We start from the raw sequence: 71613 nt of genomic DNA on the forward strand, positions 1-71613 counted from the left end.
GACTTTCCTGCGCATGATTATAATACTTATTTCCTGCACATGATTATAATACTTATTTCCTGCACATGATTATAATACTTATTTCCTGCACATGATTATAATACTTATTTCCTGCACATGATTATTATACTTAACGGGCAGCAGCTGCCGGAATCGCAAGACTCCTGGACATGGGAGGAGATTTTGGACGGCAAGGGACCCTGGGCACAGGCTGGGGAGAGGCTGAGCTGGAGGCAGCGAAAGCCGAGAGGCGGTGGTAAGAGGCAGCACAGCGGCAGTTGGAAGCCCGAGAGGCAGCCCCAAAAATGTATTCGGGGGGGGAACACGGGGAGTGTGGCTAAGTCAGGTAGGAGACCTGCGCCAACTCCCCGTGCTTATCGTGGAGAGAGCGGGACCGGGCAGTCAGCCAGCAGCTGCCAGAGCCGTCAGTCAGCCAGGAGCTGCCAGAATCGCCCTTCACTCCGGAGCTGCCGGAGTCTCCCGTCCGTCCGGTGCTGCTGGAATCTCCCGTCTGTCCGGTGCTGCCGGAATCTCCCGTCCATTCGGGACCCGTGGCTTGGGTCCCCAGTCCGAGGTTGGCGGCGAGGGTTGCCGCTCTTAAGAGGCCACGGAGGCGGGTAGAGAGGTGGAGAAGGACTATGGTGGAGTGGGGTCCACGTCCCGCGCCAGAGCCGCCACCGCGGACAGACACTCACGCAGACCCTCCCCTATAGGTTTAGGTTTTGCGGCCAGAGTTCGCACCTTAGTTCCCTTGTTTTGTCATTTGTTTTAGTATTCTCAGGGCGTGAGGTGGGTGGGTTGTCTACAGTGCCTTGCGAAAGTATTCGGCCCCCTTGAACTTTGCGACCTTTTGCCACATTTCAGGCTTCAAACATAAAGATATAAAACTGTATTTTTTTGTGAAGAATCAACAACAAGTGGGACACAATCATGAAGTGGAACGACATTTATTGGATATTTCAAACTTTTTTAACAAATCAAAAACTGAAAAATTGGGCGTGCAAAATTATTCAGCCCCTTTACTTTCAGTGCAGCAAACTCTCTCCAGAAGTTCAGTGAGGATCTCTGAATGATCCAATGTTGACCTAAATGACTAATGATGATAAATACAATCCACCTGTGTGTAATCAAGTCTCCGTATAAATGCACCTGCACTGTGATAGTCTCAGAGGTCCATTAAAAACGCAGAGAGCATCATGAAGAACAAGGAACACACCAGGCAGGTCCGAGATACTGTTGTGAAGAAGTTTAAAGCCGGATTTGGATACAAAAAGATTTCCCAAGCTTTAAACATCCCAAGGAGCACTGTGCAAGCGATAATATTGAAATGGAAGGAGTATCAGACCACTGCAAATCTACCAAGACCTGGCCGTCCCTCTAAACTTTCAGCTCATACAAGGAGAAGACTGATCAGAGATGCAGCCAAGAGGCCCATGATCACTCTGGATGAACTGCAGTGATCTACAGCTGAGGTGGGAGACTCTGTCCATAGGACAACAATCAGTCGTATATTGCACAAATCTGGCCTTTATGGAAGAGTGGCAAGAAGAAAGCCATTTCTTAAAGATATCCATAAAAAGTGTTGTTTAAAGTTTGCCACAAGCCACCTGGGAGACACACCAAACATGTGGAAGAAGGTGCTCTGGTCAGATGAAACCAAAATTGAACTTTTTTGGCAACAATGCAAAACGTTATGTTTGGCGTAAAAGCAACACAGCTGAACACACCATCCCCACTGTCAAACATGGTGGTGGCAGCATCATGGTTTGGGCCTGCTTTTCTTCAGCAGGGACAGGGAAGATGGTTCAAATTGATGGGAAGATGGATGGAGCCAAATACAGGACCATTCTGGAAGAAAACCTGATGGAGTCTGCAAAAGACCTGAGACTGGGACAAAGATTTGTCTTCCAACAAGACAATGATCCAAAACATAAAGCAAAATCTACAATGGAATGGTTCAAAAATAAACATATCCAGGTGTTAGAATGGCCAAGTCAAAGTCCAGACCTGAATCCAATCGAGAATCTGTGGAAAGAACTGAAAACTGCTGTTCACAAATGCTCTCCATCCAACCTCACTGAGCTCGAGCTGTTTTGCAAGGAGGAATGGGAAAAAATGTCAGTCTCTCGATGTGCAAAACTGATAGAGACATACCCCAAGCGACTTACAGCTGTAATCGCAGCAAAAGGTGGCGCTACAACGTATTAACTAAAGGGGGCTGAATAATTTTGCACGCCCAATTTTTCAGTTTTTGATTTGTTAAAAAAGTTTGAAATATCCAATAAATGTCGTTCCACTTCATGATTGTGTCCCACTTGTTGTTGATTCTTCACGAAAAAATACAGTTTTATATCTTTATGTTTGAAGCCTGAAATGTGGCAAAAGGTCGCAAAGTTCAAGGGGGCCGAATACTTTCGCAAGGCACTGTATGTTAGTTTTTCTATGATTTTCTATTTCTGTGTTTGGCCTGGTATGGTTCTCAATCAGAGGCAGCTGTCAATCGTTGTCCCTGATTTACAACCATATTTAGGTAGCCTGTTTTCAATTGTGTTTTGTGGGTGGTTATTTTCAGTCTTTGTGTGTCTGCACCAGACAGAACTGTTTCGGTTGTTTCTTTGTTGTTGGTTATTCAGTGTTCAGTTTTTTCCATTAAATAAGATGAACACTTACCACGCTGCGCTTTGGTTCTCTCCTTCTTCCACCGACGACAACCGTTACACAAATCCTGTTTTTTAGTGATTGACACATACTGGAACCGGAAGGTTCGCTCAACCTTATTCATGGTTTACTCGCATGTAAAGGTAGTGGAATTAAGTCAAGGCCAGAATACTACAAGCATACCTGTAAACATATCTTCGCCACACCTTCATTTCATTGATCTCCACCCCAAACGAATAGCAGGTGAATATCATGCTGTTGTCATGAATACACTTAGAGAAAAGTGCATAGAAAAGGGAATTGCGATCTAGTTACACCTGCTTAACTCAGGTCGGAATTCCGCCCATACTGACAAAACCATAAACGCAAAGCAAACATACAAGCTCTTCACATGAGGGATGGTAGCAAGTGTACTGTAAGTTTAGCCCCTACACATGTATACACACTCACACACACTAGTAGGCTGTGTGTGTGAGATTATCTACTGCATGGTGTGTAACTGCCTTTGTGTGTTGTCGAGTGGTGCCACGTTTACTGCCTGCCTGGGAGAAATACTTTTATGAGACATGAGGTCTGCACCGCAGCCAGAGCCAAAGTTTAACTAGACCTCCTGGAAACTCTCTCGCTCTCTCTCCCTCTCTCGGTCTCTCTCTCCCTCCTTCTTTCTCCTTATTCCCTCCTCTCTCCACCTGTCTTTTCTCACCCCCTCTTTCTCTTTTCACACACAAATGCGTACATTCTCAGAACTCCAACACCCATGTCCAAGTTCAACGAGGTGTGGCTTTCGCTCTCCCTCCCACTCTCTCACACACATACACACAGCTTCTGTTAACCTGAGAGGGCGAGGTCAATCCCTTTGATTCGCTGCCCACATGCCTTCCATATGGACACGCTGTGGCCACGGCACCCCCCCCCCCCCCCCCCCAAGATTAGGACTAATCAAGTGTGCCTCGACTTTGGCCAACTCCAATGCCCCCTCACTCACCCATCCCCCCTCTCTACCCCAACCTTTTTGGTCACCAGACGCCTCTCTCTGCCCCCCCCCTTGTCTCTCTCTGCCCCCCCTCCCCCTTGCCTATCCTTAGCCCCGTCCAACCCACCCCTACCTATTCTTAGCCTTGTCCAACCCACCCTTACCTATCCTTAGCCCTGTCAAACCCACCCCTACCTATCCTTAGCCCTGTCCAACCCACCCCTACTTATCCTTAGCCATGTCCAACCCACCCATACCTATCCTTCACCCTGTCAAACCCACCCTTACCTATCCTTAGCCCTGTCCAACCCACTCTTACCTATCCTTAGCCCTGTCCAACCCACCCTTACCTATCCTTAGCCCTGTCCAACCCACCCTTACCTATCCTTAGCCCTGTCCAACCCACCCTTACCTATCCTTAGCCCTGTCCAACCCACCCTTACCTATCCTTAGCCCTGTCCAACCCACCCTTACCTATCCTTAGCCCTGTCCAACCCATCCTTACCTATCCTTAGCCCTGTCCAACCCACCCCTACCTATCCTTAGCCCTGTCCAACCCACCCTTACCTATCCTTAGCCCTGTCCAACCCACCCTTACCTATCCTTAGCCCTGTCCAACCCACCCTTACCTATCCTTAGCCCTGTCCAACCCACCCATACCTATCCTTAGCCATGTCCAACCCACCCTTACCTATCCTTAGCCCTGTCCAACCCACCCTTACCTATCCTTAGCTCTGTCCAACCCACCCTTACCTATCCTTAGCCCTGTCCAACCCACCCTTACCTATCCTTAGCCCTGTCCAACCCACCCTTACCTATCCTTAGCCCTGTCCAACCCACCCTTACCTATCCTTAGCCCTGTCCAACCCACCCTTACCTATCCTTAGCCCTGTCCAACCCACCCTTACCTATCCTTAGCCCTGTCCAACCCACCCTTACCTATCCTTAGCTCTGTCCAACCCACCCTTACCTATCCTTAGCCCTGTCCAACCCACCCTTACCTATCCTTAGCCCTGTCCAACCCACCCTTACCTATCCTTAGCCCTGTCCAACCCACCCTTACCTATCCTTAGCCCTGTCCAACCCACCCTTACCTATCCTTAGCCCTGTCCAACCCACCCTTACCTATCCTTAGCTCTGTCCAACCCACCCTTACCTATCCTTAGCCCTGTCCAACCCACCCTTACCTATCCTTAGCCCTGTCCAACCCACCCTTACCTATCCTTAGCCCTGTCCAACCCACCCTTACCTATCCTTAGCCCTGTCCAACCCACCCTTACCTATCCTTAGCCCTGTCCAACCCACCCTTACCTATCCTTAGCCCTGGTCATGGTACATTTCACCTCCCCTCCACCCTAGAGATGCTATAGTCCTGTTTATCCTCTGAAACCTTTGGTCATGGATGTCTGTTTCCCCTCTATTATTCAGACACACAGCTCCACTCTGATGTATTTGTAGTCTGCAATGGGAACCTTATTTTGGCAGTCACAGGGTTAGTGGGGACAGGTGATTTACGACACCGGGGGCCTTAGGGGAGGGCAAGGGTTCCGTTTCTTTGTTTCTAAGCGCGGTCTGGATGTTGTTATGGCAGGCACACACACACGCCATGTAGTGGGCTTCCCGGAACGTTCTGAGACTGTCGGGAATGCGTGGTGGGAGTGGGAGAGAGTGAGAAGGGATCGGTAGGCCGGGGTAGGTGGGATTAGGGATCAAAAGGCAGCGGGAGGGGGGAGAGGTAACATTAGCCTACCCTGCCCAGGTGGTGCGGCACTGGGGTCTGAAAGGAGACCCCCAGCTGGGGTGGTTGCGGTTGTGGTGGTGATGTGTGTGTGTGTGTGTGTGTGTGTGTGTGTGTGTGTGTGTGTGTGTGTGTGTGTGTGTGTGTGTGTGTGTGTGTGTGTGTGTGTGTGTGTGTGTGTGTGTGTGTGTGTGTGTGTGTGTGTGTGTGTGTGTGTGAACTCCGTCTAGTTGGGTTTGAACCGTAACTGATGGGATTTCAAGCCAGGGAGGTGACCCCCAACCTTTTTACAACATCTGCACTGTGTGACACACACACACACACCAATCCCCCCCCTGCCCCAAATCTACTGTCTCCTTACACCCTCCCATGTGCACCCGCTGTTCGTTTCTCTACCTCCTAGGACTTAGTACCTCATCGAAAGTAAAGGACAAGTTGATCAGCCAAAAGCTTTACAAATAAATACATTTATTTATCTTTACAATGTCTATAGATTACATGTCCCCTCTCTCTCTTTTTCCTGAGTTTCTGTTGGCCAACAGTGATGTTTCCAGGAGTTTAAGGTTCATATGTTGGTGGTCTCATCTTCCTCAGGGGTCTCTGTGTCATGTGATATGCATGTCTGGGCTTCAGGCAGGTTGTCACACTGCAGATAGAAATACACAACCTGGACCTACACACACACACACACACACACACACACACACACACACACACACACACACACACACACACACACACACACACACACGCACACGCACGCACACACAAAGAGAGAGAGAGAGAAAGACTGACACACACATTACACACACTACTACGCAAAGAGAAACATGTTTAAAACAACTACTCATGGTCCGTGAAATACTTGGAAAAAGCCTCCTTCCTTACTACCTTGAAGGAGTCACTGATTTGACATCAGTGACTTTTTCAAGTACAAATGATGTACATTTTTGTAGCGGTTGATACATTTTTCATAAGAGGAAATCAAGTCTGAAATTTCAAACTTCAGAACCCTTTTCAATCCTTAAATACACGATACGATTTAAATGTCCTGCACCAACATGTGAAGGCCTGTATATTTCCTGTATGCTACTGTAAAAGCAATCGACTATAATAATAGCATAAGACTGATGAAGTAGCCATGACCAACCTGCACTTCCACCTCCTGAGAGATGTCCACTGTCGGGCTGCACTGTCCCAGAACAGCCACAGGGGGGCGCAGTAGACTGGGACCAAACACAGTGGCCAGGTTCATCAGAGGCATCTTGTTCACATGCTGTCTGTCTGACACTCTGGAGAACAAAGGAGAGTATGATGCCATTAGCAAAAATACGCATGAGAGAATGACGTCATTGGAAAAAATACAAATGAAAAATATAATGGGAAGCAATGGGAAATTAGTCTTATATATATATATATATATGCATAGTTAAATTAAGGTTAAATAAAAATACAAAATGTATATGGGTGAGAAGTACTTTGTTATAAAAGTGTCTGCTAAATGACTCAATGTAAATAGTAATAGAAATATGTTAATATAGTAGCATGTTATTAGTAACATATAAGTAGTGTATTAGAGGTGTTGAGAGACCTTTTGAGGTGGTGGAGGAGGAACAGGAAGGTGTTTTGGTTGACGGGGGGACAGGACTGGAGCAGAGACAACATGGTCACACTCCTGGAGCTCAGGTCTGGAATGTCTGTTAGAGAGACACAACACAGACATGGACGGAGAAGAGGGAGTGTGTGTGTCTGCATGTGTGTGTGTATGTGTGCGTGCGTACATGCGTTTGTGTATGTATGTGACCTACCCAACGCCTTGGTGAAGCTCTGGAACAGTTCTGTTGGTATGAGAGGTTCAGGGAGTTCTCTGAAGTAGAGCTTCAGTATACCTGAGACAGCATTCACATCTACACACCTCAACCTGGACACTGCCTCACGCAGACCTGAGAGAGAGAGAGAGAGAGAGAGAGAGAGAGAGAGAGAGAGAGAGAGAGAGAGAGAGAGGGAGAGAGAGAGAAAGAGAAATAGAGAGAGGTGGATATATATAGATATATATATAGACAGAGAAAGAAAGAGAGAGAGAGAGAGAGAGAGAAATAGAGAGATGTGGAGATATATATATAAATAGACAGAAAAAGAAAGAGAGAGAGAGAGGGGGAGGGAGAAATGATATAGACAGAGGAAGAAAGGGAGGGAAAGTAAGCGAGAGAGCAAGATCAGCATGCATTTCATAATGATTCAACTCTGATAACTGCACTTCATACAACCGCAAACTCTGTTTAGCGCGCCCGGTCCCTATGGAAATGACTGCATTCCCTGGTTTAGTACACGCTGTCTTGAAGGTCTCAAGCCGTGGCATCATTTTAACACTCACTGGTGTTGAAAGCAGTCTTGAGGTTGGTGATGTCACTGGTTGCTGCTGATAGCCTATAGATGCCCACCTCCTCCAGTCCTCTCCGCTCCACCTCCTCCACACAGCAACGCACCACATGTGGCACCAGGACACCCTCTTGTCTGGGAGAGGACACACACAAGACACACACTCTGGTTTGTGTATGTACATACAGTAGTATATACACACATTATATGTCGTTGGCATCCTAGAAAAAAGTGTATTGGATGTTCACATGGTGTTTTCAAATGACTTTCATTTATCCCCGAGACATGAAACACTCCCAGCACACAGAGGGCAATGACTACTTAACATTTTTGTAAATAGATCAAAACTGCATTTTTTCCCCCCCAGGATCAGACTGTATATGGTATGTGGTTCCCTTTCACTAGTCTTTCTAGTCTTGCCACAGATCTGCGGATCCTATATTGCCTAATCCTGGGTATTTCTCAATATGCATACTACCGTGCTACACACTCTCATGCTCTGAGCGCATTCTCCTAGGACATTCTCTTGAGTACGTTCTTGTGAGGACGAGAGTGTGGAGAACGCATAAAACATTACATTTGACAAGCACTGGCACTACCCCTACTGTATGACCTCACCATTCACTGAACTTTATTCCAGCCAGGACGATGTCAATAGAGACGAAACAAGATATACACAAAGCAAATGTTTTACTTCATAATTATCAGCTAGCTATATGCAAATCGTAAAAATCTAGCTAGCCAGGTAGTTAAACAGGCAAAAAATAACCTATAATTAATGTTATGCAAGATAGATTAGCATTTGTTCGCGGGGAGTAAGCATAACAATTGCCAACTAGTTAGCCCTATCAATTTACCCATTCACTGAACCTTATTTCAGCCAGGACAATGGCAATAGAGGAAACAAGATATACACAAAAAAAAACGTTTTACTTTACATAACTAATGTTTGCAGCTAGCTATTTGTGAATCGTAAACATTTACATAGCTAATAAGATAGTTTAAAAGGCAAAAATGACTAAAACTAATGTTATGCAAGGTAGATGTCAATTATTTGTGGGTAGCTAGCTAGCTAACAATTACTTGTGGCTATCTAGCTAGCTAATAGTAGTAGCTAGCCAGTTAGCTCTATTGATTTAATATGGGCTTGTGATCTATTCACCCTACAGTGGGTGTTGTAGAAAGGTAAACATGACAAAATTAACACAGCATGTATTTACGTGTCAATATTAAATATTGTAGTCAGGCAACATATGAGATGTGAATAGGCAACATTACATCCCGAAGTTGGAGTGTGTTTTTTCTCGCTTCAGCTCAAATAATAGCCGCCATTGATTTCAATAAATGTTACTTCATTTTTCCCATAGTTGCGTCATATTTCTGGTCATCGATGCATGCTTCAAAATATGTACAAACGTAGTACGCATTTGAGAAGTGCCCTCCCTGCTCTGTTTTGCATACTTTTATCTGGACTCATACTCCGACCCTCCCGTGGTCCAATTTGTGTGCTCGGAGCACGATAGGATGCATTTTGAGGAACACCTCGTGTTCTGGTCTGTCAGAGTGGTTTCTTTTCATTTCCTAAAACTATTAACCAAACAAGAGAGGGAAACAAAAGTAGATCCCACTGTGTCATTTACGATTATGCTACAAATAACTTAGTTAAGAGATGAGAAAAGGAGAGGAAGTCACTTTAGAGTACTGAAATGCACCCATTGCACAAAAACCACAGGTCCTTAATCCTCATTGGACTAGTGATGATCGACAGGACTCACTGTGCCACAGCTCCAATGGGCATGCAGAAGATGGACTGTTGCTGGGCAGGGGTCAGACAGGGCGGGTCTAGAGGATGAGGGCAGTACTTTAGAGACATTGTCACCTCCACCTGGCCTAGAGAGAGGGTCTGTCTCCTCCATCGCTTCTGTAGGAGGCCTGGGTCCAGCTAGAACACATTCAGATGAACAGGTGACCACACAGGTGTACGCACACGCACGCACGCACACACAGGATACACTTTTAAACAGATACAGGCACACACACCTTCTGAACATTGAAGAACACACACATCTAGACACAGATGCACAGATGCAGACACACACCTGTATAGAGGTCTTGCAAAGGACTCGGTCCTCACAGCTCTCTCCTTCCTCTGGCTGCAACACACACAGCACCCTGAGGTTCTGAGCCCCATCCACCTGGAAGGAGAACTCCTGAGGACCAACACAAGACACCGTTGAAGAGTAGTATTGATGACGTACGGGTAGCATGGCTATGTTCAAAAGTTATTTTAAAAGACCAAATCGAGTATAAAGCATCCTCACTGAAATACCACTGAAAAGCATCATCATAGTGATGTACATCGTCATGCAATGCAGGACAATTACATGTAGTTTATTTAAGGTTTAAAAAGGGTACTGAAGTTTGTCATTTCCATTTTTAAATGTCAGACTTCATTTACCCTTACAAAAAAATGTATCAACCCCTACAAAAATGTCCATTAATTATAATCCACATAATAATTCACATATCCTGATACTGCTGTGGCAAACTGGCTCAAATGAAGATCCTACATCTGTAACAACAATGATGTATGATGATTCCCCCAATCAAAATGGCTGCCAATAGAGCTAGCCTGGATACGGCATCTTACCTGGTCCCAGTGAGGGCTGAGGCTGCTGACAGAGGAGTGGGTCTGGGCCTGGCTCTCATAGAACTCAAAGCCATCCACCTCCACACACACATACACACCTAGGTGGGAGAGCAGTGAAAATGAAAACAGTGTGCATCTGTTTAAAGAGCTCAATGGTTTGTGTTACAGTGGAGTCTGAGGGTAGAGTATTCTGTGTGTATATAGATACTGAAGATACAGATGCAGACACTCACTGGCTGGCTGTTGTAGTCCACTGGCAGAGTGAACGGCTACACTAAGAGTCCCACATAGAGACTGTTCCTCACCTGAAAGAGAGGGAGAGGTGTGGGGGGAGTGAGCATTAGAAAAAGCGTAAGAAAGTCAAATAAAGTATGATAAAGAGAGATAAAATAAACAGAAGTGAGTGAGAGGAAACTGTGTGTGAAAGGAAGTCTCACCAGGCAGTATGCTGTGAAAGGGAGGCTGTTGGGTCATTCTCAGTTTGACACAGGAGCTGGTTAGGGTGAGCAGGTCTGGAGGAACCATTTCTCTGTCTGAGAAACAACACACCCACATCATACACCACTTGATGGACATACTGTTCAGCACAACAACATCTCATAGTTTCCCTTCGAAAGTTGACGTATTGTGGATGAGTTCCACATGGTTACAAGGTTAAAACAGAAGGGACTCAAAGGTTAACAGTTTAGGCATTCATTCTGAGTGGTTAAGGTTAGGGTTATGGTTTTCAGAAGGCTTAAAACAAAATAATTAAAAACGACACTGATCACCATCAAGTATCTTCAAGTATTCTCGCAACTTGCTAGAGCATTGTGAAGTGCGGTGGTGCAGTGGTCTAAGCAGTGATTTAAATTTTTGGGGCGAGAGCCGAGGAAGGCATATAGTGCCTTCAGAAATGATTCCAAATGTTTTTGTGTTACAGCCTGAATTTAAAATGGATTACATTTACACACAATACCCCATCATGTCAAAGTGAAATGTTGTTTTTAGAACATTTTTGAAGTTAATAAAAAATGTAAAGCTGAAATGTATTGAGTCAATAAGCATTCAACCCATTTGTTATGGAAAGCCTAAATAAGTTCAGGAGTCAAAATGTGCTTAATAAATCATGTAATGAGTTGCAAGGACTCATTCTGTGTTCAATAATAGTGTAAAAAAAAATCTAAAGCAGACGCTGAATATCCCTTTGAGCATGGTGAAGTTATTAATTAGGCTTTGGATGGTGTATCTACACCCAGTCCCCACAAAGATACAGGCATCCTTCCTAACTCAGTTGCCGGTGAGGAAGGAAACTGCTCAGGGAGGCCAGTTACATAGTTTAATGGTTGCGATATGAGAAAATGGAGGATGGATCAACAACGCTGTAGTTACTCCAGAATACTAACCTAAATGACAGAGTGAAAATAATACAAATACAGAATACAAATATGCCAAAACATGCATCCCAAAGGCACTTAAGTAATACTACAAAAAATGTGGCAAAGAAATGAACTTTTTGTCCTGAATACAAAGCATTATCTTTGGGGGGAAAAACGGAATACAGCTTAGTATTGGTTAAATTCCTAGAGGAAAACTTGGTCCAGTCTTCTTTCCAATAGACACTGGGAGATGACTTCATCTTTCAGGCTGATAACCTAAAATACAAGGTCAAATATACACTGGAGTTGCTTACCAAGATGACATGGAATGTTCTTGAGTGGCCTTGTTACAGTTTTGACTTAAATCGGCTTGAAAATCTATGGCAAGACTTGAAAATGGCTTGAAGACTCACAGTCGTAATCGCTGCCAAAAGTGTTGCTGACGTGTATTCTCTCAGGGGGGTGAATCCTTATCTAATTAATATACACTGAGTACACAAAACATTAATGACACCTTCCTAATATTGAGTTGCACATAGGGCTGTTATGGTGATTATATTACTATGAACTATGTGTTGTTGTTTGTGTCGCACTGCTTTGCTTTATCTCGGCCAGGTCGCAGTTGTAAACGAGAACTTATTCTCAACTAGCCTACCTGTTTAAATAAAGGTGAAAAAATAAATAAAATAACTGCCACACCAGCGTTCACGAGTCATAACCGCAGTCAAATTCCACGTGACAGTTTAGTCATGGTAACTAGGCTTCTCCAAGCTCTGATGCTGCTGATTAGTAGTCTACCACACGTGCTAACTGCCTGGTACTCAGCACTCTATTGTCCCTCTAATCACTCTGACATCAATGCAAATGTTTTTGAAAATCAAATCATACACTTCATGAAAGCCCATAAGCTCATGTTGCGCAACATTTCTATAGGATATGCAACTGCGTGAGAAAACAGAGTGATGGCCTCTACTAAAAAGAGCAGGATGCCAGCAGCTTTCTATAGGTTAGGCCTACTATATTTATTTATTTATCAACTTTCCTAATATTAAGCACATTGCTCAGCTTTACAACGGGAGTATAGCCCACCTGGCTGGCATGAAAATGAACTTTGGGGAAAAGCGTCCTCCATTCGCTATTTAAGTTTATAGATGACATGTATTTTTTTTCCATGCCCATATTCCAAGACAGTTGCATGATAATGGTCCATGCTATATAAAAACTAATTTTACACATATATTATTTAGTATATGTAAAGACAACATTAAATTAAGAATAGTCTGATGGATGGCAATATTATCTATCACTTGTGAATGATGTATTATCACTTGTGAATGATGCCCAGCATGTGAAGTAAGGCAAGAAACAGAGCATGCCTTTTTTTCAAATCATAGTCAAACACTTCATGTAGCCTAGCCCATAGGCCTATATGTTTTGATAAGGTTTATATCACAACTAAAGTGGCCAAATAACTTCTTAAAATGAAGGACATTAATCCGCAACATAGCTTCAGTGTGGAAATCAGCTGGAAAGATGTGTCGGCATCGAGTAATTGTCTCTGGCCCCCTCCCAGTTAGGGGGAGTGATGAGCTCTACAGCAGAGTCTCACAACTCAATTGCTGGTTGAAAACTGTTTTCTGCCCCTCCCAAAAGATAGAATTTGTAGATAATTGGCCCTCTTTCTGGGACTCACCCACAAACAGGACCAAGCCTGGGCTGTTGAGGAGTGACGGACTCCATCCCAGCTGGGGGGGTTCTCTCATCTTATCTACGAACATAGACAGGGCTCTAACTCCCCTAGCTCCACAATGAAATGGGGTGCAGGCCAGGCTTAGTGGAGTCTGCCACTAGCACAGTCAGTGTAGTCAGCTCAGCTATCCCCATTGAGACCGTGTCTGTGCCTCGACCTAGGTTGGGCAAAAGTAAACATGGCGGTGTTCGCCTTAGCAATCTCACTAGAACAAAGATCTCCTCCATTCCTGCCATTATTGAAAGAGATCGTGACACCTTACATCTCAAAATAGGGCAAATTAATGTTAGGTTCACTTCCAAGGCAGTTATAGTCAATGAACTAATCACTGATCATCATCTTGATGTGATTGGCCTGACTGAAACATGGCTTAAGCCTGATGAATTTACTGTGTTAAAAGAGGCCTCACCTCTTGGTTACACTAGTGACCATATCCCCCGCGCATCCCGCAAAGGCGGAGGTGTTGCTAACATTTGCGATAGCAAATTTCAATTTACAAAAAAAAAAAAAAATGTTTTCGTCTTTTGAGCATCTAGTCATGAATTCTATACAACCTACTCAATCACTATTTATAGCTACTGTTTACAGGCCTCCTGGGCCATATACAGCGTTCCTCACGGACTTCCCTGAATTCCTATCGGACCTTGTAGTCATAGCAGATAATATTCAAATTTTTGGTGACTTTAATATTCACATGGAAAAGTCCACAGACCCACTCCAAAAGACTTTCGGGGCCATCATCGACTCAATGGGTTTTGTCCAACATGTCTCCAGACCTACTCACTGCCACAGTCATACTCTGGACCTAGTTTTGTCCCATGGAATAAATGTTGTGGAACATAATGTTTTTCCTCATAATCCTGGACTATCGGACCACCATGTTATTGCGTTTGCAATCGCAACAAATAATCTGCTCAGACCCCAACCAAGGAGTATCGAAAGTCTTGCTATAAATTCTCAGACAACCCAAAGATTCCTTGATGCCCTTCCAGACTCCCTCTGCCTACCCAAGGACGTCAGAGGTCAAAAATCAGTTAACCACCTAACTGAGGAACTCAATTTACCCCTAGATGCAGTTGCACCCCTAAAAACTAAAAACATTTGTCATAAGAAACTAGCTCCCTGGTATACAGAAAATACCCGAGCTCTGAAGCAAGCTTCCAAAAATTGGATCGGAAATGGCACCAGTCTTCAGACTAGCTTGGAAAGACAGTACCGTGCAATATCGAAGAGCCCTCACTGCTGCTCGATCATCCTATTTTTCCAACTTAATTGAGGAAAATAAGAACAATCCAAAATGTATTTTTGAATGCTAACTAAAAAGCAGCATTCCCCAAGTGAGGATGGCTTTCACTTCGAGCAGTAATAAATTCAGAAACGTCTTTGAGGAAAAGATCATGATCATTAGAAAGCAAATTACGGACTCCTCTTATTCCTCCAAAGCTCAGTTGTCCTGAGTCTGCACAACTCGGTCAGGACCTAGACTCAAGGGAGACACTCAAGTGTTTTAGTATTATATCTCTTGACACAATTCTGAAAATAATCATGGCCTCTAAACCTTCAAGCTGCATACTGGACCCTATTCCAACTAAACTACTGAAAGAGCTGCTTCCTGTGCTTGGCCCTCCTATGTTGAACATAATAAACGGCTCTCTATCCACCGGATGTGTACCAAACTCACTAACAGTTACAGTAATAAATACTCTCTTGAAAAAGCCAAACCTTGACCCAGAAAATATAAAAAACTATCGGCCTATATCGAATCTCCCATTCCTCTCCAAAAAAAAAATGAAAAAGCTGTTGCGCAGCAACTCACTGGCTTCCTGAAGATAAACAATGTATACGACATGTTTCAGTCTGGTTTTAGACCCCATCATAGCACTGAGACTGCACTTGTGAAGATGGTAAATAACCTTTTAATGGCGTCAGACCGAGGCTCTGCATCTGTCCTCTTGCTCCTAGACCTTAGTGCTGCTTTTGATACCATCGATTACCACATTCTTTTGGAGAGATTGGAAAACCAAATTGGTCTACACAGACAAGTTCTGGCCTGGTTTAGATCTTATCTGTCGGAAAGATATCAGTTTGTCTCTGTGAATGGCCTCTGACAAATCAACTGTAAATGTCGGTGTTCCTCAAGGTTCCGTTTTAGGACCACTATTGTTTTCACTATATATTTTACCTCTTGGGGATGTCATTCGAAAACATAATGTTAACTTTCACTGCTATTGGGATGACACACAGCTGTAGATTTCAATTAAACATGGTGAAGCCCCAAAATTGCACTCACTGGAAGCCTGTGTTTCAGACATAAGGAAGTGGATGGCTGCAAACTTTTTACTTTTAAACTCGGACAAAACAGACGATTCTGTTGAATCTGACAATTAATCTTGATGGTTGTACAGTCGTCTGAAATAAAACTGTGAAGGACCTCGATGTTACTCTGGACCCTGATTTCTCTTTTGACGAACATATCAAGACTGTTTCAAGGACAGCTTTTTTCCATCTACGTAACATTGAAAAAATCTGACATTTTCTGTCCAGAAATGATGCAGAAAAATTAATCCATGCTTTTGTTACTTCTAGGTTAGACTACTGCAATGCTCTACTTTTCGGCTACTCGGATAAAGCACTAAATAAACTGACTAGAACCAACAAATTTGATCACATTACTCCAGTGCTTGCCTCCCTACACTGGCTTCCTATTAAAGCAAGGGCTGATTTCAAGGTTTTACTGCTAACCTACAAAGCTTTGGTCCTGCCGTACATACCTACACGTACAAGACGCAGGCCTCCTAATTGTCCCTAGAATTTCTAAGCAAACAGCTGGAGGCAGGGCTTTCTCCTATAGAGCTCAATTTTTATGGAATGGTCTGCCTACCCACGTGAGAGACGCAGACTCGATGTCAACCTTTACGTCTTTATTGAAGACTCATCTCTTCAGTAGGTCCTATGATTGAGTGTAGTCTGTCCCAGGCGTGTGAAGATGAACGGAAAGGCACTGGAGCAACGAACCGCCCTTGCTGTCTCTGCCTGGCCGGTTCCCCTCTCTCCACTGGGATTCTCTGCCTCTAACCCTATTACAGGGGCTGAGTCACTGGCTTCCTGGTGCTCTTCCATGCCGTCCCTAGGAGGGGTGCGTCACTTGAGTGGGTTGAGTCACTGATGTGGTCTTCCTGTCTGGGTTGGCGCCCCCCCATGGGTTTTGCCGTGGCGGAGATCTTTGTGGGCTATACTCGGCCTTGTCTCAGGATGGTAAGTTTGTGGTTGAAAATATCATTCTAGTGGTGGGGGCTGTGCTTTGTCAAAGTGGGTTACATCCTGCCTGTTTGGCCCTGTTTGGCCCTGTCTGGGGGTATCATCGGATGGGGCCACATTGTCTCCTGACCCCTCCTGTCTCAGCCTCCAGTATTTATGCTGCAGTAGTTTATGTGTCGGGGGGCTAGGGTCAGTTTGTTATATCTGGAGTATTTGTCCTGTCTTATCCGATGTCCTGTGTGAATTTAAGTATGCTCTCTCTAATTCTCTCTTTCATTCTTTCTCTCTCTCAGAGGACTTGAGTCCTAGGACCATGCATCAGGACTACCTGGCATGATGACTCCTTGTTGTTCCCAGTCCACCTGGCCGTGCTGCTGCTTCAGTTTCAACTGCTCTGTCTGCGGCTATGGAACCCTGACCTGTTCACTGTGATTACTATTATTTGACCATGCTGGTAATTTATGAACATTTGAACATCTTGGCCATGTTCTGTTATAACCTCCACCCGGCACAGCCAGAAGAGGACTGGCCACCCCTCATAGCCTGGTTCCTCTCTAGGTTTCTTCCTGGGTTTTGGCCTTTCTAGGGAGTTTTTCCTAGCCACTGTGCTTCTACACCTGCATTGCTTGCTGTATGGGGTTTTAGGCTGGGTTTCTGTACAGCACTTTGATATATCAGCTGATGTAAGAAGGGCTATATAAATCAATTTGATTTGATTAGAAGAAATAGCCTAATAGTTTATCAACATTTTAAGCAAAACGGTCTGATCTGTTGCATCAGCCTCATTTCTTTTAAACATTTTTTTTATGCGAATGGTTGTATTCATTTGGGATCTATCACATCCCACAATTGCCCCAGTGTATGTTTGGAATAGTTATTTATTGCACAGAAGGACAAGTCTGCCAATAGAATAGGTCAACTTTTGCTTTGCTCTTTGCTAGGCCTACTCATCTTGTTAGCTGAATTCGATAAGATGGAGGCGCACAGTTTCCCTAATGTGTTTCTCTACAATTGTAGCCTGCTTCTTGGCTGAGATGCCTGTAAGAAGGAACCGATCATGTGACGGGCATTAACTAATACGATTTGAGATATCTGAGAGAGCCATGTGATTGAGAGGTGCTTCAGAGCACAGCAGACGGAAGAAGGGAATTATAATTATTATATTCAGCTCAGGGGCACAACGTCCACTTTGACCGGAAAAGGCCTGGATCTTTTAGGGGACATTACGGCCACACAAGGGGGATGCCGCTGGGAAATTTGAGGCCTGGTGAGAATATTATCAATTGCTTGTCAAATTGTGAATGAGAGACTGATGAAGTGTGTACAGCCTGCACACAAAAAACTAAGCAGAGCTCATGCCTTTCATGCAACTTTTTTTCAAATCATCATTAGAGTCGCATCATGCAGCCTTAGAAGGTATTAAAAACCTAAACATATAGCGCAACGTTTGTATCTCAACTAAAGTTGCATAAATAACTCTAAATTATAGGAGGACCTGTTCCTCTGTTAACCGCTCATCACATTAATAGCCGAATGTGCCCACTTCCTTGGAAATAGTTTGGAGAAGAAATCCTTTCTATTTTATTCAGCTATGTTCAATTGTATTCTTCATACTATAAAATAATACAAAAATAATGCTACGGATTTCTAAGCAATTCTTGTCTGCTAAATGAACTAGTGTAGCCCACAGCCATTTGGCATAGCCGGATCAGGACCTAACATAAGGACAACTCTGAGTATACTTTTCTGTTTCTTTTCGGTGTGCCTGGCACCTACTAACATGCCCTGTTCAAAGGCACTTCAATCTTTAGTCTTGCCCATTAGCCCTCTGAATGGCACACTCACTCACTCATTCTCTTTCTCTCACACGTATATACACCCCCACTTTCACTCACTATCTCCGGTGAGTTTGTGGATGGCCTCTCTCCACTCCTCTAGTTCATACAGAGATGACATCACCAGAGTGTGGCTCTGAAAAAGAACACCCACATGCTTGTGAGAGAGTGTGTGTGTGTGTGTGTGTGTGTGTGTGTGTGTGTGTGTGTGTGTGTGTGTGTGTGTGTGTGTGTGTGTACCTTTCCGCTGGGGCTGTGTAGTTCCAGTGGGAGGAGAGGAGAGTGTGTCAGAATCATCAGTTCAAGCTGCTCCATCTTCTTCCATCTGCTTCGCTCTATAGTACGAGCTGCCAAGCACTTCTGTGGGACAGGCTTCTGTAGGACACATACACACGCAAAGTTTAGTTCTCAAATCTGGTTACTTTAAAGAGGGTTGGTTCTATTGAATAATGCACTCACTCACACACTTGCTCGCACGCACGCACACACGCACGCACGCACACACACACACACACACACACATACACACACACACATTCACACACACTCACACACACACACGCGAACACTCACCATTGTCTGTCGCAGCTCGTGTCTAAGCAGGTACATCTTGGCTCTCGTGGCGTGTATGCGATGGTGTGTGTCTGTGGTGAGCTCCATCTCTGGTCCCCAGTGGAGTTTCAGTCCAGCCAGAGGCAGGTACCAACAGAACCTGTACTGGGGCTGCTTACTAGGAGAGAGGACACACACACACAAACACACACACACACACACAAACACACTCAAATGAACAGATGCATGCATGCTCAGTTGCAAACACAATCTAGGTGGTGACTCTTCATCAACTTAAATTACTGATCTATCATTCTGGACCTGTCACTCACCCTTGGGCACCGCCCTTGAGTTTGGTGCACAGCAGCAGGTCAGTGTACAGGAAGAGATGGCGAAGGTTACGCCCCCCCTCACACACATCCACCACAAAGCCGTCACGAATCAGCTGGCGCCGCTGCAACACACATATAGCAATGGTTATGATATGATATGGTGTGTGTGTGTGTGTGTGTGTGTGTGTGTGTGTGTGTGTGTGTGTGTGTGTGTGTGTGTGTGTGTGTGTGTGTGTGCACATGTCCCTCTCACCATGCCTCTGCTGAGGGTGACCTCTCGTTTGCACTGTGATCCCTCGTTGACCCCAGACAGGAAGCCCCGGGACAGTCTCAGAACCTCCTGCAGCATGGGGTGGTCACTATGCTGCTGGGGAGTGTGTTTCAACAGGTCCTATACAGGGGGGGGGGGACAACAACAAGAGTGCATGGTTACTTGGGAGTCAGTGGATAGGTGGGTAGGTGGAGAAATCAATGGATGAATGCCAGGCAGGATGAATGGGGTGGCACTCTTACATGCAGCACTAGGGTTGTCTTGGTGATTCTGTCCAGAGGCTTGTACAGGAGAGCTGGAGGGATATAGACAGACATCCAACACATAAACACACACGTGATTCATCTGTGGAGGTTGGAGTGACATACAGTGACTTTTTAAAAAGTGGTGAAACCTTCATCTTACCCTCAAAGGTGTATTTCGTTTTAGTTCTGTCTGATCCATTATGAGACATCATACTCTGAAAACAGGAGGAGAGAGTTGGTGTGAGGAGGTTGCAATGTCGCAATACTTCGACTAGAGAGGTCCCTGATAATGCATGTGTTATTCAAGATAGAAAAGAGAGAGATGTTGAAATACACAAATCAATCTGTCTTACCTCGGCCAGTATCCTGAAGCGCTGGTCAGTCTGAGTACACCTCCTCACGATCTCAACAGCACTCTCATAGTTATCAATGAATCCACGATACACACCTAGCTGGCTCACCTGTATGTGAGAATGTAACTTATCTTAGCTAAGACAGTGGGACAATGACTGGATGGATGGATGGATGGACGGACAGACGGACAGACAGAGCAGGAGCAGTAACTCACAATCTTTAGGAAGAGGTCTCCAACCATTAGCTGGTAGCCGCTTTGGCCTTGTTCTTTCTCCTCCCCCTGCTCCAACCCCAGCCCTGGCCCGGGCCCCTTGTCTGTCTCTGGGTGTGCTTGTGGCTCCAGGTGCCCCAGGCGGTCCCTCAGGCCAGTGTAGAAGTCTCTGTGCAGGTCTCTGAGCTCAGGCACCTGGTAGAACACAGTCTGGACCTGTTGGCTGGACAGAACCGGCTGAGACGTCCCTGCTGTGGCCTTTAGAGCCTTCATAGGCTGGGGGAGAAAGGAGGTGGGGGTAGGGAGAAGGGTGGGGAAGAGAGAGAGAGAGAGAGAGAGAGAGAGAGAGAGAGAGAGAGAGAGAGAGAGAGAAAAAAAAAAGAGAAAGAGAGAGAGAGAGAGAGCGAGAGAGGGGGGGGGGTGGGGGGGGGAAGAGTGAGAGAGAGACCGAGGCAGACAGGCAGGCAGACAGACAGACAGACAGACAGACAGACAGATGGTCAGACAGACAGACAGACAGACAGACAGACAGACAGACAGACAGACAGACAGACAGACAGACAGACAGACAGACAGACAGACAGACAGACAGACAGACAGATAGTCAGACAGACAGACAGACAGACAGACAGACAGGCAGGCAGACAGACAGACAGACAGACAGACAGACAGACAGACAGACAGACAGACAGACAGACAGACAGACAGACAGACAGACAGACAGACAGACAGACAGACAGACAGACAGACAGACAGACAGAGGGAGTGTGGGGGAGAGAAAACAAGGTGAGAAAGAGGGAGGTGAGAAGAGTGTAGTAGAGACATTTAATCAAGCATTTTCACACATTTGTCAAAAGCATTTTTGACATTCACTCTCAAAGCACACACAAATATACACTACATATTCTCTCTCACACACATTACCCATATTGTAGTTGGCCTAGTTTTGCTTTGTGTGTTAGTGTGGGTGCTATGTGTGAGAGAGAATATGTAGTGTGTGTGGGTGTGTGTTTGTGTGTGCTGCTGAGTTCTACGCGTGTATACTAATTAGATGTGAAAATGTCCAACCTTACAACACAAATCCAAACAGGGTTTATTTCTCACATCTATTTGTGTTGCTTGTTGACACAAAAGCAGAAGCATACAGTTTATAATGGATGGAGATGAAGGAGAAGAGAAATTAAGAGATTGAAAATGACTTGGTCACTTGTTATTGCAACATCACTTTCTGGCACACTCACACATAATGCTGCCTACTGGTATAGCGGACTCTTTGGTCTAATTCCGCTAAAAAAAACTCACCCACTTCCCTCAGCGCTTGTTGACTATATACGGAGCAAAATATCCTTCCAGAAGCTTAGGTGTAGCTATTACCATATTAGTTCACATACGCTGCCATGTATAGTACACCTAATCCCTGTCAGGTTTGCAAGAGACGTGAACAGGTGGAGAGGGAAGGGAGCATGGTTTTCATAATGAAATGGAGCCCTGGACAAAAGAGGGAAGCCATTCTTCTCTCAACGAAGAATTACAGAAGTGTTGTGGCTCCAGGAGGAAGCAGAGTGCCACCAGACACGAGGTGATAAAAAAAAGTGTGTTGTAATTGTTATTTTAAATAATACTGTATGGCACAACACTGTCAATTTCGTCAACAGAAACTGCAACAAAAATATTTGCCAAACACCTATTTTTCAGTAGACTGCAGAAATGTTTATATTTTTTTCAGTTCATTTCAGTTGATTAAAATGAGGTGAGGCAAAACATTTTCCGTGACAAAAATCGGACTACTAAAAGGACTGGACAAGAGTTTTGGAGAGATTGAGAGCTGTTCAGTGATAAGCACAATTAATATTTGCAGCACAGACGCACAGCGCAATTCTGTTCAGCTGTGGGAAGGACGCACCACACCAGGCACACACAGCCTACATCAGCTGGTGAGCTGCGGGGGAGCAAGCTATGAGAGTGTGCAGACAGGCTCCGTTCCTGCTCTGATTATACCAACCTGGTCTCAGAGCATTTCGTATTATTCTGTATGTAAATCCGAGACGTTCCATTTATTATGATATGTTACGTTTCATACGGTATGTAATTTGTGTATGTCAATCACCCATTTCGTAATAATAATATAATATTATAATAATATGTCAGGAATTACAATTAGTTGTAATCAATTATATGTTACGAATCTGAAAAATGTTCAATTTGTTACAATATTGCAAAACATGTTATATGTTGTGAATTTGCAAAATGTATGATATCTTACAAATTCTAGCAAGGTGGCTAATGTTAGCTATCTCACTAACGTTAGCTAGGCTAGGGGTCATGGTTAGGAGTTAGGATTAAGGTTAGGGTTTATGTTAGTGTTAGGTGAAGGATTAGCTAAAATGGTTATGGTTAGGGTTAGGGTTAGAGGAAGTGTTAGCTAACATGCTAAGTAGTTGAAAAGTTGCTAATTAGCTAAAATGCTAAAGTTGTCCATAATGAGATTTGAACTCACAACCTTTGGGTTGCTAGATGTTCACGTTATACATGAAGGTCAGTCGATCCGGAAAAGTTCAAGAACTTTTAAAGTTTCTTCAAGTGCAGTCGCATAAAACCACCAAGAGCTATGATGAAACTGGCTCTCATGAGGACCGCCACAGGAAAGGAAGACCCAGAGTTACCTCTGCTGCAGAGGATAAGTTCATTAGAGTTACCAGCCTCAGAAATTGCAGCCCAAATAAATGCTTCACAGAGTTAAAGTAACAGACACATCTCAACATCAGAGGAGACTGCATGAATCAGGCCTTAATGGTCGAATTGCAGCAAAGAAACTACTACTAAAGGAACCAATAAGGAAGAGACTTGCTTGGGCCAAGAAACATGAACAATGGACATTAGACCAGTGGAAATCTGTCCTTTGGTCTGATGAGTCCAAATTTAGAATTGAAGGCACATAGCTACCACAGCTTTCGCCATCCCATCTGGTTTGCGCCCAACACACCTATTTGACCAGTGATGGAGTGCTGCATCAGATGACCTGGCCTCCACAATCACCCGACCTCAACCCAATTGAGATGGTTTGGGATGAGTTGAACCGCAGAGTGAAGGAAAAGCAACCAGCATATGTGGGAACTCCATCAAGACTGTTGGAAAAGCATTCCAGGTGTCACTGGATGAGAGAATGCCAAGAGTGTGCAATGCTGACATCAAGGCAAAGGGTTTCTACTTTGAAGAATCTCAAATATAAAATATATTTAGATTTGTTTAACACTTTTTTGGTTACTATATGATTCCATATGTTTCATTTCATAGTTATTCTACAATGTAGAAAATTGTAAAAATAAAGAAAAACCCTGGGTAGGTGATTAGGTTTGTCCAAACTTTTGACTGGTACTGTATGTAGACCGAATCAGGAATTTGGGCAGATCATTTTTATAAATGATTTTATATATTAGTCATATTTCTGCTGTTGGGAAGAGAATAGGATGTTATGCATAAAATATGTTGGTAGGACAAGGCTATGTATGTTTGTTCACATGGAAGTCAGTGATATATGTTTACTATAGGTTACAGTGGAGGTTGCTGAGGGGAGGACGGCTGATAGAATGCCTGGAACTGTCACGTTCTGACCTTAGTTCCTTTGTTTTGTCTTTGTTTTAGTATGGTCAGGGCGTGAGTTGGGGTGGGCAGTCTATGTTTGTTTTTCTATGTTGGTTTTTGTGTTTGGCCTGGTATGGTCCTCAATCAGAGGCAGGTGTCGTTAGTTGTCTCTGATTGAGAATCATACTTAGGTAGCCTTTTTACACCTGGGTTTCATGGGTGTTTATTTCCTGTTTAGTGTTTGTCATTCACCTTACGGGACTGTTCGTTTATTGGTTTTGTTCAGTGTTCATTTTGCTTCATTAAATTATGGACACTTACAACGTTGCGTTTTGGTCCTCCGATCCTTCTCGCTACTCCTCCTCAGAAGAGGAGGAAGAGATCCCTGACAGGAACGGAGATAATGGAATGGCATCAAAAACGTGGATGCCATATGTATGTATTTGATAGCATTCCACTGATTTCGCTCCAGCCATTACCATGAGACCGTCCTCCCCAACTAAGGTGCCACCAACCTCCTGTGACAGGTTAATGTGGCAATACAAATGTAAAGTGACAAAAATTTGACAAAAATTAAAGGGCATTTAGTTGACTAAAATGGTCCAGTGTTTTTGTAATTTTGACAATAAGTAGACTAAATCATTACTTAAATGGGATGAAGACTTAATTATATTTTAGTCAAAATTACTAAGACGAGTCAACATAAAAAAGAGTCCCAAAATGTAAACTGTGGAACAATTCATAACCACATGCACTTTCACTTAAAATACACGTACAAACACTTAGACTACAAACACACCAAACTTACAAACTAGTAAACACACCAAAGCCCCCTGAGCCCTGAGCAGTGTGTGTGTTAGAGACTTAGAGATGTCTGTGTGTGTGTGTGTGTTACCATCAGCAGTGTCTCCAGCTCATTGAGGTAGATCCTCTCACTGTCCAGGATAGTTCTCAGCACCATGAGCCTCCTATCCAGCATCTCTACAGGGGTACGCAGGACCTGAGAGAGAAAACACTCTGCTGTGAGTGTGTGCATTTATAAGAGAAGAAGACTATTTGGATTTGGGTTTGGCAGATAGGAGACGAAGGCGCCGTAGTGCACAGACTCACAGGGGTGTCGGGCAGGTCCATGCTGTCTGTCTGGTGGGGGGAGAACAAATCCTCCTCTGGGAACACATCCTCCTGCAGTGGATCAGGACTTGGCTCACCTACAGCCTCCACTAAGATACAGTACATACACACACATAATGTACATAGAAAGATAACATTCATACACACACACATGGACAGACAGACAGACAGACAGACAGACAGACAGACAGACAGACAGACAGACAGACAGACAGACAGACAGAGGCATGCACACACACACAAAACACATACATGTACTTGCCTGGAATATGCTGTGACTCAAGGTAGGCAGCTGCCTCCATGAAGACCTCCATAGCTCTAATGTCCTATCTGCAACACTCTGGGCTAAGTGATTGTGAGACTGTCTCGAGAGGAGTAAATGAGAACACGCTCTGCAGTCGTTAAACTTCCTGTTTCGGTGATGAAGATAAAAAAAAAATAAGTGTGTGTGTGTGTGTGTGGGGGGGGGGGCTGTACATCAGGACATTCTGAGTGACTCATTTGAAAATAAAATCTGCATTATCCAACATCCAATAGCCTAATTGTCCTAGTTAAAAAACTAAATTACCTTGGGATCTGGTTCTATAGGCTGTTCTCAGATAAGGGTGGCAGGTAGCCTGGCAGTTGAGATAAGTTGGGTCAGTAACCTAAAGGGTTGCTGGTTCAAATCGCAGACTAGGTGAAAAATCTGTTGATGTGCCCTTGAGCAAGGCACTTTACCCAAGTCGCTCTGGATAAGAGGGTCTGCTAAATGACTAAGATGTAAATTATTTAACCTTTACACAGGATGAGAGCAGTGAGCTCAACTTTGCTTGACATCTCAGCTCACCCTGATGGTTAACCATAATCCCGACTACAGCACCTTGGACAGCGCACACAGGAAACGGATGGCATGTACACATGCAGCTCTGATATCACAAGTGCGACAGACAAACACTTGTGATAGGCCTACTGATGACAAGCAAAATGATAATGTCTGCAGTCACTTGCTGCAATTATAAATTGGGAGGAAAACACTGACATGCTGGAATTTTTTTGGTGCATGTTTGAGAATATTTTATACATAATGATATGGTTTATATGTGTTAGAGTCAACCAATCACTTATAACGAATCGTTTATTAGAGGGACAAAATGTGGCGTTTGTCATTTTTCTGTGGTTCTTGATTTATGCAACATTGCCATCTAGTGGTCATTTTTTTGTAATTGTTTTAATCTGACAAAATGTATTTAGGCTACGTGATGTATTGTTGCATAGTTCTATTTTTTGGTGAGCTCACATTTGCATCGAAATTACATTATGACATCACATAGTGAAGTTCTCTGTCTTGTAATTCTAGAATGGCTGGTTACAGTTACATTCAAAGGCCGATCATATAGATGTGTAGATCCGGTTTCCTTTTCCTCTCTATCCTCTGAGTATTTTCGGAGAATTTAGGAAAAGAGAATGTCGGACCAATCCAAATGCACCACCATCTATATGTCTCGGGAGTTGAGACAGGCCAGCGACAAGGCTCTATCGACAGGTGCTCAAGAGATACGCTTTCCAGACCATAAATCACCACCATCTCTTCGGTAAGAATGTTTATTTTATAGCTAGGTCCAATAATATTCGGATAATCTGTGATCTCCATCAAGCGCACTTGTAGTTTATTGATTGGAAGATGACTGATAGCAAATCCGAGATGCCTTTTTTTAATGATTCCTTGCATGTGAAAATGTTTCAATCCCTCTCCCTCTCTCTGTGCTGTCTGTTGTGTGTGTAAATCAGAATTGGTCAAATTCAGTCACACCATTTGAGTTTAGGAATCCGCCGCTCTTTCGCCTCCACGGACCTGCTCACCAATGCGCATCCGCATTCAGCACACAGTGCACTTTCCCTGGACAGCCTGGAGGGGGTGCTATCGCTACACTCAGGTATGGACCAACCACAGCCATTGATTTCTATTCTCTCTCTCTCTATCTCTCTCCCCCTCTCTCTCTCTCTCTCTCTCTCTCTCTGTATTTTTATTTTATTACGATGCTACTCGTCCTGGGGTCTCTTTCTCTTCTTTACTTCTTTCTGTGGATGGATGCCCAGTTTCTTACACACACTTCTCCTTTCACCTTAACCCCATGTGTATCTTTATGGGACACTCCCTTTCTGTCTCGCATCTCTTACAGAAAAATTCTTCATTCATTTCTCAGTCATTTATATCTCTCTTTCTCTCTCTCTCTCCCTCTCTCTCTCTCTCTCGGTCTCTCTCTCTCTCTCGCTCTCTCTTTCTCTCTCTCTCTCTCTCTGTCTCTGTCTCTGTCTCACTTTCCCTCCCCCACCTTATCTAAACACTTACTAATTTCATGAGAAAAGAAAGTGAAAGATACAACACACCCAATTGATACAGGAAATACGTGAGAAAAGGGTTTAATCATTTCTAGAAGTGCACTCAAGTTCAAAGCCCTTGAGCATTTGTGTGTTTCAAGTTTCATTAGTCATATGTGCGGGATAATGCTTCTCGATGCAACAACAACAAGAAATAATAAAGGATAAGAATATGAACATAAAGTAAATGACTCAGTAGAATAGAGTAAATATTTTAGCATAAGTATAATAGAGGAAGGCACAATTTATAGTCCAATGTTTACATGTGTTTTGTGGGAGGGGGGATTGGGGGGCAATTGTTTAAATTGTTCAGTATTCATCAATCTTAATAAGACTCTGGAAATTTTTTAACAAGTTTGTGCTGCTGAGTATGGCCGGTGGGAGGCCTGTAGCAGGGCACTGTCCCCATTTGGACTTTAACAGCTGTAACTGCCAATACCTGCAATCTATAGAAAAATGTGCCGCCCCTGAGCGTCTGCTCATGTCGCCTATGTCAACGTAGGGATGGTGCCAGGTTTCCTCCAGACGCGATGCTCGGTATTCAGGCCAAAGAGTTCAATCTTGGTTTCCTCAGACCAGAGAATCTTTTTTCTCATTGCATGTGTGATTTCGTCTGGCCACTCTACCATAAAGGCCTAATTGGTGGAGTGCTGCAGAGATGGTTGTTCTTCTGGAAGGTTCTCCCATCTCCACAGAGGAACTCTAGAGCCCTGTCAGAGTGACCATCGAGTTCTTGGTCACCACCCTGACCAAGGCCCCCGATTTCTCAGTTTTGCTGGGCGGCCAGCTCTAGGAAAAGTCTTGGTGGTTTCAAACTTCTTCTATTTAAGAATGATGGAGGCCACTGTGTTCTTAGGAACCTTCAATAATGCAGAAATGTATTGTTACCCATTCCCAGATCTGTGCCTTGACACAATCCTGTCTCGGAGCTCTATGGACAATTCCTTCGACTTCATAGCTTGGTTTTTCCTCTGACATGCACAGTCAAGTGTGGGACCTTATATAGACAGGTGTGTGCCTTTCCAAATCATGTCCAATCAGTGAATTTACCACAGGTGGACTCCAATGAAGTTGTAGAAACATCTCAAGGATGATCAATGGAAAAGGATAGACCTGAGCTCAATTTCGAGTCACATAGCAAAGGGTCTGAATACTTATGTAAATAATTTTTAATAATACATTAACAAAAATGTCAAAACTGTTTTCACTTTGTCATTATGGGGTATTGTGTGTAGATTGCTGAGGAAATTGTTTTATTTAATCCATTTTAGAATAAGGCCGTAATGTCACAAAATGTGGAAAAGGTCAAGGGGTCTGAAAACTTGCCAAAAGCACTGTAAGTGGACATTATAAAGGGCTATATTTTAGGCCAGTTTTTGTGGCAGTTGTAATGCATGTTTTTTTAATAGGCTATTTGTCTTTTTTCAATATGGCCTGTGTGCTGATTGAGTTTGACACCCCTGCTTTAGGGCATTCGTTCTACCATTTATGACATTCTTCTGGTGAGCAATGGTTTATTTAGTCTTCTAGTGCAACATACTGTATAATGACAGAAGATAAGCTGCATGTATCTAATTACAGACCAGTTGACTAACAAGTAGCTGACCAAAATATTGGAAATTATATGCAGAAACATGTCTAAATTAGGCAACAACAAAATAGTCCTGCAACCCCGGTCAAAAAAATCATTCCATTGTCTCTGGCTGTAGCCTACAGCTAATTTTCTATATTTTGCGGGTTAGAGTCGGGTGCGGGCTTCAGATTTTCACTTTATCACATATAGTCAGGCGGTTGAAGATGGGTTATTAGCAATTGCGTGTGCGGGAGCAGGTGAACAAACCGTTGACCCGCTCACCACTATTTCTCATATTCTTTGGGGAGAACCCTGAGGTCTGTGTGGGAGTGCGCAAATGCATCTGCGCTAAGGTATAGAGAATCAGAGCAGGTGGTCAGTCCAGTTCAAGTGTTCATCAAATGGCTTGTAGCAGAGCCTGTCGGTATCAGACCTTATTAGGGGTGTGCCGAGTAGTCGGACAAAACCAGTATCATAACGGATATGTGCAATTTTCTGGATACGTTTATGATCAGAGTATTTTTTGTAATTTATCCGTGATAAAAATACAAAATACAAAATTAGGTGCCAGCAAACATCTTTTCATGTCAGTCAGTAATGTGCAAGGTTCCATGTGGTTTAAATCATGGTACCGGGCCGTAATGCAACCAGTCTGGATGTTCTCGATGGTGAAGCGGTAGTATTTGGAGAGGACCCAGGGTGCCATGTCCATTTGTGTCTGTGTGTGTGTGTGTGTGTGTGTGTGTGTGTGTGCGCAGGCCTAAGTGCATGTGTGTGTGTGTGTGCATGCATGCAATTGCCTATAGCCTTGTCATGTTTCCGCTAGTGTTTTCCAGTTCCCCACATGCTGTGTATTACAACTCATCAGGATCAAAGTTGACCACCATGGTTTACCCTTTAACCCATGTCATCTCAAACCATGACATCATTTTCCCAATATAGTGCACTACTGACCAGAGCCTCTTGTCTTCAAAGTAGTGCACTACTAAAGTAATAGGGTGTCATTTGAGATTTGGACATTATTGGAAGTTTAAATCAAGGTGGACAACTCTAGTCCTGAAGAACCACAGTGTGTGGAGGCTTTTGTTCAAAACCAGATTTGGCCCATGAAACATAATAGACTACCTTTCCCCTTTCCCCTTCTCTATCAGACTCTAGAGTGGAGCTCCAGCCTACCAGTGACACCACCCTGAACCCCAGGAGCTCCCACAGCAGCCGGCTTTCCCTGGAGGCCATAGCGCTGCCTGCAGGTGGGGAGGGGAAGTGCAGCGACGGAAAAAAGAGTTTGGGCACGGAGCACGAGGAGAACTGGCAGGACGCCAGGGACGGCGCCAACGAGTTGCACCCTGAGGATGATGAGGATTCGGGGTCCCTTGAGTCCATCGATGAGGAAGAGGAGGAGGAAGGCTTAATGGTGGTAAACCTCAAAGCAAGTAAAGAGAAAAGGAAAAAGAGACATGATGTGGAGGGGACTTCAACTGAGAGCCCATCAAAGTACCTACAGGTCAGGCAGTGTAGAACTGATGTTTGGGGTTGTTTGCTTTAACATATTGGGAGATGGGTGGATGGTACATATTGGTGGAGGATGGAGTGAGAGTTACACAAGTTATTCCCATTCAATGTTATTCAATGAGTCCCTTGTAAAAGTACTTAAAAACTGAAAAGAAAACCCACTATTATCATTAAGGTTGTTTGAATGAGCTATTTCGATGTTGAAGCTATTGTGTTTTTACATTTGCAATGGTTACATCTACCACTCAGGAAGTGTGGTTAAATCCACCACCCAGGAAGTGAAAAACATGTGGCAAGGCTTTGAATACTATTGTATAGATTAGATTCTGCAGCATTATAAGAAACATCTGTCTTGTTTGTTTCTGTATTTTCTTTGGCTTTTGTCCCTGCAGGAATTCCATAGTTTACCCAAGAGGCTAGTGCCCTCTGAGATCACCCACTGTCTGTATGAACTAGAGGTGAGTAACAGACAGAAAGCAACTAAAACGGTGGGCTGGGTTCAAGTAGTATTGGGGTTTCTTTCTGTTTGAAAAGACTGAAATTTCAGCTTGTTTGCACAGGTGGGGTTTGTGGACCGGCTGACACCATCGCCAGACAATATAAGTTAATAGACCAATAAAGAGTTTGCCCTCCTCTCTGACAATAATAGTTTGTTTTCAGGTTACATTTCCCACCCATTAGGCTCCTCCAATTAGGTCCCTCACTCAGGCCACTCCCAGACAGTCCTATCTTGAGAAATAGCTTTTTGATAAGAATCTATTTTTGTTTCCTTTTGACCATTTTAATTAAACAATCAATGTAAGGTACTTCATTCTTACCCAGAAAATCTTTGATATTGACATGAATACGGCTGCAGTGAACCTTTAACCTCAACAGATGTGTGTGGAGATGTTTGTTCTCTACTAACTACTCTGTCAGCTCGTAATGCTGGCATCTTGCCAGGTCTTTCCCGGATGCAAATAATAGTTAACTTCCTTCCCTCCTTTTCTCATAGGAGGAGTGCAGGGGAGTGGAGAGAGAGAGCGACAGTGTCAAATGGAAGATGGAGCTAATTCATCGCAGCGTGGTCACAGTCCAGGTGAAAGAAGGAGGTGGAAAAAGGGAGGAGCGAAAGAGAGAGAGAGAAAGAGGGAGACCATGGCAAATCTGAAGAGGGATAAAATGTTCTAGCGTTGATAGCTTTCTCATGACTGCGGAATAAATATGTTGCTAAATATGCCATGCTGAAGACAAATTCCAAATAGATACAGTATATTGTACATGGAATGCTACTTTAACAGAAGTTTTTCTGCTGTAGCTAAATGAATTAATTCTATACTAGATTTTCAGGTTTGTACGTTATTTTCAGGAAACACTGCGGACTCTTCTGAAACGCTTGGTGGAGGCTCAGAGCAACGAAGCCCTGGACCCAACCCCAATACCGACCACCCACCACCTCCTCTCCACCACCCACCACCGCCCCCCTCACTCGCCCTCTCACTCCCTCTTCCACTCCGCCAACCCTCTCTTGCTGGCAGACGCCCCCACCAAGATCCTTTCCACCTCCCAGGTGAACCAGGTGCCCTCCAACCTGTCCCAGTGTACACACCACCACTGCCTGACTCACCGTTCCGTGGCGCGCAGCCCATCCGAGACTTGCCTGACAGAGGCCAATGCCACCCTGACCCAGGGCCACTGCTGCCCCAGGACCACAAGCCCTGGAACCGCCACCCTGACCAGCTGTGCCCAGCGGGGGAAGGAGAGGGCAGCAGCCCTCCATGCCATCACTGACCTGAGGTACTGGCAGTATAGATGCAGGCAGCCAATCAGAAGAATAATAATAATAATACTAATAGATGTATTTTATACAGCGCTTTTCATTACATACAGAATCAAACAGACGCACATTTACATTTCCTTTCACCATATTCAGCAAACCAAAAAAACACCAGTTTCATGAAAAAGATTGATTTACAGTATGTGGCCTTCTCCCCCCTAACCTCTAACCCCCTATAGGATGGACGTAGAGCACCTGCGCGCGGCCTATGAGGAGGGGCGCCAGGAGCACCGGGAGACCCTGGGGGTGCTGAGGGCCTTCCAGAAGGACATGGGTACCCTGGTGTCCCACTGGCAGAGAGACAGACAGGACAGACAGAAGCAGAATGACGTCGGCACACAGCTGGAGGCTATCAGACAGCAATCCAACAATGTCACTGAGATGTGAGTGTGTGTGTGTGGGGGGGGGGGGCAGAGAGAAAGAAAGGGAGGAATACCTTGTGAGAAAGAGAGTGGAGGAGCGAGCGAAGATCTGGACAGTTGGAAATGTGTTAGAGATGGGGATTGAAGGGGAGGGGGGAGTAAAAAGAGGAGAGTGAGACAACAAATGAGAGCAAAGGGAAGGAAATCGAGGGAACGGTATGGTTAAAAGCTGAGGCCTCGGAGGAAGAAAGAGAAGTCAGCAGACATTTTGAGACGAGTCTGTTCTTATTTGCCCCTTTTGATTATTATCATCATCTCTGAACCATCGCAGAGGACTGGTAACTAAAAGAAAACAACCACATTTCCTCAAGTCTTATCATTATTTTATTAGTGTTTCTTTATGCAACCAAATGAAATGGTGGTCGCTGAATATGATGCTGATAACAAAAGGCTTGTTTGGTGAAAAATTTGGCTAAAATCAAATCACATTTATTCGTCACAATCACAGTTTATAGCATGTATAAAATGTGCAGTGAAATGCTTACGTGTTAGCGCCCTCAACAAAGAAGTACATTAATCAATTATCAATAATAACAATGAAGAGTCAAGTCAACAATAACAAGTAATAGTAGGAGTAATAGCGAGTAGCAGAAGTGGGCTCGGGGGTGAGGTGTGTTAGTAAGAGCACGTGTGTGTGTGTGTGTGTGTGTGTGTGTGTGTGTGTGTGTGTGTGTGTGTGTGTGTGTGTCAGGACTCGGCAGGCAGTTGCTGTGTTCGGTAAAGTGGGGCTTCAATTGGAGGGTCTGGGAGCAGTAGGAACTCTGGTCCGCTCTGCCTCTACCAAGCTGACACCCAACAGGTAGGAGTGAGTGTGTGTCTGTGTGTGTTACCTATTGGTACGACTGTTGCATGCACCATTTTCTGTGATCTGATACTAAATGCTTGTGTGTGTGTGTGTGTAGCTCTCTACTGTGCCAGTGCTGCACTTCCAAGACAATGGATGGAGAGAGCAAAGAAGACTGAGAGCAAACATATAGTATTGTCTTGATTGAAACCGTTGAAATAAAACGTTTATCTGGAAATCTTATCTTCTTTCTGTTTTTTCCTTTCCTTTTTTTTTTTACATTCTCACTGAGTTCAACTTAACTGCACATTAACTTGTGTTAATCTTTAACTTTTTCAAAAAGGGAAACAGGTAAGTCAGTCACTATATACTGCTTTGTGATACAGTACACATAGGCCTCTTTGGAGTTCAGTCACAGATAAATGTCATAAATGTACTGAACTGTACTGATCTTGTGGGACACTGTTGACGGTAACACACACATGCACATCCACATGCGCGCACACACAGACGAAGGCACACACAAAAGGATCACCAATACTCCTTTGAACAACTTTGTAAAGGTAAGACGTGTAAATGCTTTATTTAAAAACACTTATTGAACAAGCAGGTGAAATCAAGGACAAAGCAACAGAGGAAACAGTGTTCCGCTGTAGCTCAGTTGGTAGAGGATGGCGCTACCAGGGTAACGGGTTCGTTTCCCGGGACCACTGGTACGTTATATTTATGCACGCATGTCTGCTAAATGGCATACACTATCATTTATATATAACATTCAATTTTAAATGCTGTTGCCGTTTGAATCATGGTTCAAGCATTTTACATTTACAACAGTACATTTAGTCATTTAACACTTATCTAAAGTACTCATCTTTAGGTAGCGAGGTAAGACAACCAAATAGCCATAATAGACCAAACTTTTTCTCAGTAGAGCAACTATCAGCAAAGTCAGGGATAGTAATAAAAGACAAGTGAAAGTGTGCAAGAAAGGCAAGTAGCCTGCATGTTAAACTGTAAAAGAAATGTTTAAAGGTCCAATGCAGCCATTTTTATCTCAACATCAAATCATTTCTGGGTAACAATTAAGTACCTTACTGTGATTGTTTTCAATTCAAATGGTAAAAAGGTACAAAAATAGATTCTTAGCAAAGAGCAATTTCTCAGGCAATGATTTTGTTAGCACTGTCTGGGTGTGGTTTAAGTGAGGAGGGGAAAACTGACAATTTGCTGTTATTGGCAGAGAGGTTTGGAACTCTCTTTCTCATTGGTCTACTAACTCATTTACAGCCTGGTGATGTCAACATGGAAGGCCAAAACTCCTACCAAAACAGGGGGACATTTCAGGCAGTCTTTTTACACAGCTCGTACACTAAAAGGGCATTATCATAATTTTCACAATTTCACAGTATTATTCCAACCTCATAGTGTGGAAATATATATAAAACACAGACAAATCACGTTTTTGACTGGACTGGACCTTTAAAGCCTGAGATTAACATTCAATGGTTACTATGAGATGAGTAAATGGTATAAAATGTCTCTCCTACAGACACATCTGAAGTATTCAGTACATTCAACATATCTTTGCTATAAACTGGAATGGTATTCTATTTCGATATGGCCATCACTATTTGGCTATGCTAGAAATTATGAAATTGTGTAATTTTTCAACCACAAACCCAAACTGTAAGCCCGATCCTTAACCTTTACACAATATAAGGAACAAAAAGTTAGTAAAGCACTTGCTCAGCAGTTAAGACCCTTCTAGACTTTGCCATCTAGTCCCTACCCTCATTTTGGGGTCCTAAGCCATGCGAACCTGTTGGGTGACCACGTGAACCTGTTGGGGACCTGATGTGGTCTGAGTCTTAACCTCACGAGCCATCTGGCACCAGGTACAGACGTAGCAGCAACACACCAATGCGACGTCTCCACACGTCGAACCCTGAGAGGGGGAAGAGGGAAGGACAGATGGATAGAAAATGAAAGCAGAGGACAAGAACATGTCAACAGGACAGAGTTAAAAGGGGATGAGGACAGAGGTGGAGAGAAGAATAGCGGGTGTAGCACAAGTTAAGGGGAGAAGGAGAGAGAAAAGGTTGAGTTTAATTCCATATTCAGTGTTATATTTAAAGGGTAATCAAGGCAATAACAACACTAAGAACAACAGCATTGAGGGGTGGGTTTAAAGGGGGGGGGGGGGGGGGGGGGGGAGTGCACCAACATTATTTGTTCACACCTCAAACATCTGGTAGTTTCCAAAACCATATCCCCTCAGATGGGAAAGTAAGAAACACTGTGGATGGCAACGGATGTGGGTGCTGTGGAAACCACCACCCACCTACCCCCTCCCTTTTTCCACTCTCACCGCACCCTCCCTGCTCTCCCCCATCGGCACCCCCACCCTCTCGCAGGGCTCCTACCTGGATGCCATAGCGTTCTCTCATGGAGGAGCGCATGCAGCAGGAGACAGCCATAAAGGCACATGGGTCCAGGAGGGGCATGCAGAGACACCAGCCGAAGTGGGAGGCCGTCTGACACTGAAAACAGGGGAAGCACCACAAGGCACAGCAACCTGGGAGACACACACACACACAATTGAAGGTCAACGTACAGTCATGACCAAAAGTTTTGAGAATGACACAAATATTATGTTCCACAAAGTTTGCTGATTCAGTGTCTTTAGATATTTTTGTCTAATGTTACTATGGAATACTGAAGTATAATTACAAGCATTTCATAAGTGACAAAGGCTTTTATTGACAATTACATGAAGTTGATGCAAAGAGTCAATATTTGCAGTGTTGACCCTTCTTTTTCAAGACCTCTGCAATCCGCCTTGACATGCTGTCAATTAACTTCTGGACCACACTGATGGCAGCCCATTCTTGCATAATCAATGCTTGGAGTTTCTCATAATTTGTGGGGTTTTGTTTTTCCACCCGCCTCTTGAGGATTGACCACAAGTTCTCAATGGGATTAAGGCCTGGGGAGTTTCTGGCCATGGACCCAAAATATTGATATTTTGTTCCCTGAGCCACTTAGTTATCACTTTTGCCTTATGGCAAGGTGCTCCATCATGCTGGAAAATGCATTGTTCGTCACCAAACTGTTCCTGGATGGTTGGGAGAAGTTGCTCTCAGAGGATGTGTTGGTACCATTCTTTATTCATGGCTGTGTTCTTAGACAAAGTTGTGAGTGAGCCCACTACCTTGACTGAGAAGCTACCCCATACATGAATGGTCTCAGGATGCTTTACTGTTGGCATGACACAGGACTGATGGTAGCGCTCACCTTGTCTTCTCCAGACAAGCTGCTTTTTTCCGGATGCCCCAAACAATCGGAAATGGGATTCATCAGAGAAAATGACTTTACCCCAATCCTCAGCAGTCCAATCCCTGTACCTTTTGCAGAATATCAGTCTGTCCCTGATGTTTTTCCTGGAGAGAATTGGCTTCTTTGCTGCCCTTCTTGACACCAGGCCACCCCTCAAAAGTCTTCGCCTCACTGTGCGTGCAGATGCACTCACACCTGCCTGCTGCCATTCTTTAGCAAGCTCTGTACTGGTGGTGCCCCGATCCCGCGGCGGAATCAACCTTAAGAGACAGTCCTGGCACTTGCTGAACTTTCTTGGGCGCCCTAAACCCTTCTTCACAACAATTGACCTGCTCTCCTTGAAGTTCTTGATGATCTGATAAATGGTTGATTTAGGTGCATTCTTACTGGCAGCAATATCCTTGGCTGTGAAGCCAAGGTTTTGTGCAAAGCAATGATGATGGCACGTGTTTCCTTGCAGGTAACCATGGTTGACAGAGGAAGAACAATGATTCCAAGCACCACCCTCCTTTTGAAGCTTCCAGTCTGTTATTCGAACTCAATCAACATGGCAGAGTGATCTCCAGCCTTGTCCTCCTCAACACTCACACCTGTGTTAAGAGAGAGAGATTCACTGACATGAGGTCAGCTGGTCCTTTTGTGTCAGGGCTGAGATGCAGTGGAAATGTTTTTGGGGGGATTCTGTTCATTTGCATGGAAAAGAGGAACTTTGCAATTAATTGCAATTCATCTGATCACTATTCATAACATTCTGGAGTAAAGGCAAATTGCCATCATACAAACTGAGGCAGCAGAATTTGTGAAAAATAATATTTATGTCATTTTCAAAACTATTGGCCACGACTGTAGTATGTAACACTTGATAGTTCATATACAACATATTAGAATGTCATGAAACAATGTTTGATCATAGAGTGAAAATAGAGGAAAAACTATAAACAAATGTATGTAAATTAACTCATTTTCAACACACATTTCTCCTCTCCCGATCTTTCTTCCTTCTCTCCGTCGATAATTTATCCTAACTTCCTCCCTCTGCCCCTCTCCTTCAGTCTCTAGAGAGCTCTCGAACAACCACAGATCAAATCTTTATTTTTAAGGAAACCGACTAATAAGTATACGATAATGGATGGGCAGGGATGGCATCAAAATAATTCAGCTTTCTCTCCTGTTCACTGTGGATGTTGGTGTAAAGTGTCCTGATAAAACCAACCCTATCCCACCCTGTAGCGTTTAAGGATCTGATTTCACCAGTTTATTGACATTCCAGTAACACAGCCCCCACTGTGTTACTGGAATGTGACGTCACATATTTGGTTCGAGCTTCCTGTTTTTCATTATCCAGTGAGGTCGTTTCTCCTAGACCCTCCCATCCCATGTAAGATTTGCAAAGGAAATGTAGCTTTAAAACTGCAACATTTTCTCTTAGCCTCAGGACAATACGTGTAGAATAGCATTATAAAACTGCACATGTTTCTCTCTGCACCATGTCAAAATGTGTTTCAAATGCAGGAAGTTAGCTGATTTCCCTGGGGAGGTCGGTTTCCTTGGGGCCGGGGGGTATCAGGTATATGTCTGGTTGTTGGTACAGTATTCTCTCAGTAAATCAAAGTATATGAAGTGCAAGATTCTTCGAACTAGTCTCTAGTCACGACAGACTGATTTTAATTTAAATATATTATCAAATATATACTCTGAAAGAAGAGCCCGAAGAAAGAAATAACCAAAAAATATATATACAATACAAAATAAAAACATAAATCTAGATTTCGTTCTGGGTTTTGAGATGAGCATATTAGGTAAGTGACTCTATGATGACTTACAGGTGCCCATGTCAGAGCAGCAGTCACACAGTCCTGTGCTCCATTCCCCCGACCTCTGGGTGGTTGTTACAGTGGTGATCTGCTGCTGGTGGACAGCCATGGCTACACCACACCCAAGGAGAAAGAAGGAGATAGGGAGAAAGGGAAGGAGGGAGGAAGAGAAGAGATAAAGAAGGGAAGGAAGGGAGGGAGGGAAGGAAGGAAGAAAGGGGGGGAGGAAGAGAAGGAATTACATTTAGTGGGGAGAGAAATGCATCGGTCTGATAAGAGGTTTTAAATCCATGAAAGGAAGTAGTTACACTGAACAAAAATATAAACGCAACACGCAACAATTTCTAAGATTTTACTGAGTTACAGTTCAAATAAGGAAATCAGTTAATTGATATAAATGAATTAGGCCCTAATCTACGGATTTCACGTGACTGGGAATACATATTTGAAAAAGGTAGGGGCGTGGATTAAAAAAACAGTCCGTATCTGGTGTGACCACTATTTGCCTCATGGAACAAGACACATCTCCTTCGCATAGAGTTGATCAGGCTGTTGATTGTGGCCTGTGGAATGTTGCCCCAATTCTCTTCAGAGGCTGTGCGAAGTTACTGAATATTAGCGGGAACTGGAACTCGCTGTCGTACTTGTCATACTTGTCTTATGCCTGCCCATAACTCCACCCCCACCCTGGAGCACTCTGTTCACAACGTTGACATCAGCAAACCGCTGGCCCACATGTCGCCATGCACGCGGTCTGCCATCTGCCTGGCACAGTTGAAACTGACGTTCATCCGTGAAGAGCACACTTCACCAGCATGGCAGTGGCAATTGAAGGTGAGCAATTGCATACTGAAGTTGGTTACAACACCAAACTGCAGTCAGGTCAAGATCCTGGTCAGGACGAAGAGCATGCAGATGAGCTTCCCTGAGACGTTTATGACAGTTTGTGCAGAAATGCAAAGGAGAAATGCTCACTAACAGGGATGCAAACTAATTTGTGCACAACATTTTAGAGAAATAAGCATTTTGTGTATATGAAACATTTTGGGGATCTTTTCTTTCAGTTCATTAAACATGGGACCAACACTTTTTCTATTCAGTATACATGTAACATTTCCCCAAAAAGTGTTGTTGTTGTTACAAACAATGACCTGTGCCTGTATCAAATAATGTTGAAGATTAATATTGAATAATATCAAAGATTCACTTTGAAAATCATCATCATTTTCTGATATGACTGCAGTACCAACTTTTCTATGACGTAAAATCATACATTCCCTTCCTTATACTAACACATTTTACAGCCAATACCGTTCAGTCACCTTGCTAGATAAGATAACTGACCCACCACATGCACATAACAATTATATGAAATGATAGGCTATGCAAAGTACTCATTGTTTTCTGACAGATATATTAATTGAACCTTACTTTTGATTGATTAAATTATTATAGTTTCGTGAATCTTCAGGATGCCCAGGCCACATCGGGTTACAAGACACTATTTGCAATAGCAAAAGGAAATAATTATATATTGACGTTTACATATACGGTATACATAAATACACACGAAAACGAAAGACTATTGAAAAACAAAACCCTGATATTTCAATTATATAGTGCATCTTGTCGAATCTTCCATGCTTTTGAAATAAGATTTGCAACCATGAAGACTTATTTTCTAATTAACCATTCATGTTTCTCTTCATCACTAATTCAGAGTAGTTCTGGTTTCTTATTAGTGGGGAAAGTATAAACACACCTCATTGGATTAAATCAAATAGCCAAATAAGTCATGTTAGTTTAACATACAAGACCCATTATCGGAATGAACGTCTACAATAGAATATTGAAGAGACTGAAACCAAAAGAGGACGGTTTTAACCGCAATGTGCTATTAGTTGAAGATGGTATGTGTTTTTAGAAATTGGCAACTAGCTTTACAGATACATGTAATTTGTAATCTTACCTTTCTATTCGTATTAACTATAAAGCCTGAGAAGAGAGAAGTTGCAACACAGGGATCAACGGTTGTCTGTTTCGGGATGTGGCGGCAGGCAGCCTAAAACACCTACAATGGAAGTTGGCCTCGGTGGAGTTTCGTTTTACAGAAATAGAGGTGCGGGCAATGTAACGCCTGGACGGTCCACCACACTTTAGCGATAAACCTTGTTGAGTACAGTTAGTGTGGGTTCAGTGAAATTATGATGAATATCAGGATGATATTTTTCTTTATTACTGTGCTTTCTACAAGTAGGTACACTCTAAAAATCTGACATACTCATTACAGAGTATGGGATTGATTGAAGCTCAATTTTAAATTCAAATCTCCCTACCATCATATCTAAGATAGTATGGCATCATTGATGCCAAGGGTAGCTAGAATTCTTTTTTTTTTATGTAAAAGTTTTTAGTTTTTATTAACCTTTATTTAAACAGGTGAACAAGCTGAGACAGTCTCTTTTACAGTTGTGCCCTGTGATACAAAAAAAACACAGTAATCAATAAGAATTTAAAACCAAACAAAATAAAATTATATAAAAAGTACAAGATGGAGATTAAAGATATTAAAATAAATAAACTTCTATAAGAAAAACACACATTACAAAAAGCAATCACAGTTTATAATAAAAAGTTCATGTAATGTGCATTTAAACTGTTTCACAGGCACCAAAACATCTAACTGGAGTTCTTTCGGCGATTTATTCCATGACTAGTGGAGCATAATATTCAAGTACCGTATTGCCCAACTCAGAGTGAATACCGGGTATCTCTAGCACTAGCATGTCATGTGACTGCGATTATAACGGTGATTCTGATCCAACCATTAATTCATACATTGTTGTGTCCCTGGCCCGATAGGATGGAAGTTCAATATGTAGCTAGATGTAGAAGGCTAATGTTAACTAGCTAACGATGCCCATGAAAGGAAGTTAGGCTAGCGGGCAAGCATTTTAGCCAGGTAACCTTGGAAAACAAAAAATAAAAGCGTGCACTGTATGACAGACTTATAGACTTTTTTGTCAACATGAAAGAAAGGAGGATGGCATTGGCGTTTCTCTACTAGTAGGGTGAGTGAACATGTTTTTCTACTTGCACAAACACACAGAAATCAGAAACCATGGACAGCCACATCATATTTAGCTTACGTTGATTGGACTACATTGTTTTCCGTATCTTTTAGTTGTCACTGTATTAGACTAAGCAGAGGTGATTACATGATGTTGACATTTTGAAGTTGAAATGGTGCTGGAATAGTGGAGGCAGCTCCTGTTTTCTTTCAGACTTGTGGTAACTCTGTGGTTCTACATTACTTACCACGCTGTACGTCGTGTAACTGTTTGTTACATGCAATATGCTTTGTGGACTTCACCGGACAGATATTGCTCTCCAGTTTAGTGATAAAACAAAGGTGTGGTTGAATTTATTCGGCTACTATCTTCCTATTGTCTTATATATCACGGTCGAAAGGCATATGAAAGGTTGTAGAAGAAAAAAAAACGCGAGTCAAACGTTTAAACACACCTACCCATTCAAGGGTTTTTCTTCATTTGCTATATTTTCTACATTGTAGAATAAAGAGTGAAGACATCAAAACTATGAAATAATACATAACCGCCAGACCCAACCCCCACTGAACCGTCTTCGGCCCGCAGACTGACACCACCCCGACGACCCCCGGACGCAGCCCCTTGCGCTACCACGCACGAGAGACCGCGAGATGGGCCGCACAACGAACTTCCAACGGTTCCGAGAGGAGGGCGACGGAGCGACTGCTCCCCCAGCCACGGCTCGAGCCCAGCCCAGCCCATGAAAATGGACAAACTGAAGGGTGTGCAATGTAAATGCCCACTGAGTTGACATTCTGAACCATGTTTGAAGTCAGTAGGTCACGTGACCAAGGAGCTATTGAAATGAGAAAATTAGAAACATTTATGTAAAAACGTGTGGACTAACTAAAGGGTATGCAATGTGTAGGCCCACTCAGTCAATAGCTAGTTAAGGCCAGTCAACAACAGCTGACCTCGACACAAAAGCTAGCTCACGTCCAAATACCAGTGCTACATTTTTCCACAAAACATAAGGGAAAGGAAAGGGAGATACCTACAGTTGAAGTTTACAAATTGAAGAAGAAAAAAACTATTTCAATCAATTTTAGAATGTGGTCTGAATGCACTGTGTGTGACACACAGTTGAAGTCGGAAGTTTACATACACTTAGGTTGGAGTCATTAAAACTCGTTTTTCAAACACTCCACAAATTTCTTGTTAACAAACTGTAGTTTTTGAAGTTGGTTAGGACATCTACTTTGTGCATGACACAAGTAATTTTTTCAACAATTGTTTACAGACAGATTATTTCACTTAGAATTCACTGTATCACAATTCCAGTGGGTCAGAAGTTTACATACACTAAGTTGACTGTGCCTTTAAACAGCTTGGAAAATACCAGAAAATGATGTCATGGCTTTAGAAGCTTCTGATAATAATTGACTAATTGACATCATTTGAGTCTATTGGAGGTGTACCTGTGGATGTATTTCAAGGCCTACCTTCAAACTCAGTGCCCCTTTACTTGACATCATGGGAAAATCAAAAGAAATCAGCCAAGGCCTCAGAAAAAAATTGTAGACCTCCACAAGTCTAGTTCATCCTTGGGAGCAATTTCCAAATGCCTGAAGGTACCTTGTTCATCTTTACAAACAATAGTATGCAAGTATAAACACCATGGGACCACGCAGCCGTCATACCGCTCAGGAAGACGCGTTCTGTCTCCTAGAAATGAACGTACTTTGGTGCAAAAAAGTGCAAATCAATCACAGAACAACTGCAAAGGACCTTGTGACGATGCTGGAGGAAACAGGTACAAAAGTATCTGAATCCACAGTAAAATGAGTCCTATATTGACATAACCTGAAAGGCCGCTCAGTAAGGAAGAAGCCACTGTTCCAAAACCGCCATAAAAAGCCAGACTACGGTTTGCAACTGCACATGGGGACGAAGATTGTACTTTTTGGTCTGATGAAACAAAAATAGAACTGCTTGGCCATAATGACCATTGTTATGTTTGGAGGAAAAAGGGAGGCTTGCAAGCCGAAGAACCCCATCCCAACTGTGAAGCACGGGGGTGGCAGCATCAGGTTGTGAGGGTGCTTTGCTGCAGGAGGGACTGGTTGCACTTCACAAAATAGATGGCATCATGAGGGAGAAAATTATGTGGATATATTGAAGCAACATCTCAAGACATCAGGCAGGAAGATAAAGCTTGGTCGCAAATGGGTCTTCCAAATGGACATTGACCCCAAGCATCCTTCCAACGTTGTGGCAAAATGGCTTAAGGACAACCAAGACAAGGTATTGGAGTGGCCATCACAAAGCCCTGACCTCAATCCTATAGAACATTTGTGGGCAGAACTGAAAAAGCGTGTGCGAGCAAGGACGCCTACAAAACTGACTCCGTTGCATCAGCTCTGTCAGGAGGAATTGACCAAAATTCCCCCAACTTATTGTGGGAAGCTTGTGGAAGGCTACCCGATGCATTTGACCCAAGTTAAGCAATTTAAAGGCAATGCTACCAAATACAAATTGAGTGAATGTAAACTTCTGGCCCACTGGGAATGTGATGAAATAAATAAATCATTCTCTCTACTAATATTCTGACATTTCACATTCTTAAAAAAAAGTGGTGATCCTAACTGACCTAAAACAGGGATTTTTTTACTAGGATTAAATGTCAGGAATAGTGAAAAACTGAGTTTAAATGTATTTGGCTAAGGTGTCTGTAAACTTCCGACTTCAACTGTAGGCAGTTGTACAACTGAATGCATTCATCTGAATTGTGTCTCCACATTTAACCCAACCCCTCTGAATCAGAGAGGTGCAAGGGGCTGCCTTAAATCGACATCCACGTCGTCGGTGCCTAGCTAGCTAACGTACATAAATTCAAAATCAACACCAACTTTGGACAAATTGTCATTACTGCTACCTTACAATGCATGCAATGGACTTTTTGTAACACGAGCTAACGATCTACTACATAGTCCATGCTATGGTAAGAGCTAGCCATTTTTCACTGTCCCGACAGGACACAACTCAAACTGTAGCTGAGAAAACAAATGCACATGTAAACAGTGCGTTGTGCACTTCACTGGGCCAATCAGTGTATGATTGCTAGCGTCAGAAAAACAAACCAGTCTCGAACATCTAAAATAGATTCCAGTGCGCTCCTTCGCCTGTCTTCTTGACATTTTTATACAAATATTGTCTGATCAACAGTGCCATTTGACCGTCTTGATGGTATTTACAGCTCTGATCTGGATACTGGACAAGCCCATGCGTTAGATATTGGACAAATTCTGTCAACTCTGCAGTGCATGGCCATTCCAATGGCACAGGGTGAGGTGAAGGGAGGGGGCTAATGCACTCCCCCAACCCGGATTTTATATTTGTATAGGGTGTATAACTCTGCAATGCTTTTTAGGCCAGAAACAAGCTGTCAATGGCACAAGAAAGACGTGGCTCTTGTGTACAGGTTATATGTTCAAGTTTCTATGGCTGAGTTATACAACCTTCAAAAATCCTTGGCCTAAAAACGTTTTCCTTTACTTCGCTTTCAATCAGTATTGAGTCATATTTTACAATGTAAGACTGGCGCAATCAATTGAGATATTCATCTTCTGAAAACTGTAAACAATTACTCTTGACTGTCCATGGTAAATTCTAAACAAACTTTAATAGTTAGTTCAAAACTGATTTGAGCTATTAGAGGGCAACAGCCAGCAGACCAGCGTTTAAACCAGCAACCCTTGCAGTTATGCAAGCACATTACATGTGCCATTAATGCCCAGACCTTTTGGCAGAGGCCAAATTAAAGGGTACAATAGCACTGCAAATGGCATCCTTGGTTGCCTTGCCACCGTGATATTTGGGCCTAAGGCCGAGATAATAAGAAGACACAGTGGCAGAATTTAGTCCAATCAAGTAATTGTGTGTCTAAATATGATGTGGCTGTCAATGGACTGACTTATGTGTGTGTGTGTGTCTTCCTAGGTTTTGGCCTTTCTAGCCAACGTGCTTCAACACCTGCATTGCTTGCTGTTTGGGGTTTCAGGCTGGGTTTCTGTACAGCACTTTGAGATATCAGCTGATGTACGAAGGGCTATATAAATACATTTGATTTGATTTGTTGTTATGTTGAGCACCTACTGATCAAAAAAATATATTTTCTAAATTAAATGTATTGCTACAAAACAAAGGTTTAAGAAAATAGCTTACTCAGTCAAGCATGGTGGTCTTAAAAGAAAAGCTTGCTTTCATATTATAAAAAAAAGATTGAAAGGGTATTGGATTGGGATTTGTGTGGTGTGTGAAGAAAAAAATACTTTAACTTGTATGTGGTACATATCACATTATTGTGGTAGTAAAAAGCGGCAATATTACCCAGGGACAGTAGAGGGCGATGATCTGGTAATAGCCATCTACGGCCAAACAAGGAAGTGACGACACACCTAAACAAAGAACAGTGAATTGCCGTCCCTAGGAGGGGTGCGTCACTTGAGTGGGTTGAGTCACAGATGTGATCTTCCTGTCTGGGTTGGCGCTCCCCCTTGGGTTGTGCCATGGCGGAGATCTTTGTGGGCTATACTCGGCCTTGTCTCAGGATGGTAAGTTGGTGGTTGAAGATATCCCTCTAGTGGTGTGGGGGCTGTGCTTTGGCAAAGTGGGTGGGGTTATATCCTTCCTGTTTGGCCCTGTCCGGGGGTATCATCGGATGGGGCCACAGTGTCTCCTGACCCCTCCTGTCTCAGCCTCCAGTATTTATGCTGCAGTAGTTTATGTGTCGGGGGGCTAGGGTCAGTTTGCTATATCTGGAATACTTCTCCTGTCTTATCCGGTGTCCTGTGTGAATTTAAGTATGCTCTCTCTAATTCACTCTTTCTCAATCTCGGAGGACCTGAGCCCTAGGACCATGCCTCAGGACTACCTGGCATGATGACTCCTTGCTGTCCGCAGTCCACCTGGCCGTGCTGCTGCTCCAGTTTCAACTGCTCTGCCTGCGGCTATGGAATCCTGACCTGTTCCCCCGGACGTGCTACCTGTCCCAGACCTATTATTTGACCATGCTGATCATTTATGAACATTTGAACATCTTGGCCATGTTCTGTTATAATCTCCACCCGGCACAGCCAGAAGAGGACTGGCCACCTCTCATAGCCTGGTTCCTCTTTAGGTTTCTTCCTAGGTTTTGGCCTTTCTAGCCAACGTGATTGAAAGGCCAACATGCTTCAACACCTGCATTGCTTGCTGTTTGGGGTTTTAGGCTGGGTCATAAAAATGCAAATTGTAAAACATTTAAAAAGTTATCCTTTTTAGATAAAACTATACTAAATATATTAATGTCACCGAATAATTTATTAAAACACACTGTTTTTCAATGAAGGTGTACAGTAGCCTCCACAACACTCTATAGAGTAGCACCATGGTGTAGCTGGAGGACAGCTAGCTTCCATCCTCCTCTGGGTACATTGACTTCAATACAAAACCTAGTAGGTTCGTGGTTCTCACCCCCTTCCATACTTGCAAAGTAATTATGAAAACTTCCGGAGGACGTCCAACCTATCAGAGCTCCTGCAGCATGAACTGACATGTCGTCCACCCAATCAAAGGATCAGATAATTAATCTAGTACTGAAAGCATAAGGTACAGCTGGCTTGCACTGCAGTGCATAAAATGTGATGAGTAGTTGACTTAGAGAGAGAAAGACAATAGTTTTGAACAAATTAACCTCGAAAATGCAGGTAGCTAGTTTAGCCTAGTCAAACAGAGGGATGCTATGTTAGCTAGCTGGCTATGACTCTCCAACACAACACTGGAACTCTTCCAACTCAAGGTAAGCTTTTGGTTTTCCCAATTCATTGCCCCCGGGGCCCGCCGGTGTAAGTGCTATACTGCTTACTGACTGCACACTAACATTACTGCATGATTGTAGCAGGTTTACTAACACTTTAGTTATATTAGCTATGTTGACTATGACATTACTTTAGCTAATATCGGGACAATGATGTAGGCTGTGTGTAGCAGTTATGATATGGTTTGGAAAGTTTTTTTTTCACCTGGTCACATACAGCTGATGTATTGTGCATTGAAGTCCACAAACGAAGGGAAAAAGGGAGATGAGGTGAGCATTTAGACGCGAAAAGGAATACAACGTGGCTGTTGTATTATCTTGTATCAAATAAAATACAATTGTATTAGTCGCATGCGCCGAATACAACCTTACAGTGAAATGATTACTTACAAGCCCCTAATCAACAATGCAGATAAGAATAAGAGATAAAAGTAACAAGTAATTAAAGAGCAGCAGTAAAATAACAATAGCGATACTATGTACAGGGGGGTACCAACACAGAGTCAATGTGCGCGGGCCCTCGTTAGTTGAGGTAGTATGTACATATAGGTAAGAGTTATTAAAGTGACTATGCATAGATGACAACAGAGCGTAGCAGTGGCGTTTCCGTCATAAGGGGGGCCATGCAAATAGTCTGGGTAGCCATTTGACTAGACGTTCAGGAATCTTTTGGCTTTATATCAAGGCTTTTGGAATATGGTTACTGGTAAATGGTATGGTGTTTTTTGTTCCTGACCAAATCGGCTTCATTTTATATCCGACATGTATTCTTTTGTTACCTTTCATTCAGTTGTCCATATCAATTAACCTGGGCGTACCTAGAACTACTGCCACTCTCGTTGTCGGAGAGTCATAGAGAATGCATTCGGCATCATGGCTGCAAAGATTAGGATTCTTGGTTGTCCAATCGAGTGTACCCCTGAAAAGGCTAAGACCATTGTGAGGGCATGTGTGGCCTCCACAACTACCTGTCTTCCACAGATGAAGCTCATGAGCCAAACGCTAGATACGTCCCTCCCTTCTGGTAACTACCAACCTGGAGAGGGAGAGTGGAGGAGGGTTGTGGCAACAATCTCCAAGAGCAAGCGGGACTCGGCTTGCAAGTAAAACAAGAAACAAGCTCAGGGACTTCTTCCTCTTGACCCTGGACTTGTCATGGCAGGAAGACAAGGTTAGGAGAGTACAACTCAACCCAAGGCCAGCAAATACTGCAGAATAGGCCTGTGTTTGGATTGCAAACACACACACACCCCTCGATGGACGTACACAGTTATTTGTGTGCACTGTAAACCAAAGTACATTGTACTAAAATGTAGAGTTCTAATCTTGTTCGTAAATTGAAACCTGATTCTATGACATCTGTGCTCCCCAAGCTCTTGTTTAAGCCTGGGGTGGAATAAGTCATCACCTTTATCCCTCTACATCTACACATGTAACATCATATGATTTCCTTTTCATCAGCAAGTAATATTATACAGTATAGAGAGAAACCCCTGCACAGTATACCATTTACGAAGTGGGAACTGGCACCTAGACCAAAATGAAAGGAAGAACATGTATAAATCCATTTGTACCGCTTGCAACTGTCAACAGGAAGAAGTACCAAAAATGTAGCGTTTATGTAAATGATTTGTGAGATGTGCATAATGAAACCGCATGGGAACCTGTCAAACAGACAGTCTGATGTAATTGTGTCATTTAACGTATTTGGGTCAGCCAGAATCCTTCACAGCAGTGCATTTATTTTCCTGTGTTGTGGACATTCAGTACTGAGAGAGACTTGGTCATTTCTTCAAACAATCCTCTTTATTTAATATCAATTCATTATTGCAAAAAAAATATATTTTACCAGCCCAGCCGATAATGATACCGTCAGCCCAACAGTCTAGACTGCTGGACTGAGAGTCTTCCCTTTACAGACAATGCACAGTTAATATAGCTAATACCCAGAATGCTTGGTTCCACCCGTCCCATAGGGGCGGCAGGTAGCCTAGTGGTTAGAGCGTTGAACTGAAAGGTTGCAAGATCAAATCCCCGAGCTGACAAAGTAAAAAATCTGTCGTTCTGCCCTTGAACAAGACAGTTAACCCACTGTTCCTAGGCCGTCATTGAAAATAAGAATTTGTTCTAAACTGACTTGCCTAGTGAAATAAAGGATTGGGGGTCACCATAAAGCCACGTTGGGCTCATCCTGTCTTTATCTGGACCTGGCATTATCTTAACCCCCGACCCCGGCCTAATTTCCCAGACACCAGGATGTCTAAGGACCATGCAGGCCTTTGTTCTATTCCAGCTAAACATACACCATAGCTTGTCTATGGAATGCAGGCTCAATCAGACCGGAGACATATGTCTCCCGTGCACCACTAATCATAGAATGGAATGTGGATGTTTGATTTTTTTATCACTGAGACATCAATCAATTGGCAGCTTCAAGCCATCTCTTGTAAAACCCATGTCCTCGACTAGCTGCAGGAAGCTAGAGTGGACACCATAAAACTCAGCATTAGCAGGGACAGATATATCTTACTGTTTGTTAAGTAAATAATTGTTAAATATCCACCAAATAAGGTGAATACATTTTTTTTTTTTTACCTCACACCGTTTATAAACACAACAATGACCATAGCCACAGCTTCCAGTTTTGCATTTGTTAGTAGTGTGGCATCCATCCAGGTCAACTATGCAAAGTTGTAAAAAAGCAGAACAAGTCAACACATGTAAGACCTTCAGTGATACTGAGAGAACCAACCTGTTTGTCCATATTGTGTTTTTGGTTCTCTCAGACTGGGCTTCGATGCCCCCTCCTTTATCCAGCAGGAACTCCACTTCAACATGATCCTCTGTAGCAGCCAGGATTAGAGGAGTGAAACCTGGGGACAGACAGTTTGATTACTCTCCAACAACAACATATACAGATACAGACTCCCCCACTTCTACACACGTATGATCAAGTTCCCTAAAAGATGGACAAATCAATATAGAAATATAGCTACTTGGCGTACAGTACCAGTCAAAAGTTTGAACCTACTCGTTCGAGGGTTTTGCTTTATTTTTACTTTTTTCTACATTGTAGAATAATAGTGAAGACATCAACACTAAGAAATAACACATATTGAATCATGTAGTAACCAAAAAAGTGTGAAACAAATCAAAATATATTTTATATTTGAGATTCTTAAAAGTAGCCACCCTTTGCCTCGATGACAACTTTGCACACTCTTGGCATTCTCTCAACCAGCTTCATGAGGTGTTCACCTGGAATGCATTTCAATTAACAGGTGTGCTTTGTTAAAAGTTAATTTGTGGAATTTATTTCCTTCTTAATGCATTTGAGCCAATCAGTTGTGTTGTGACAAGGTAGGGGTGGTATACAGAAGATAGCCATATTTGGCAAAAGACCAAGTCTGTATGACAAGAACAGTTCAAATAAGCAAAGAGAAATGACAGTCCATCATTACTTTAAGACATGAAGGTCAGTCAATCTGGAACATTTCAAGAACTTTTCAAGGTGCGTTGGGTCATTGTCAACAGGACAATGACCCAACCAAGGGCGCGCCAGGGATTTTGGGCCCCATGAAAAGATATCACATTGGGCCCCACCACCACAGGCCACACCAACCCTGCGCAATTGCTGTAACCACACACCTCCAGAACCCAATCGACCCATTCAAAGCTTTAAATAACTATACCTTTGCAGGCTTGCAACTCTCTTGTAGTCCAATATTTACTGCATGATATTTACTGACAGTGAGCAGTGAAATATATAACACTGTGCAGACATGCATGCAGCATTCTGCATACAGTGGAATTCACTATTGATGCAAGACTGATACCCTCTATAAGAAATGTGCTAAAGGCCATCTTTTACACTCAATGTAATTTTAATGGTACAATTCTTGAATGGAAAATTCTCTTAACATTAATGCATAACTTAAAATAAGTATAACTTAAATATACATTAACCTCACCAATTAAAATAAATGAACATTATTATCTATATAATGATATAACAATCAAAATAATAAAATCAGCAGCAGATTTTTGAACTAGGTATGCATACCAACTAGAAAATAAGCAGCTGTAGAAGTGGAAATGGAAATGAAAAGGCCTGGTGGTGGCGCTAGACGAAAGGTCAAGAGGTCACCAAATCAATAGGTTTCTTCCACTAGGGGTCTTGATTAGGCACAAGAAAATGTATGGCAATCCAGCCATTACTTTGAGATACATCTTGTTCTCAGTCTGTTTTCAGCCTGTGGGCATCATGTGTGTAGTGATCCAATATCCATAGCCATGCCATTTAACAGTCAGTTATCACTGGCCCTTGCTCAGCCTTACTCACCAAGAGCCCAGCGCTGAGCCTTCTTGTTAGCAAAGTCACTGATCAGCTTGTTTTTCAATATCCTCACTTTGTCTGTCTCTTCCTGTGCACCTTCTCTCATTTGCTCCATCCACATAATCTGCATTGGTACTGTCTTTCACCTCTTCCACACTCCTCTCTGAAAAAACTGTATCACTTGAAGAGGGTCCTGGCTCTGTAGAGAGTAAATTATGCATATGATAATATATCCTATAATACCATTTGTAGTAACATCATAACCAAAGTTTCAGTTACTACCATTTTGTTGACTTAAATTAACTGCACGCACCACGGAAAAAATGTAACAGCACTGAATCCTGCAGAATGTTGACCCAAAGTACCTGCAGTTGCGTATCATCACCATTAGATATCAGTAAACTACCATATTTCAGTCTGCATCAAAGCCATGGAGACATACCGTGGCCATATTTTTTTTTATTTAACCTTTATTTAACTAGGCAAGTCAGCTAAGAACCAATTCTTATTTACAATGACGGCCTACCAAAAGGCAAGAAGTCTTCCTGCGGGGACAGGGGCTGGGATTAAAAATAAATTAATACAATATAAATATAGGACAAAACACACATCACAACAAGAGAGACAACACAACACTACATAAAGAGAGACCTAAGACAACAACATAGTAAGGCAGCAACACATGACAACACAGCATGGTAGCAACACAACATAACAACAACATGGTGGCAATACAACATGGTAGCAGCACAACACATGGTACAAACATTATTGGGAACTTACAACAGCACAAAGGGCAAGAAGGTAGAGACAACATTATATCACACAAAGCAGCCACAACTGTCAGTAGAGTGTCGATGATTGAGACTTTGAATGAAGAGAATGAGATAAAACTGTCCAGTTTGAGTGTTTGTTGCAGCTCGTTCCAGTCTCCAGCTGCAGCGAACTGAAAAGAGGAGCGACCCAGGGATGTGTGTGCTTTGGGGACATTCAACAAAATGTGACTGGCTGAACAGGTGTTGTATGTGGAGGATGAGGGCTGCAGTAGGTATCTCAGATAGGGGGGAGTGAGGCCTACGAGGGTTTTATAAATAAGCATCAACCAGTGGGTCTTGCGACGGGTATACAGAGATGACCAGTTTACAGAGGAGTATAGAGTGCAGTGATGTGTCCTATAAGGAGCATTGGTGGCAAATCTGATGGTCGAATGGTAAAGAACATCTAGTCCCTCCAGAGCACCCTTACCTGCCGATCTATAAATGATGTCTCCGTAATCTAACATGGGTAGGATGGTCATCTGAATCAGGGTTAGTTTGGCAGCTGGGGTGAAAGAGGAACGATTACGATAGAGGAAACCAAGTCTAGATTTAACTTTAGCCTGCAGCTTTGATATGTGCAGAGAGAAGGACAGTGTATCGTCTAGTCATACTCCCAAGTACTTGTATGAGATGACTACCTCAAGCTCTAAACCCTCAGAGGTAGTAATAACACCTGTGGGAGGAGGGGCATTCTTCTTACCAAACCACATGACCTTTGTTTTGGAGGTGTTCAGAACAAGGTTAAGGGTAGAGAAAGCTTGTTGGACACTAAGAAGGCTTTGTTATAGAGCATTTAACACAAAATCCGGGGAGGGGCCAGCTGAGTATAAGACTATCATCGGCATATCACTTGTTGAGAGAGCTTCCTACTGCCTGAGCTATGTTGTTGATGTAAATCGAGAAAAGCGTGGGGTCAGGATCGAGGCTTGGGGCTCTCCTTTGGTGACAGGCAGTGGAGGAGACAGCAGATTTTCTGACTATATATATATATATACACTGCACTCTTTGAGAGAGGTAGTTAGCAAACCAGCCCAAAGACCCCTCAGAGACACCAATACTCCTTAGCCGCAAGAATGGAATGGTCTACCGTATCAAAAGCTTTGGTCAAGTCAATAGAAATACCAGCACAATGTTGCTTAGAATCAAGGGCAATGGTGACATCATTGAGGACCTTTAGGTTACAGTGACACATCCATAACCTGAGCGGAAACCAGATTGCATCCCCGAGAAAATCAAATCAAATTTTATTGGTCACATACACATTGTTAGCAGATGTTAATGCGAGTGTAGCGAAATGCTTGTGCTTCTCGTTACGACAGTGCAGTAATATCTAACAAGTAATCTAACAATTTCACAACAACTACCGTATACACACAAGTGTAAAATAATGAATAAGAATATGTACATATAAATATATGGACGAGCGATGGCCGAACGGCATAGGCAAGATGCAGTAGATGGTATAGAGTACAGTATATACATATGAGATGAGTAATGTAGGGTATGTAAACATTATATAAAGTGGCATTGTTTAAAGTGACTAGTGATACATTTATTACATCCAATTTGTTCCATTATTAAAGTGGCTGGAGTTGAGTCAGTATGTTGGCAGCAGCCACTCAATGTTAGTGGTGGCTGTTTAACAGTCTGATGGCCTTGAGATAGAAGCTGTTTACCAGTCTCTCGGTCCCAGCTTTGATGCACCTGTACTGACCTCGCCTTCTGGATGATAGCGGGGTGAACAGGCAGTGGCTCGGGTGGTTGTTGTCCTTGATGATCTTTTTGGCCTTCCTGTGACATCTGGTGGTATAGGTGTCCTGGAGGGTAGATAGTTTGCCCCCGGTGATGCGTTGTGCAGACCTCACTACCCTCTGGAGAGCCTTACAGTTGTAGGCGGAGCAGTTGCCGTACCAGGCTGTGACAGGATGCTCTCGATTGTGCATCTGTAAAGTTTGTGAGTGTTTTTGGTGACAAGCCAAATTTCTTCAGCCTCCTGAGGTTGAAGAGGCGCTGTTGCACCTTCTTCACCACGCTGTCTGTGTGGGTGGACCAATTCAGTTTGTCCGTGATGTGTACGCCGAGGAACTTAAAAGTTTACACCTTCTCCACGATTCATTTCATCTCAATTCAGTTGACTAAGACATTTGATTTTGTAAAATCCAGTTATTTAGATTGCTTATGTTTATAAGAACTGAGTTCGGGGCGTTCGTATACTTTAGTTTAACTTTAATCAGAAGTAAATGGCGGTATTACATACTGTAGTTCACATGGCATATCCCTCCCGCCGTCTGGCTATTGTAAAACACGGAACTGGAATCCCACAGCACGAATACACGGACTGGAAATGGCATAATGTTCACTACATTCCAGATTTCTTCATAAGACTGCCCATCCATGGATATCACGAAATTGGGGAGAAAAAGGGTGTAAAAAAATATGAAACCAAAAATAAAATATAAAGATTGCCCATTCAGTTCCTGAACTAAGTGGAATTGTGAGTGTAGAGCTCCCTACGTGAGCCATCCTCACCTTTACTCCACGGGAACTCGGGCTTCGAGTTGCTGTCCATGTTCTCTTCATGGACCTCCTTTCTTGCCACAGTGTGATTAAAAAAAAAAAAAACATCTGCGACCCATCCTTTATTAGTGGACGACAGGTTGCGGTCACAGCAGTCATTTCGTTATTTAAAGGAGTTAATATACACCCAGTGTATTATGTTTGTGTGTGCCTATGTATACTATTTAGCTTATTATAGCACCTAAGCGTGCCTTTTTAGTGTATAAGCCTTTTATGACATGCACCAGTGCATGTTAGTCAGAATTATGCCCAACCCTTTTCCGATGTTTGCGATTCCACCGTTCAGTTATGAAGTTATGCCCTAGTCATTAATGTGTTACTACTGCCACCTAGTGGTACTTTAGAATAGGGCCTGTATATCTGTCGTAAACTGTGTTGTAAAGTGATGCCTTTGAACTGTGGTTTAAATTGTAAGTGGTGTCATGCAATGTCATTGTATAATTGCTGTATATTATTCCTGATATTAATGGCACTCTGCATTCTGCCTTCTCCTATAGGACAACCACACACAAGCACTATCACCTTTCCACGTCCACAGTTATGGATCAGTGGTACAAGCAGTAGCCTTCCTAGTGATCCATCTATAGCCCTGTACATATCATGCTGTTTATTTACGGTCTTCTGTTCCTTCAGGAAACTACAAGCCAACCGTTCACCGTGTCTTGCCCTCCTTGCGTTCTGACCGACGCCCAGAGGTGAACCCAAACCAAACCAAAGCAGAAACCTAAGAGTAAAACAGTCCTTTAGTTCTCCATTACACATACTATTTGTGAACTGATCAGAATTTCCATAGAACTACAGGCATGAAAATAAATAAGTACACCCCTTCCCCCTTTTTTATTTTTTTTACATATTTGGACACATGGATATTTGAGCTAAATTCCAACCACATTAATTGATAACGGTAACCCAATTGAACAAATCACACACAAAAAAATGTACTTTGAAAATGTTAATGCAAATAAAATAAACAACAATGCAATTTTCTTATGAGGAAAAAGCTAGTACACCCCTACATTTACCATCACATAAAATGTCTCAACTTAGAATCAGGTGCACCAAAACAGGTGCAAATTATTAGACAGTCATTAGCGAGTAACTTGGGAGGGTCCAGCCTTCCATAAATATCATAAACGTGGTCTGGTTTAGTCTTGACCATATGGGTGTGTGGTAACACATCATGCCAAGATCAAAAGACCTACCCGAGGCCCCCAGGAGAAACAGTATTGATGTCCATGAATCTGCTACGGATTATCTACAAATGGAGAAAATTCCAGACCAATGGCAATCTTCCTAGGACAGGTTGTCCCGCCAAATTCAGTCCAAGACCTGACCGAAAGATGCTCATAGAAGTCTTTAAGAACCCTAGGGTAACATCCAGTGATCTACAGGTCTCTCTTGCCACAATCAATGTCGAAAGGAATGAGTCAACTGTCAGAAAGAGACTTGGCCTACATGGGAGGTCAAGAAGGTGGAGCTGTTTGGCCGCAATGCCAGACGCCATATTTGGCGAAAACAAAGCACTGTCTTTGAACAGAAGAACCTCATACCAACCGTAAAGCATAGAGCCGGTGGTATTATGGTTTATGGCTGCTTGCTACCTCAGGGCCATCTTGCCATCATTGAGTCAACCCTGAATTCAATATCGTACCAGAGAATTCTTGAGGAGAATGTGAGGCCATCTGTCAAGAAGATGAAGCTAAACCCGAACATGGATCTTGCAACAGGACAATGATCCAAAACACACACGCAAAGCTACAAGAGAAATCTCAAAAATATTAAATGGAGAGGGCCGTGCATGAAAGAAACCCTCGACCATGCCACAGTCGAAGCAGTACTGTGAAGAAGAGTGGGCAAAACTGTCAATAGTGTTGAAGTGAAGATTACATATCCATGTGTCCAAATATGTACAAAAAAAGACAACTTTCCAGGGGGTGTACTTACCTTTTTACATGACTGTATATGACACAAAAGATGAACAATGCTTACAATTTGGAGTCTGCAAATTACCTCCCTAAACATGGGTCCTTCTAAGACTGTCATGTCATCATTGCAGCTGGCGATATCAACCATAGAAAGAATAAAGAAAAGGAAAAGTTTGGAGCAATTACTAAGAAGAATCACTTAGGACCCAAGGCCAAGGAGGACAATGGTTGATTTACTTTCAGTTCTCAAAAGAGACAGACAGACGGACGGACGGACGGAGAGGGGCAGACAAAGAGAAACAGACACAAATAGAGCAAAGAGAGATGGAGAGACACAGACACAGCCAGAGAGACAGACATACAGAGAGACAGAGACAGCCAGACAGACAGACAGAGACAGTCAGAGAGACAGACACAGAGAGACAGACAGAGACAAACAGCCAGAGAGACAGACAGACAGACAGTGAGAGAGAGACAGGGATAGCCAGAGAGACAGCCAGAGACAGACAGAGACAGACAGACAGCCTGAGAGACAGACAAAGACAGATAGCCAGACAGTCAGAGAGACAGACAGACAGTGAGAGAGACAGACAGGGATAGCCATAGAGACAGACAGAGAGAGAGAGACAAACAGAGAAAGACAGCCAGCCAGAGAGACAGATCGAAACAGTCAGAAAGACAGCCAGAGACAGACAGAGAGACAGAGAGACAGAGAGAAACAGAGATACACTACATGATAAAAAGTATGCGGACACAGAGACAGACAGACAGCAAGAGAGACAGACAGAGATAGCCAGAGAGATAGACAGAGACAGACAGACAGACAGAGAGACAGACAGACAGTCAGAGAGACAGACAGACAGAGAGACAGACAGACAACCAGAGAGACAGACAGCCAGACAAAGACAGCCAGACAGACAGACAGACAGAGAGACAGAGACAGCCAGAGAGACAGACAGAGAGACAGACATCAAGAGAGACTGCCAGAGACAGCCAGAGAGATATACAGCCAGAGAGGCAGACAAAGACAGACAAAGAGACAGAGAGAAACAGAGATACACTACATGATTAAAGGTATGTGGACACCTGCTTGTCGAACATCTCATTCCAAAATAATTGACATTAATATGGAGTTGGTTCCCCCTTTGCTGCTATAACAGCCTCCAATCTTCTGGGAAGGCTTTCCACTAGAAGTTGGAAAATTGCAGCAGGGATCTGCTTCTATTCAGCCAAAGGAGCAATTAGTGAGGTTGGGCACTGATGTTGGGCGATTAGGCCTGGCTCGCAGTCGGCATTCCAATTCATCCCAAAGGTGTTCGATGGGGATCATGATCCAAAACACACAAGCAAAGCTACAAGAGAAATCTCAAAAATATGAAATGGAGAGGGCCGTGCATGAAAGAAACCCTCGACCACAGGCAAAGCAGTACTGTAAAGAAGAGTGGGCAAAACTTCCTCCCAGCCGATCTAAGAGACTGATAGACAGTTATAAGAAATGGCTACATTAAGTTATTTCAGCCAAAGGGGGCAACACCAGCTATTGAAGCTAGCGATGTACTTATTTTTTCCACACTATGGAATTGCATTTCTGTTGATTTTTCAAATAATAAATGATTGCAAAGTAGTGTAATTTGTTGAATTAGGTTACCTTTATCTGTCAATTGATCATTGTCTAAGCCAAAACCATGGAAAAAGCCAAGACAACTTTTCCTCCTTCACCAAACTTTACAGTTGGCACTATGGATTGGGGCAGGTAGCGATCTCCTGGCATCTGCCAATCCTAGATACGTTCATCGGACTGCCAGATGGTGAAGTGTAATTCATCACTCTAGAGAACGTGTTTCCACTGCTCCAGAGTCCGATGGTGGGGAGCTTCACACCACTCGAGCCGACACTTGGCATTGCGCATGGTGATCTTAGGCTTGTGTGCGCTGCTCGGCCACGGAAACCCATTTCATGAAGCTCCCGGTAAACAGTTGTGAGGTGGAACATTATGTATTCACCTTATTTGTTGGATATGTAGCAATTACTTACTTAACCAACAGTCAGATATGTCTGTCCTGCTAATGCTGAGTTTTATGGTGTCCACTCTAGCACCCTGCAGCTAGTCTGGGCGTCGTGGACACATGGTTTTACTAGAGGTCACTTGAGATGGATATCTTAGTGATAAAAACCCAACAGCCACATTCCATTCTATGATTAGTGGTGCACGTGAGACGTATGTCTCAAGGTCTGATTGAGCCTGCATTCCATAGACGGGATAGAGACGGGATAGAGACGGTCTGGAGGAGCAGAACAAAGGCCTCGGTATTCCTAATTATCCTGGCATCTGGGAAACTATGACAATGGTGGGATTAATAATAACACTAGAGGCCCCCCCCCCACCCAATCTATATGGGAGGGGTGGAACCAAGCATTCTGGGTATTAGCTATATAAACTGTGCATTGTTTGTAAAGGGAAGACTCTCAGCCTAACAGTCAGTCAAGACTGTTGGGCTGACGGTTTCATTATTGCAATAATTAATTGATATTAAATAAAGATGATTGTTTGAAAAAATGACCAAGTCTCTCTCAGTACTGCATTTCCACGACACAGTTATTGTGCTGACGTTGCTTCCAGAGGCAGTTTGGAACTCGGTAGTGATTGTTGCAACCAAGGACTACACGCTACATGCTTCAGCACTCGGCAGTCCCGTTCTATGAGCTTATGTGGCGGAGCTGTTGTTGCTCCTAGACGTTTCCACTTCACAATAACAGCACTTACAGTTGACCGGGGCAGCTCTAGCAAGGCAGAAATTTGACGAACTGACTTGTTACGACATCCTACGACGGTGCCACGATGAAAGTCACTGAGCTTTTCAGTAAGGCCATTCTACAGCTAATGTTTGTGTATGGAGATTGCATGCCTGTGTGCTGGATTTTATACACAGGTCAGCAACGGGTGTGGCTGAAATAGCCGAATCCACTAATTTGAAGGGGTGTATTTATATCAAAAAATTGGGCACTATTCTAGAAAAGTCCTCAGCTCCTGGTGTTATTCTCCACAGTTCAGAGGTTTAATGCCTGCTCTTCACAGATGACCTGTACCTGCTGTCACCCACAGTACATGGCCTACAGCAGAGCCTGGACATGTTAGAGCAGTACTGCCAGACCTGGACCCTGGCAGTATACCCCAAAAATTTGAAAAATTAGGATTTTCTAGAGAAGATCTAGATCTCAGGGAGTTAAGCCAAAGTTCTCAGGTGGTACAAAATATATAGAGTAATATATAGAGTAAAGTATATAGAGTACACACACTACAATTACTTCCGTTTAAAAACAAGCTCAACTGGACACCTACAGTATATGAGGAAGTGAAAGAACTGAGATAGAAAGCACGCAGGGCATTCTACGCCGTTAAAAAAAAGAATTCAAATTGACATGCCTATTAACATCTGGCTAAAACTAATTGAATGTGTCATTGAACCAATTGCATTTCCTGGCAATGAGGTATGGAGTCCACTTGCAAAACAAGATTTCACCCCATGGGACAAACACCCCATTGAAACCCAGCATGCAGAGTTCTGTAAGATTCTTATACATGTCCAGAGGAAAACTACAAACAATCCATGCAGGGCCGAATTAAGCCAATATCCACTAATAATAACTAAAAAAAAATAGCAATTCAGTTTTGGAAACATCTAAAATACAGTGAGCCCCTCTCATATCCTTACCAAGCCCTGCAATGCCAAGAGCTGAGCAAAGAAAAGAGTACCCTCATCCAGCTGGTCCTGGGGCTGAATTCACAAACCTGTTCTACTAACACACTGAAGCCTCAGGACCAGAACCTCCAATCAATCAGAATAAACCAAATTACAACACAGTCAAAACAAGACTACATTACCTATTGGGGAAAAAAGCACAAGCACAAAACAAAATGCAGTGCTATCTGGCCCTAAATCGACAGTACACCGTGGATAACTATTTGACCATGGTTACTGATCAAAACCTTTAGAAAAATATTGACAAAGTACAGGCTTAGTGAGCACAGCCTTGTCATTGAGAAGGGTAGACACAGGAAAACCTGGCTTCCTGTAGAGGAAAGGCTGTGCAACCATTGCACAACAGTAGAATCTGAGACAGACCTGCATTTCCTGACAAAATGTAAAAAAAATATATAAAACAATTAGAGAGTACCATTTCCCCAAATTTGAAACAGTTATTCATGCCTTTCTAATGAGAATAGGCTACCCATCCTGTTGGGGGAGGACGCAGAGAGCTGTGGGTTGGCAGCGCACTACATTGCTGCCTGCCATAAAATGAGGGACAGTGTCTGACAGACCAACCAACCTGTGTCCTCTATGCCATTGTTATTGTCCATTGTATGGTTATTTTTACCATTGATTATTGTTGTTACTGATTGTCCCGTAGACAATCTTGATTGTTATTATTTTAATTATGTTCATATTGTAAATGTATCACTTAATCTCCAAAGTAAGCTCTGGCAATATGTACATTGTTACGTCATGCTAATAAAGACAATTTAATTGAATAGAGAGCCATAGAGAGAGACGGAGAGAGACAGAGTTCCGGAGAGAGAGTTCCAGGAAAAGACAGAGAGAGAGAGAGAGAGAGAGACAGGCATCCAGAGAGACAAACAGCCAGAGAGCGGGACAGAGAGAGAGAGAGAGAGAGAGAGAGATCTTCTGCACAGATTCTGTCAGACCTGGGCCCTGACAGTAAATCTCAGTAAGACAAAAATAATGGTGTTCCAAAAAAGGTCCAGTTGCCAGGACCACAAATACAAATTCCATCTAGACACCGTTGCCCTTGAGCACACAAAAAACGATACATACTTCGGCCTCAACATCAGCGCCACAGGTAACTTCCACAAAGCTGTGAATGAGCTGAGAGACAAGGCAAGAATTTTTATTTTATTTTTTATTTTATTTAACCTTTATTTGACTACACAAGTCAGTTAAGAACAAATTATTTACAATGACGGCCTAGGAACATTGGGTTAACGACAGACAAGGGGCAGAACGACAGACAAGAAGGACCTTCTATGCCATCAAAAGGAACATAAAATTCTACATACCAATTAGGATCCAGCTAAAAGTACTTGGATCAGTTATAGAACCCATTGGCTTTCATGGTTGTGAGATCTGGGGTCTGCTCACCAACCAAGAATTCACAAAATGGGACAAACACCAAATTGAGACACTACATGCAAAATTTAACAAAAATCTTCTCAGTGTACAACATAAAATACCAAATAATGCATGCGGAGCAGAATTAGGCCGATATCCGCTAATTATCAAAATCCAGAAAAGAGACGTAAAATTCTACAACTACTTAAAAGGAAGTGATTCCCAAACCTTCCATAACAAAGCCATCACCTGCAGAGAGATGAACCTAGAGAAGCCCCTAAGCAAGCTGGTCCTGGGACTCTATTCAAAAACACAAACAGACCCCACAGAGCCTCACTACAGCAACACAATTAGACCCAACCAATAGCCTTGCTATTGAGAAAGGCCGCAGTAGGCAGACCCATCTCTCAAGAGAAGACAGGCTATGTGCACACAGCCCACAAAATGAGGTGGAAACTGAGCTGCACTTCCTAACCTCCTGCCAATTGTATGACCTTATTATAGATACATACTTCCCTCAGATTACACAGGCCCACAAAGAATTCGAAAACAAATCCAATTTTGATAAACTCCCATATCTATTGGGTTAAATACCACAGTGTAAATATCACAGCAGCAAGACTTGTGACCTGTTGCCACAAGAAAAGGGCAACCAGTGAAGAACAAACACCATTGTAAATACAACCCATATTTTTGTTTGTTTATTTCCCTTTTGTACTATTTGCACATCGTTACAACACTGCATATATACATAATATGCCATTTGAAATATCTCTATTCCTTTGGAACTTTTGTGAGTGTAATATTTACTGTTCATTTGTATTGTTCATTTCACTTTTGTTTATTATCTATTTCACTTGCTTTGGCAATGTAAACATGTTTCCCATGCCAATCAAGTCCCTTAAATTGAAATTGAATTGAGAGAGAGAGAGAGAGAGAGAGAGAGAGAGAGAGAGAGAGAGAGAGAGAGAGAGAGAGAGAGAGAGAGAGTGTGCGTAACCGGTTATTTTTTTTTATTTTTTTTTTTGAAAAGTTTTATTGACACATTTCCTTTAAAAACAGCTCATACATTTTTTACATCATTGATACATAAAAACGGCAACAAAGCATAAAACACAGCATTTGAAAGTTACATTTAAATTTGTTAAAAAGTACATGTTGTTAAAACCAATGAAAACAACCATGGATAAAAGTACTTTCCTTGTAAAAACATCAAATCTGTAAAAGCCATTTAAAATGTGTACTAATGATCTAACAAAGGTAAAACATTTTTAAGACATGAAAAACCATGTTAAAAAGTCACTTTGTTAAAAGGCTGTCTTCAGTCCCTTGTACAGGAGCGGGGTGAGTCTTTATCAAGCTCACCTCATCCTGCTCTTCTGAATAGATCATCGTCCCGTCCTTCGGGGCCCAGAGGAGATCCCTCCCCTAGGCGCATCGCCCTAGGCGCCGCAGCGCTGTCAGGCCGTGGCCGCCGGGACCTAGGGTGTTGTGGGGGACCCTTCGCCTGGGGTCGAGGCCCCCTTCCTTCCGTACCACCCCAGGGCTTCCGTGGCTACCATGGCCACTGCCTGGGGGGTGGTCTCTACGTTTTTCGCTACCAGCAGGTTACGGGAGGACCACAGTGCTTCCTTCAGGCACGTGAGGGTGGGCCAGAGCTTGGTGAAGGCCTTCGATGGAATGGGCCTTCGGCCCACCCCATACAGCACGAGCTGAGGTGTTAGGTCCTCCCCTGCTGGCAGACACGAGGTGATCAGGGGGCCTGCTTCCTTCCACAGGTCCCTGGCGGCTCTGCACTCCCAGAGCATGTGCCTCACCGACTCTTCTTGGCCGCAGCCTGGTCGGGGGCACGCGGATGTCCTCGCCATGCCCCGTGAGTGCATAACGGCCCTGACCGGGAGGATCTCGTGGGCGACCATCCAGGACAGGTCCCGATGCCGATTCAGGAGAGCAGGATGGGCCACGTTGCGCCAAACCGTTGTGGGCTCACCTATAGCGAGCCCGCGCACTGGACACACTGGTTCCCGATCCTGCACAAGAGAGAGAAGAGAGCGGTGTTTTGTTAAAACCGTGACTGTTTCTTTTTCCAGTTTAAAATGTCTTAAAAACTTCTGGAGCTGGACGTAGTGCGGGGGTAGCAGGAAAGAGACTGGGGCTCGCAGGTCGACTGGGATCAGCCTCAGAGTCCTGAGGTAAGATCCCAGCCAGAACCGTGCGAGGGCCTGGGTCTTGTTGTTGACCGGGGAGGTGGCAAGAGTCAGATGTAACGCTGTGTAGCGGCTGCCCAGGAACAAGTAGAGGTCAGGCAAGCCTTTCCCCCCCTTGGACCTGGGCCTCTTGACCACCTCCCTCCTCAGCCTCTCCCACTTGCATCCCCACAGGAAGTAAAACAGCGTCCGCTCCAGGTCTAAAATGCTCCTTCGAGGGGGGATAAAAACAGAACTGATTAATAAAAGCACAGGTAAAATCACAGCTTTAATGATTAAAACCTTGCCCTCAAAAGTCAGCTGTCGTAGTCCCCAAAAACCCAGTCTCTGTCTTACCGTCCCCAGGATTCCGCTCCAGTTACCGCTCCCTCCTCCCCCCCGGTCAAACTTTACCCCCAGTACCCTTATGTCCGTCAGTTTAACTGTCAGAGGTAGTCTGGTCAAGTCTGGGTCTGCCCACGGTCCGAAGAATTGGGCCTCTGTCTTGTCTCTGTTCAGTCTCGCCCCAGAGGCTCGTCCGTACCAGTCAGTCCTGTCCAGAGTCCTGTCGACGGATAAAAGGTCGGTACATAAAATGTTGACTACAACTCCTAGACTGCATTGCAACTCCCAACATCCACAGGCTAACGATAGCAATTAGCAAGCCCAGCCGAAGTCTAAATGGACATGCCATTCCACATTTATTTTGGATTACAATCATGCTATAATGCTCATATAATGCTGAATATATGTTCATACAATTGTCCCCAATTAACTGAATTACACTCAAAATAGTTGGAATTCAGATGCTTATCTGGATGACGACACTAGCTAGCTAAGTTGGCTAGCTAAACAAACCCATTATGATGGTTAGCTGGCTCGACTGCTACATCAGAAATAATTGTTAACAACAATAACAGCTGAGTTTAATCATAGCGAATGTCTTAAACAACAGTCCAAAACAACATATAAGCCTGTCAGATAACAACAACAAAAAACTATTATTATGAAATGTACAGGCAAAATGCTAATTACTACGGAATCCGTCCAGCTGGTTATACTTCTGCTCCTTGTTCTCTCTATGTAGTGGCTTTCCCTGATTAGAGACTTCCTTGTGAATAGGTATGGATTTATAATCTGTGTGTGAATATGTATGGATATATAAGTGTGGTGTGAATAGGTATGGATATCTAATGGTGGTGTGTATAGGTATGGATATCTAATTTGTGTCTGAATAGGTATGAATATGTAATTTGTGCATGCATAGGTATGGATATTTAACTTGTGTGTGAATAGATATGGATATATACACTTATATATCCATATATTTTCACACACAAGTTAGATATCCATACCTATATCTAATTTGTGTGTGTATAGGTATGGATATCTAATTTGTGTGTGAATAGGTATGGATATCTAATTTGTGTGTGAATAGGTATGGATATCTAATTTGTGTGTGAATAGGTATGGATATCTAATTTGTGTGTGAATAGGTATGGATATGTAATTGTGATGTGAATAGGTATGGATATCTAATTTGTGTGTGAATAGGTATGGATATCAATTTGTGTGTGTATAGGTATGGATATCTAATTTGTGTGTGAATAGGTATGGATATCTAATTTGTGTGTGAATAGATATGCATATTTAATTTGGTGTGAATAGGTTTGGATATCTAATTTGTGTGTGTGTGTGTGTGTGTGTGTGTGTGTGTGTGTGTGTGTGTGTGTGTGTGTGTGTGTGTGTGTGTGTGTGTGTGTGTGTGTGTGTGTGTGTCTTTGTGTGAAGGGAAGTAGCTTCAAGTTTAACTAGTGGGAGTGGGAGAAAGAGAGAGTGAGAGGGGGAGAGCGATTGAGAGGGAGGGAAGAGGGAGGGAGAGCGAGAGGGGGAGAGGGAGAGAGAAGCATTGCCAGGCGTCTGTCCAGTACAGGAGGATCCTGGAAAACGAATCAAGTGATTCCCGAGGGGGAGGAGCAGTAGGCGTGGACGGTCTAAAGTTTACGGGAGGATAAGCACATTCTCAAGTAAAGTTTTTCATAAATACCAACTTTTGAATGAAAACTGGCGCACCCATGTTTTGGGGCATATTTTGTGCATGCGTGACATTTATAAATGTGACCCCTGGTGGTCCTAATTCGAAATTAGATCACAAAGTGATTATATTATATATTATATTAGTATATTTTGACGTTTATTAATCAAGTAAATTATTTACTGTATGTGGTTGCATAAATGAGGCTATATACTTCTCAGAGTAATATGCCTGCCCTGTATCAGAGCAGCGCGTGTTGATGAAAAATGTTATTGTTTAACATGACGTTTGATTATTTTAGAAAGAGTATATATCTCAAAAGCAGCATATAGTATTCAGTTGAAATTGGAAACGTACTTCCCTTTGTGAATGTGGCGATTGCGCACTGTGCACACTGGTGCGCTTTTTGGGGTTGGAAGACAGACAGGCAGCCAGAGAGACAGCGAGAGAGATAGAAAGAGAGAGGGGTTTCTCATACACAAACATTGCATTGCATTGATGTCTTGGATGTACTCTGATTGAGTAGCCTAGTTAAGCGTTTGGGGAAACTATGAGAAGGCAGAAGCCATGAAGAAACAACTCCACCAAATACCCTAAATACACCATCAAGGAATAATGTCGATGTATAACGGGACTGGAGAAACGGGCGGAAAGGACTACACCTATGTACGGGTTTGTGCGTCGACCATCGCCTTCATAACATTGGCATTCTTCAACATCGTCATTAACTGGACTATACTGCGCGAGGATCGACTTCGGGGCCATGCGCGCTTTGTGTTGGTTTTTCACCTGTTGGTGTCCGCTCTGGTGTACTTCGGAATGTGTTCTGTTTTCTACCTCCAGATCTACTTCGACGCCAAGCCGGTGGCATCCATATGTGTGGCCATGATAACCGTCCTAATCACCAGCGCGTCCAATATCCTTCTGACTCTCACTGCTATGTCGCTGGACCGTTATTTTGCTGTCTGTCATCCTCTGTGGTACAGTTCTGTCTGGCAATGGCCTTGGCTAGTTGGGCTACTGACATGGGGACTCGCACTGGTTATCCCCCTCACTCTGCTCTCCAAGACAGAGATGCTCGGCAGTGATACAAATGTGGAATGTGGAAGGGAACAGCTGAAGAAAGGTGGCCTGGAAAAAATAGTGTTGATATCTGTGTGCACGGCGCTCATTCTGTACAGTTATGTAAGGATACTGTTTGAGGGGCGACGGTTGGGAGTGATGAATCGACGCAACATGGTCGGATGCAAGACCCTCGCCCTGCACGGTACTCAACTCGCCGTATACATCCTCCCCAACTTCATGAACTTTGTGCTAACAGTTCTCCAGAAACAAGGACACATTCAGCCGGGGACCAAAGAACTGTCTGCGGTGGTTAGTTTCGCGTTCTTCAGCTTGGCGCAGTGCGTCGCACCAATCGTCTACGGGTTGCGTAAAGAGGAACTCTTGGAGCAGGTGCATCGCCGATTCCCTTGTTGTTCCCGCCACCTGAAAACCGTCCTGGGCCCGGTTTCCCAAAATCATCTTAAGGCTAATTTCATATTAGAGCCCAAAAGCCGAGGTTCTAACGATGAATTTAGCCTTAAGATGCTTTTGAGAAACCGGGCCCTGGAGTGGACCTGGCGTGCCATAACGCCTTGTCTGCATTCCCAGCCAAGGTATGTGATCAACTATTTGTGGCTAAGATACTGACATGCCATCAAGTGTTACACGTTATGCACACGTTATGCACACTCATTAGGTGAGCCCAGTGGCATGGAGAATGATGAATGGATACATGCTGAAAGACAATAGGTGATGACTAAATTCTCAAGGATGTAGACCAGATAGAAATAGCAGGGAATATTACCAAAACCATATATATTATTATATACTGTATATTCTCTGACAAAGTTAAGTTGATAGTTGTCATTCGCTGTTTTGCCTTCTTCCTTTTCCAGACATCAGTTTTAGATCACGTGGGTTGTGAGACTACAGACAAACATCGCATGGCTTCGGGACCTTTTATCTACTCCTACTTTTAATATGTTTCTTATTTCCCCAGTGAAAGAAGACTGACGTTCCAGACACTCATCTCACTGGAGCCCCCACAGACCCCAGTTTGAGGGGACGCCGGGAGCTAAGAAGCCACCGTTCCAGACACTCATCTCACTGGAGCCCCCACAGACCCCAGTTTGAGGGGACGCCGGGAGCTAAGAAGCCACCGTTCCAGACACTCATCTCACTGGAGCCCCCACAGACCCCAGTTTGAGGGGACGCCGGGAGCTAAGAAGCCACCGTTCCAGACACTCATCTCACTGGAGCCCCCACAGACCCCAGTTTGAGGGGACGCCGGGAGCTAAGAAGCCACCGTTCCAGTAACTTCACTACCCACGAGTACTTCTCCTGTGCTCCATAGACTGGGCTGAAGACGTTTTGTACCAGACTGATACTGCCTTTCAGATGTCATTGAGACAACGGTGGATGGGGGGACATAGCAACCAGACGAAAGGTGTCGCTCTCACTATAAACATTTGAGACGAGTCTCCATTTTTTTTTGCCGATGAACATTCATACAGTACTTGGTTATCCAGCATCTGTACAAAGCTGTGAAAGTGCTTCTGTTCTACCCAGGATGTCGTGACTTTATAGGTTTGGGGCATCACTATGGACAGACCAGCCTCAGACGACCTGTAATGCATTAACTGTACTGTGTCAGAGAGGAGTCAAGCAGGAATTTGACTTGTATTACAGTACAAGACCACCTGACCATCAGAATTGCCTGGATGTGCATTGTGCAATATAGCCTACTTTGAAAGAGTTGATTCATTAATGATAATTGAAGCAGCAATGTCAGATTTTTTTGTGTGAGTTAAAGTCAAGACATCTTTTATTTGAGATGAAAAGATCCAGATTCATTCAAACAAGAGCCAAATTGAACATTATTTCTCATCTTCATCGCCATGTGAACCTCAGTGGCAGATTCTCTGTAATAAAAGAGCTGAAACTGTGAACAGCACGTGATCTGGAGCAGTATTTGTATTTATTGTGGATCCCCATTAGCTGCTGCCAGAGCAGCAGCAGCTACTCTTCCCGGGGTCTAAAAAAGGCTGTTTATACCATTTTTAAAACATTACAATACATTCACAGATTTCACAACACACTGTGTGCCCTCAGGCCCCTATTCCACCACTAGCACATATCTACAGTACTAAATCCATGTGCATGTATAGTGCGTATGTTATCGTGTGTGTGTACAGTATGCATGTGTCTGTGCCAATGTTTGTGTTGCTTCACAATCCCCTCTGTTCCATAAGGTGTTTTTTTTATCTGTTTTTTTAAATCATATTTTACTGCTTGAGTCAGTTACTAGATGCGGAATAGAGTTCCATGTAGTCATGGCTCTATGTAGTACTGTGTGCCTCCCATAGTCTGTTCTGGACTTGGGGACTGTGAAGAGACCTTTTGTGGCATGTCTTGTGTGGTATGCATGGGTGTCCGAGCTGTGTGCCAGTAGTTTAGACAGACAGCTCGGTGCATTCAACATGTCAATACCTCTCATAAATAAAAGTAGTGATGAAGTCAATCTCTCCTCCACTTTCAGACAGGAGAGCTTGACATGCATACTATTAATATTAGCTCTCTGTATACATCCAAGGGCCAGCCGTGCTGCCCTGTTCTGGGCCAATTGCAATTTTCCTAAGTCCTTTTTTTGTGGCACCTGACCACACGACTGAACAGTAGTCAAGGTGCGACAAAACTAGGGCCTGTAGGACCTGCCTTGTTTATAATGTTGTTAAGAAGGTAGAGCATCGCTTTATTATAGACAGAATTCTCCCTGTCTTAGCTACTACTGCATCAATATGTTTTGACCATGACAATTTACAATCTAGGGTTACTGCAAGCAGTTTAGTCATCTCAACTTGCTCAATTTCCACATTATTTATTACAAGACTAGCAGCTCTGTGGTCGAACTCGCTTCACTTAAATTTGTGTCATACAATCCATTCTGGTTTGCAGTGCACATCCACTAATAAGGAAGGGGTTCATGTTTGTTATCTACACACAATCAGTGTTCACACATCGCTTCAACTCATTCCTGTAAATGCCTGGTTAGGTTCAGTAAAGGAGGATGTTGAAGTAAAGCAAAAATTAATGTTGAGTTTAGTAGACTAGAGGGGTTGCATTTCACAAACCCAGATTACGCCATTTTAAAACACTGAAGTATCAAAAAAATCTATACATCATTTTCTGATAAAAAAATATTTTTGGCCTTACCGCTATTAGCCCATGTTAACACATTCAAAAACAGATTCACAACATAGAACAACAGATTTATTTTTGGGACTAAAGGAAGTTTGTTCTTGAAGTGTCTCTCCTAAATCTGAGAGAATATTTTTTTTTAAAGTATTTAAAACCCCTTATGTTTTCCACTCAACAGTCTCCATATACTTCTGAAATGTTTTTCAACGTACCGGGGGACTTTCACACAAGTCTTTGGGTATCCTAGAGCAAAACAACCATGTACGTGTTAGTGAGAGTCTCACCTTTACACACTCATAATAGTGTCTAGCCCAAACTGTTACAGAAAGAAGTTGTCAGATCAGCCGATTTTCAGATGTCTCATGGTCTGACAAACACAGCTCTAGCTCTGTCACCTTCCACCACAGAAACGGAAGTGTTACATAGGTGGATGTGGTGGATTGAGACGCATCCAATGCAAAAAAAAAACAACATAATCTCCCCATCTTTGATTATGGGGATTTTTTATTATGGTAATTCGATTTATGCTGGGGTGTGGACATCGACCTTAATAAGGTGAGTTC

At 43.3% G+C, this 71613-nt stretch overlaps 4 protein-coding genes across 4 annotated transcripts; 2 read left to right on the plus strand and 2 right to left on the minus strand.

The window, feature by feature from the left end:
* Positions 1-5820: 5820 nt before the first annotated feature.
* Positions 5821-25672, minus strand: LOC110531713 (active breakpoint cluster region-related protein-like). Its single transcript, XM_036987539.1, has 22 exons — positions 25540-25672; positions 25257-25366; positions 25042-25146; positions 20568-20840; positions 20353-20460; positions 20160-20214; positions 19997-20049; positions 19737-19874; positions 19484-19605; positions 19173-19329; positions 18840-18974; positions 18660-18735; positions 10836-10931; positions 10632-10703; positions 10399-10496; positions 9848-9958; positions 9524-9690; positions 7744-7883; positions 7178-7312; positions 6961-7066; positions 6520-6661; positions 5821-6042 (listed from the first exon to the last, which is right to left on the minus strand). Exons 1-22 carry the CDS (start codon positions 25589-25591, stop codon positions 5935-5937), a joined length of 2559 nt encoding a protein of 852 aa, XP_036843434.1. The 5' UTR covers positions 25592-25672; the 3' UTR covers positions 5821-5934.
* Positions 25673-26567: 895 nt separating this feature from the next.
* LOC110532972 lies at positions 26568-33983 on the plus strand. The gene is made up of 9 exons (XM_036987541.1): positions 26568-26851; positions 27048-27193; positions 30363-30715; positions 31116-31181; positions 31718-31801; positions 32072-32499; positions 32719-32922; positions 33653-33760; positions 33864-33983. Exons 1-9 carry the CDS (start codon positions 26724-26726, stop codon positions 33922-33924), a joined length of 1578 nt encoding a protein of 525 aa, XP_036843436.1. The 5' UTR covers positions 26568-26723; the 3' UTR covers positions 33925-33983.
* A 315-nt stretch (positions 33984-34298) lies between these two features.
* ponzr1 (plac8 onzin related protein 1) lies at positions 34299-41039 on the minus strand. The gene is made up of 4 exons (XM_036987542.1): positions 40865-41039; positions 38905-39006; positions 36169-36320; positions 34299-35690 (listed from the first exon to the last, which is right to left on the minus strand). The coding sequence occupies exons 2-4, from the start codon at positions 39002-39004 to the stop codon at positions 35550-35552; spliced, it is 393 nt and encodes a 130-aa protein (XP_036843437.1). The 5' UTR covers positions 39005-39006; positions 40865-41039; the 3' UTR covers positions 34299-35549.
* Positions 41040-66884: 25845 nt separating this feature from the next.
* On the plus strand, positions 66885-69796 carry LOC110531716 (odorant receptor 131-2-like). The gene is made up of 2 exons (XM_021615047.2): positions 66885-68466; positions 68853-69796. The coding sequence occupies exons 1-2, from the start codon at positions 67424-67426 to the stop codon at positions 68911-68913; spliced, it is 1104 nt and encodes a 367-aa protein (XP_021470722.1). The 5' UTR covers positions 66885-67423; the 3' UTR covers positions 68914-69796.
* Positions 69797-71613: the final 1817 nt, after the last annotated feature.

Source organism: Oncorhynchus mykiss, chromosome 9 (genome assembly GCF_013265735.2).
Source record: "Oncorhynchus mykiss isolate Arlee chromosome 9, USDA_OmykA_1.1, whole genome shotgun sequence".
Classification (NCBI taxonomy): Eukaryota; Metazoa; Chordata; class Actinopteri; order Salmoniformes; family Salmonidae; genus Oncorhynchus; species Oncorhynchus mykiss.

What these genes read in the sequence shown, in the direction of transcription:
- LOC110531713 (XM_036987539.1), bottom strand. Translation starts at nt 25,591, where the DNA reads ATGGAGGTCTTCATGGAGGCAGCTGCCTACCTTGAGTCACAGCATATT. An exon ending in ACGAGCTGCGACAGACAATG is followed by an intron (nt 18,975 to 19,172) that starts GTGAGTGTTCGC and finishes TGTGTCCTACAG; the next exon opens with AAGCCTGTCCCACAGAAGTG. An exon ending in CCCATTGGAGCTGTGGCACA is followed by an intron (nt 7,884 to 9,523) that starts GTGAGTCCTGTC and finishes GTCCTCTCCCAG; the next exon opens with ACAAGAGGGTGTCCTGGTGC.
- LOC110532972 (XM_036987541.1), top strand. Translation starts at nt 26,724, where the DNA reads ATGTCGGACCAATCCAAATGCACCACCATCTATATGTCTCGGGAGTTG. An exon ending in ACTGTCTGTATGAACTAGAG is followed by an intron (nt 31,182 to 31,717) that starts GTGAGTAACAGA and finishes CTTTTCTCATAG; the next exon opens with GAGGAGTGCAGGGGAGTGGA. An exon ending in ACCAAGCTGACACCCAACAG is followed by an intron (nt 33,761 to 33,863) that starts GTAGGAGTGAGT and finishes GTGTGTGTGTAG; the next exon opens with CTCTCTACTGTGCCAGTGCT.
- ponzr1 (XM_036987542.1), bottom strand. Translation starts at nt 39,004, where the DNA reads ATGGCTGTCCACCAGCAGCAGATCACCACTGTAACAACCACCCAGAGG. An exon ending in CTGCTCTGACATGGGCACCT is followed by an intron (nt 36,321 to 38,904) that starts GTAAGTCATCAT and finishes TGTGTCTCCCAG; the next exon opens with GTTGCTGTGCCTTGTGGTGC. An exon ending in GAGAACGCTATGGCATCCAG is followed by an intron (nt 35,691 to 36,168) that starts GTAGGAGCCCTG and finishes TCCCCCTCTCAG; the next exon opens with GGTTCGACGTGTGGAGACGT.
- LOC110531716 (XM_021615047.2), top strand. Translation starts at nt 67,424, where the DNA reads ATGTCGATGTATAACGGGACTGGAGAAACGGGCGGAAAGGACTACACC. An exon ending in TGTCTGCATTCCCAGCCAAG is followed by an intron (nt 68,467 to 68,852) that starts GTATGTGATCAA and finishes TTATTTCCCCAG; the next exon opens with TGAAAGAAGACTGACGTTCC.